At 36.8% G+C, this 60,948-nt stretch overlaps 3 protein-coding genes and 3 pseudogenes across 3 annotated transcripts; 3 read left to right on the top strand and 3 right to left on the bottom strand.

The window, feature by feature from the left end:
* The first annotated feature begins 831 nt into the window (after window positions 1-831).
* LOC123784927 (olfactory receptor 4P4-like) lies at window positions 832-1,788 on the top strand. Its single transcript, XM_045786471.2, has one exon. The coding sequence runs from the start codon at window positions 832-834 to the stop codon at window positions 1,786-1,788; it is 957 nt and encodes a 318-aa protein (XP_045642427.2).
* A 13,884-nt stretch (window positions 1,789-15,672) lies between these two features.
* On the bottom strand, window positions 15,673-16,613 carry LOC123785218 (olfactory receptor 4P4-like). The gene is given in 2 exon segments (XM_045786934.2): window positions 15,673-15,717; window positions 15,720-16,613. Coding segments are annotated over 2 exon segments (939 nt in total).
* A 5,670-nt stretch (window positions 16,614-22,283) lies between these two features.
* Window positions 22,284-23,126, top strand: LOC148107868 (olfactory receptor 4C16-like; annotated as a pseudogene).
* Window positions 23,127-27,777: 4,651 nt separating this feature from the next.
* LOC123785219 (olfactory receptor 4P4-like) lies at window positions 27,778-28,717 on the bottom strand (annotated as a pseudogene).
* A 9,363-nt stretch (window positions 28,718-38,080) lies between these two features.
* On the bottom strand, window positions 38,081-39,016 carry LOC123784929 (olfactory receptor 4P4-like; annotated as a pseudogene).
* Window positions 39,017-52,909: 13,893 nt separating this feature from the next.
* LOC123785220 (olfactory receptor 4C46-like) lies at window positions 52,910-53,882 on the top strand. The gene is made up of 2 exons (XM_045786936.2): window positions 52,910-52,924; window positions 52,959-53,882. The coding sequence occupies exons 1-2, from the start codon at window positions 52,910-52,912 to the stop codon at window positions 53,880-53,882; spliced, it is 939 nt and encodes a 312-aa protein (XP_045642892.2).
* The last annotated feature ends 7,066 nt before the right edge of the window (window positions 53,883-60,948 follow it).

The raw sequence follows: 60,948 nt of genomic DNA on the forward strand, positions 1-60,948 counted from the left end.
TTCAACCACTTGTCCACTGGTTGCCTGAAGTTCTTTATTTCCCAGTTGTGACTTCAGTTTTTCCATGGGAGGGGTCCTCGGTATCACTGTATTTTTTGATGAGAGTAAATCTCCTCAACTGACTTTTCCCTCTTCCCTTTTACCAACAGCTCTGATCATAGAGAAAGTTTCCTCCGAATACAGGCTGGAGTTTTGGGCTACTGGAGATGAAATTCCAAGGATGATGTAGAAAGCAAGCAGGAATCCTGATGAGGAATTTGCATTTTTGCAAAACTAAAGGCTAATTATTTCAAATGTCTTAGGAATCAGCTAATTACAGAATACTTTTATATTAAATATTCCGTACCTCTTCAACTACATAAACACTCAGAAAAACAGACAGGGTATCTGTTAACCCATCGTCTTGCACTTTCTTTTCCGCTCAGAGAAGGAATCAAAACAGTTTTCTCATACTGTCTTTCATGACATCCCTCTCAGATCTCTCCTGTGAAAGATAGCTCTAGATTGAGGAAGAAACAATTTTTGTCTTTTAACATTAACAGTGTGTTGCTTTTTAATCTTGAGAAATTAAATAGATTCTCTTAATATATCTCTTCTGCTTAGAATCAGAGATTTGCGTTGGTCACGTGATTTCCACATTTCATGATAGATTTATAAAAGACAGAATAAAAAGAAAAGCAGCTTAATTAAATAAATCAAGAATAATTATTCTTAACTCTTTATTTCAATATGTATTATTATTCTGTTCATACAGTTAATTTTCACCTAGAATTATGTTTTCTTACTTTCAGAAACATAAGTCCTTTGGAAGTTTATACCAACACCAAATACATGAAAAGCCAGAGAAACATCTCAGAATTCGTACTTCTAGGACTTTCGTATGACCAGAACATACAAATATTTTGCTTTGTGCTCTTCTTATTCTGTTACGTTGCCCTGTTGGCAGGAAACCTTCTGATCCTTGTCTCCACTCGGTGCAGCCCTCTTTATCACCAGCCCATGTACTACTTCCTCATCCACTTATCCTCCATGGACATCTGCTACACCTCTACGGTTACGCCCAAGTTAATTGCTGACCTGCTAGTAGAAAGAAAAACCATCTCCTATAGTAACTGCATGTTACAGGTCTTTACAATGCACTTCTTTGGAGGCACTGAGATCTTCATTCTTACCGCCATGGCCTTTGATCGCTATGGTGCCATCTGCAAACCTCTCCACTATGTGATTATCATGAACAGGACAAGGTGCCATCTCCTAGTCCTAGCTGCTTGGGCTGGTGGGGCCGTCCATGCCTTTCCTCTATTTTCTACCGCAATTGGTTTTCCCTTCTGTGGTCCTAATGAAATCGATCACTACTATTGTGATGTTTTTCCTTTGCTCAAGGTCGCCTGTACTGATACCTACATCACTGGTATCCTTGTGATTGCCTTTTCAGGTATGTTTGGCTTAGGAGTTTTTATTGTCTTATTTGTTTCTTATGGGATAATATTGTTCAGTTTAAGAAATCTGTCAGCTGAGGGAAGACGCAAAGCCCTCTCCACCTGTTGGTCTCATATCACTGTGATCATCTTATGTTTTGGGCCTGCAATTTTTATCTACCTTAGACCACCTACTACTTTTCCTCAGGACAAAATATTTGCTCTGTTTTATACCATCATTGCTCCTATGTTCAATCCCCTAATCTATACTCTGAGAAATTCAGAGATGAAAAAAGCCATAGGAAAGGTGTGGTGCCCCTTACTATTTTCAAAGAAGCACACAGTTAATTTGAAGAAGTTTATGGGATAAGGGACTCTGAGAAAGAAAAGAAAGGAGATGTGAATGAAAAAGGCAGGGACTATCTCTTGGGGTTTGTGGACCATCACTGTCCTTGAGGCTCGGAGTGTTGGAAGCAATAGGACTACAAGTTTAAGTAACATTGAGTACGTACTGATTCTTGCAAACCAAATTAATTCGAAACTAAGTTAATTCTGTGGGGTATTAGGATGGAATAGGTAGGGGAAACTTCATGAAAAACAATTGAACCAGAACATCAACAACAATAACAAAAAACCAATGTACATTATTTAGTGAATTATAAAGGAAAATATTTTAATGACACTGTTATGAAAATATTGGGCATAGAGGCCAGACCACACAATGACAGACATCCTTTGATAGTTCAGAAGTTGTAATCTAAAAAAAAGCTATAATATAAAACTAAAAGATTTAATTTAAATTTCTTAGAAACATTTATATATATCCTCTAGTTCATATAGAAATCAGTTGTGCAAATAAATATTTAATGTGGATTCTGTTTTTTTCAATATTTTAATTTTTTTAGAGATTTTATTTATTGATTTGAGAGAGAGATAGTGTGCCAGTGAGCATGAGCACAAGTCAGGGGTGGTTTTCGGGGCAGAGGGAGAGGGAGATGCAGACTCCTTGCTGAGCAGGGAGCCTGATGCAGACTCTATCCCAGGACCCTGGTATCATGATCTGAGCCAAAGACAGTCTGTTACCTGGGCCACCCTGGTGTGCCATGTAGAATCTGTTTTAAAGTGGTATCTGGGGGTCAACTCTCCTGGTGTCCCATTGAAATCAATAATAATAAATAGTGAAGGCAGAGTGAGTATCTACAATTCAGAAAGCTGAAACTCACTTCATGGCATCCCACCTATTGGCCAGAGTTTAGTATCATTTCCCATAAAGTTAAAGAACCAGATATTAAAATGTATGTGTTGCTCATCCCTACCTGCCTAAAATTGATCACCAAATGATTAGTCCTAGGATTCACAACCAAAGACTTTTTGTACTGCAAAGACGGGGGGGAGGGGGGAGAGAACGCTAGCAAAGGATAAATAAGATGTGATTTAACCACAAAATAAATGAAAAAATAATGCATTTCGGTTGCACATGGATGCTTATAGCAGATGTATTCAGATCAGCAATTCTTGGAAGCAACTACGATGTCCCCCAGTAGGGGAATAAGTAAACTATTGTACATCTGGAGAATGGACTATTATTCAGCACTAAAAAGAACTGAGCTAGTAAGGTAAGAAACTACATGTAGCAAACTTAAATGCATATTTCAGAGAGGAAAAAAAACCAATGTGAAGGGGCTCCCTTTTCTATGATTTCAACTACAGGTCTTCTTTGACTTACCAGGGAGTTATGTCCCAATCAACCCATCATAAGTTGAAAATATCTTAGGTCATAATGCATGAAATACTCCCAACCTACCAAACCTCGTAGCTTAGCCTAGCCTACCTTAACTGTGCTCAGAACACTTACATTATTTAGCCTGGAGTTGGGCATAGTCATCGAATACAAGGCCTATTTGGTAAGAAAGCACTGAATATCTCATTAATTTACTAAATACTCTACTTCACGTGAAAAACAGAATTGCTATATGGGTACAGAACGGTTCTAAGTGTATTGATCATTGACCCTTGTGATTGCTTGGCAGACTGGGAGCTGCACCTCTCTGCCCCTGCCCAGCATCACGAGAGGATTGTGCTGTGTATCAGTAGCCCGGGAAAGACCCAAATTCAAAATTCAAAGTATAGTTTCTATGGTACGAGTATCACTTTTATACCATTGTAAAGTTGGAAAAGTACAAGTCAAACCATTGTTAAGTTGGGGGCCATTTATACATAGGACATTCTAGAAAAGGCAAAACTATGAAAACAGCAAAAGATCAGTCCTTGGATGCCGAGGATTAGGGAGGGGAGGGAGGAAGAGGTGGAGCACAGAGGATTTTAGGGTCCGGAATCTGTTCTGTCTGTCCCTGGATGTTGGAGAGTGTTCTCATACATGTCAGAACCCACAGAAGGTACAACACCAAGGGTGAGCCCTGATGTAAACTGAGTTTTAGGTGACCATGATGTGTCCCTGTAGGCTCATTTGATTGTGACACAGGGAGCACTCTGGAGGGAGAGGTTGTCCCAGCGAGGGAGACAGGGGGTTTATGAGATCTCTGTAGCTTCTGCTCTATTTTGTGGAGAAAGTAAAACTGCTCTAAAAAATAAAGTTTATTTATTTATTTTTAAAGATTTCATTTATTTATTTGACAGAGAGAGAGAGACAGCAAGAGGGTGAACACAAGCGGGGGAGTGGGAGAGGGAGAAGTAAGCTTTCCTCTGAGCAGGGAGCCTGATGCGGGTCTTGATTCCAGGACCCTGGGATCATGACCTGAGCTGAAGGCAGACACTTAACAACTGAGCCACCCAGGCACCCCTAAAAAATAAAGTTTATTAATCACAAAATACATTGCAGCACAATACCTAAAGAAAGTCATCTTGTAACTAAAGGAAGAGTCTTCTGAAAAAGATTTTCTAGTGAAAACAGATAATACCTTAGAACCTTACAACTTTAATGGAGGTTCTTTTGCTCAGACTTCATAGCACGTAAAATAAGAATTCTTAAGAATCACAGCAATTATGACAGAGAAGGGCCTGGATGGTGGAATGTTATGAAAAGGAAGATAGTTCTACATGAGGTAAATGCGATGCAGGAGGTGTAATCATTCCGGAGGCACTGTGCAAAGAAGCAGGGAGTGCAGGAAAAAATGGTGAGGAAGAAAAAATTAAGTTTTTATAACCAAGAGAGATTGGACAAACCGACTTCTCAGCAGCTACTAATAAAGAAACAAAACTATTGCAAGAATTGATTTTACCTTTTGAAAGAACATCACAAAACATTTGTCAGTCTAAAGATTGAAATGGAATGTGCTTAGAATGACCAACTTCATTACTGGAAGAAAGATAATCTTCATGTGTAGAATGGGAAGATCAATAAAAGGAGCAGCATCATGTGAGTTGGCAGGGACGAAATACAAAAAAGATATGGAAAAATCAGAGGAAGGAAGCAAAGTACAGCCAAGTCTTTAATGTGTTTCCCATCCAGTTCTGTCTGCTCACTGACTAGTCACAGGTAGTTTAGACTCAGTCTCATCTGCCTGCACTGAAGCCAGGCAGTCTCTCTCTACCATACGCCAATCCATGCATGTAAAGTTTTCTCATGCAAGAGTGTCAGGAAATCAAATTTTATAATATTTAATCTCTTTCAGATCAATCACCTTAGCCATAGATTAACAAAAATGTACTGATATTGTTGGATGGATTAAGTTCATCCTATTTTTCAATTCTCATAATGCATTTTTGACACAAATATTATTAGCTTTACTATGTAGGTAAAAACACAGAAGGTTCTAGAGTTTAAATTACTAGCTCAAGCACCCAGTAAGCAATTGAAGCAAGAAAATGTGTTATTCTAGTTTAGTGCTTCCTTTGGAACCTTAAATGCTTACTAACCCCGAGGATTTGAAGGATTCTAGCCCTTCACCTTAAAGGCCGTTATAACCCAGTGATTGAGAGCTTGTCTACATGACCGTTATGCCCAGTGTTGAGCAAGCTGTGCCCAAGAGCTGGCCTGTACCAATCTGCAGCAGGAGACAGCGGGTCATGTCTCTCAACTTCTCCCTGTGCACACACTTGGACAACCCTTAGAGAAGGACACAAGTTGTATTCACATCCTCAGCTGTTTAATTCATCCCTCTTTATATACTAGATCGCTGCATAGTTGTAATTTTGGTGAAGTGTAAATCATCATTTTTATGGAGAATTTTGTTTAGATTTATTTATTTATTTTAGAGGGAGAGAGAAGGAGAGAACAATCACATGGATGAGGGCACAGAGTGAGAGAATGTCTCAAACAGAGTGCACTCAGTGCTGAGCCCTGCAAGGGCTTGACCTCAGGACCTTGAGATCACCACTGGAGCCAAAACAAAGAGTCCCATGCTGAACCAACTTCACTACCCAACGTCTCTATTTGGACATTTTCATTCCACATATTTAGAAAATTTTTCCTATAATCCAAGGTCATGAAGATCTTCTTGTATATTTTACTCCAAATGTTTTTGTTGTTGTTGTTGTTGGTTTTTTTTAGTTTGACATTTCACATATAGCTCTAAGATCCTTCTTAAATAAATCTGTACCAGTGTGATATATAGATAAAAGGTTTTTGCCTTTTTTGTTTGTTTGTTTGTGTGGTAGATAAAGATGCACAATATTTCCACTATCATTTGTCACAAAGACTATTTTTTCACCACTGAATTGTCTGCAGACTTTTGCTGAGATTAGTTGACCGTGTACATACAGGTCTAGTACTGGGCTCTCTAGGCTGCTTTATTGGTCGTCTGGGATAGCCTTATGAAAATACCACATCATTTTGAACACAGCAGTTTTGTAACATGGCTGGAAAACAGATTGTGTAAATTCTCCAACTTTGTCCTTTTTTAAAGTTGTAGGACCTAATTTAGAGGTCTCGTATTTCCATAGGAGTTCTAAATCCGTTTGGAATAGTTCTGAATATGTTCCTGTAATTTTGTTTGAGAAGGCTTGAATCTGGAGATTCCTTTGGGGAGAATTCACCTCTTAATAATACTGAGTCGTGTGCCCACGAACACAGGATTTTTTTTTTCTACTTATTAAGGTGCTTATATTCTCTTAAATATTTTACTTTCGGAGTACATGTTTTCCTTATACCTTGTTGCATTTTTCTTAATTACTTTATAGGTTTAAGACATTATAAATGGGATTTTTAAAATCCAATTTCTGTTTCTTAGTTACTAGTACAAACTAAGCAATTGAATTATATATATTGATGTTATATCTTGAAATTATGCTAAACTCACATTACAAAGTAGGAGAACTAAAATTGTCTGTACTCACAGTGAAATGGTTGCCTGTGTAAAAGTTCTGTGTGTGTGTGTGTGTGTGTGTGCTAATGTGATAGTGTTATATACACTTGCCTCCAAAGTAGTAACAAAGCAATTACAATTATTATGATCGTATCAAAAAGAGATCACTAGTTCAGTGTTGTTAAGTAGAGCAATATAGCGCATGGGTAAGAAATTGGAGGGAATCACGAACTAGTAGAATCTGAACTAGTCTTTTCTCTGCCCTTAATTAGCATCTTGGTCTTGGCAGGATCTTTAACTTCTCTATGTTTCTATTAAAAAATCATTAAAATAAGTATAAAAACAGTAGCGGGAATTATCTTACAGGTCTGTGGTGGGGATTAAATCAGCAATCATGTGCAGAAATAGAGCCACTAAACACTCAATTTTAGTAAATATTGTTGTTGTTATTATTACCATCAACCTAACTCTCTGAGACACTTTCTTCATCTCAAAATGGATGGAATAACACCAAGCACATAGGAGGGTATCAGTATTCAATGGGGTCCTATGTACAGAGCCCTTGCCACTATCCCGTGAATATAGCAATAAGTTATATAAATATATATACACACACACACATATCTATACCAATTAAAACATTATTGTATTTAGACAATAAACATTATGAATCAATTTTATAGTCTCTTGTGTATACTTTCTTTACATACCCACCATCAATGCCTTGTTACTCCTTTGTCAAGTATTATAAAGAAACTCCTAACTGGGTTTTCTTTCTCTGGCTTCCATTCCCTTACTGAACCTCACCCCACTTCATGCAAGACACATGTAGAACTGCATTAGTATTGTATCTTCTTCATATTCCTCTTCACTTTTCCATCTATATTCTCAAATTCTGCCATTGTTCCCCGTTCCTAAGGATAGAGAGAAAATTCCTTAACCTCGCATTCATAGCCTTTACATCATAAACTACCGCCCTTTTCATACTTTGCGGCCACTATGTGTACGACTCACTAGTTCGTGTTAGGCTTGGTCACCTCGGACGATCTCTGTCTGTGTGTTCACCAAGTTCCCCACAGCGATACTCAACAGAAACTTCACCCGGGAGGTAACTGAAGTAATCTTTAAGAACTTATTTTCTACCTCAAAAAACTTCATGAGAATCCACAACTCATAGAATCTAGGTATTTATTATTTACTAGATGAAGAAGCAAAATAAATTCAAGGTCACATTATACAAAATGGATTTTTTTTTCAGGTAATGCAATTAAGCATAAGATGAACTAATGGAGAATAGGAACGATGTGACAGACTTTGTTCTACTGGGGCTCACAGAGAATCCAATGATGCAGGAAATCATATGTCTTCTGTGTTTGGTGATTTATACTGTGACTGTGGTAGGAAATGTGCTCACCGTGCTCACTATCACTGCCAGCCCATTATTGGGGTTCCCCACATACTTTTTCCCGACCTATTTCCTTCATTGATACCCACACTCTAGGGCCTTTTGTTGCTGCCAACAGAGGTTTCATCTCTCCGTTAAACTTCCTCCCCTTGGTCATCTCCTCTGTGGTCATTCTGCGTTCCCTAAGGAACCATAGCTTGGAGGCGAGACGCAAAGCCCTCTCCACCTGTGTCTCCCACATCACAGTGTTTGTCCTGTACTTTTTCCCCTGTATATTTGTGTACATGAGACTTGGGAATACCTTATCTATTGATAAAGCAGTTGCAGTGTTCTACACTATGATAACGCCGTGTTAAACCCCCTAATCTATACCTTGAGAAATGACCAGATGAATTTCTGTTAGGAATTTGTGTAGTAGAAAAGTTATTTCAGATGAGAAATATGCCTGAAGGTCAACGTTGATGCAATGGAAACAAAGGTCAAAGGACATTTTAGATGATTTCAGCAAGGAATACTTAACAAATAAAATGGTTAACTGCTATGAATGACAGATCCTAGACTGAGTGGAGTAGAAATGTGAGGAGGAAAGAAAAAATCTAACCACACACTATGCTACAAGCTATATATATATCTATATATAGATATATAGATCTATCTGCTCATTTTTATACACCAGGGTTGATAATAATATGTTGGCTATAAAATTATGGTATAAAGCTATTATAGGATTATAAAAGCAAAGAACCATTTAACCTCTGAGTGGTGACAAAGATTACCCCAAGTTTCCAAATTTCCTTGTAGACTTCAGGATCATTTTGTATTGCTCATGGCACCCAGTAGGCTTCTAAACCATCAGAAAGAATGATGTCTCAAATAAATGAACATCTTATTATTTGAGAGGCATTTCTGTTTCTTAAATAAAGTCACACTTGGCTTTATTTAAGTACTTGACTACTTGTGAAAAATAGTTTCTGCAAGGCAGCTTAATGTTTGGGGCACAATAAATATTGAATGAGTGATAATGGTAAAGGAAGACGAGTAAAGTCAAAAAATAATGTAGACCAAAGAAAGTACTGGAAACACGGGACTTTTCCCCCTGCTTTTATCTGATTCAGGCTGTGGGAATTCTAGCTAGATCTCTTTGAGAAACCACAATTTGTTTTAACTCCTGCTTAAACTGTGTACTGAGAACGAAAAAGAAACTGGGATGTTCAGTGAAGTAGCAAACAACTTCCCTGGATATTCTTCCTCCTATCAGCAAGATTTCATCATTATATGAATATGAGCTGTTCAAGCCATTTTCCCCTGTTAATTAGTTTACTTCTCGGTAACATTTCATTATGTAATCTGTTTTGACAAACACGTGGCTCAATCTACACAAAAAAACAACTTCGGGATAAATATATTTCATTTATTTATATTTGATAGTACATCTCTCATTCATTAATCAATTAAAATTTCTTCACCCATAAAATGAACTAGACAATATTGATTCTCTTGACATTGATTTTTACTCCATTGTCTGATGTTGCAACTTATCTAACCTAACCTACTGAAGGACATCTTGGCTGCTTCCAATTGTTTGGACTATTATGAATACAGCTGCTGTTAAATATCCATGTGCAGGTTTTTAAGTGGACATAAGCTTTCGATTCCAAAAGCCAAGGAGTGAGATTGCTGGATTGTATAGTAAGAATATGTTTAGTTTTGTAAGAAAGTGACAAACAGTCATCCCAAATGGCTTCACCATTTGGCTTTCCCACCAGCAATAGATGAGAGCCCCTCTTTTCCACATCCTCACCAATTGATGGTGTCCCATAGTTTGGCCATTCTAATGGATATATTGTGGTAAAACCTCCTTTGAGACATTGCTTAACCAAAATGTGCAGATTAATTAAATTCAAGAAGGCTCGTGGACTTGAAGCCAATTGGTCCAAACCTCACAATTAAAATATGATAGGTTCAGAATCTATGCCATGTTTGACCTGACAAAGATGTTGAGTCTCATCCATCATTGTGAACTCTAAGATCAAAAGAGTGTGCTTTGGTCAACTCAGGTTGGATTCTACTGTTTTACCTAAAGTTAGATTTTTTTCCAAGGGCAATGGGCCATTACCCACTGTTTCTGAGGAGTGAACAATGAAATTAGAATTGTCTGTTAGAATGCTGTTTCCTGCATTCTTCAGGCCTAAGGACTCACATTTTACAAGGAGACCTTTAAGTTCAGAGAAAAATGTGACTGCCAGATTTCTGGGTGGGAAGGAGTGACATAGCAGACACGTGATCCCACATGATAAGTTAGCAAAGATGCAAAACAGAGAATCATCTCTGAAGAGACTGGACAGCTACTAAGGGAAGAAGAAGTAGAAGGAATGGGATTAAGAATGGGGGGTAAACTCAGCCGAGGTGAGCGGCAACAACTACATTTACCGTGAGAATTGTCATTTCTGGGTTTGGGATGGATCTGAGGATCCAGTTTTACACACACTGACAGCTACTGCGGGGACATAAAGGAATCCGCAGAGCTTTGGTCAGAGATCTAGGGAATCTCGAGGACACATCCGTTTTTCCCTTGATTCATTTGTGAAACCACATAACATAACCAGGAGAGAAACAGACTTTTTAAAAACAATACTTTTCAAAGACAATATTATCTTCTTCCTTTACCAGACTGTTTGAGAGGTTTATCACATTGTATTATTGGTAGTTTGTTCCTCTTTAGTAAGAATAGTATTGCACAGTACGACTCTACCACATCTTGTATGCTTATTCCCTAGCTGATGGACATTTGAATTGTGTCCATGTAAGGGCCAGAGTGAATGATGCTGCTGTGAACATTCACGGACCAGCCTTCGTGTGGACACAGATTATCATTTCTCTTGGGTGGATACCTAAGAGTGGAATTGCTGAGTTATATGTTAAGTGTATGGTAGCATTTTAAGAAACTGCCAGTGTGTTTTCAAAAGTGGTGATGCTGTGTTACATTCCCACCGGCAATGATTGAGAGTTTCCCCACAATGTCACCAAAAATTGGCATTGTCAGTCTTTTTAAATTTATCATGGAGTTCAAAGTATGCATTTATGACTCATACATTCTGTAGGGTCCTCAGAAATAGTATTCTATTCATTTTTGATCAGTCCTTATTACTTTCTCCTCTTTGGTTTGTTTGCCCTATTAATTGGTTAGTACCTTCAGTATAATATTGAATAATGTTAATATGAACTGGTGATACTTAGTGTCAATTCCTCTTCCTGATTCTGAAGGAAAACATTTTAGTATTTTTACAATTCAATATGTTGTTTGTTCTAAAATATTTACAGGTAATAATTTGAGGATTACAATTAGGGTTTTTTTCAAGTTTTTATTTAAATTCCAGTTACTTAGCACACAGTGTAATTAGCTTCAGGTGTAGAATTTATTTTTTTCTGTTTATTTATTAATTTTTGTTTGTTTGTTTCAATTTTTTTATTTAAATTCCAGTTAGTTAACATTCAGGGTAATGTTAGTTTCAGGTGTAGAATTTCATGAACCAACACTGACATTCAACACCCAGTACTTGCCTAACATCAAGTAGTCACGATTAGGTGGTAACAAATCACCTGTTGATGTAATCATGTATTTTGTGTATTTACACATGCTGGAGATTTACCTCTAAGCATTGTTATACTTTTTTGATGAACAGCATTTTATTAATTTTATTTGTAATTATTCTATTATTGCTATTACAATTTATTTGCACTACTTTTTATTTAAAAACATTTCTAAATTACCATATATTTGAGATTGAAAGTTACCCTTTTATTATTGTTTCCTACTTCAAATGAATTATCATAAATAAGTTACTCTGATTGGTTCAGATAATTTAACACTTTTTGAGAATATATTTATGCCATCAGATAGGATGAATTATTTTAAATAACTCATATTCACTCAACAGCTGTGAAGTGTAGTGTTTTTTATAATCCATAGTGTGCTGCTTATTATTTTGTAATAAATCACTGTATCTTTCTATATGCATACACATTCAGATTTGTAAATGTTTCAGTGTTGTTAATTCTATCAATATTTAATGATTTTAAGAATTGATAATCATTGTTGCATTAAAACCTATTTTATATGTAATATATATGTAATTCTATGTGTATATATGATATATATAATTATATGTATATATAATATATATGTAGTTTTATGTATATATATTTTATATATAGCTTTTTCAAATATGATATATTTATATCATATATATGATATAAATTTGTAGTATTTGTAGATATCATTTGTATATATCATATATATATATATATATATATATATATATATATATATATATATAGCTTCTTCAAATACTACTGCATTTTGACCACCCTATATTTTTTATGCTTTTAGTTTCAATTTTTTTGTGCCCTAAGGAGCTAGGTGTATCTTTTATAAAAAGAACGCAACAATAGATGATATATATTCACCAAAAGACATGTTTCAAATGTTTGAAGCAGATCTACCCATAATATCCTTAAAAAGGAAATGGCTGCAAGTCTATCAACAAGAGAATGGATGGATTGTCACCTATCCATTCAGTGAGATCCTACAGATCAATGAAAATAATCAGAAAATAGAAAAATATGAAGAATGAATCTCACAAACATAATAACAGGGAAACAGACACTGAAGAGTATAATTTCCATACTGTTTTTCTGCAAAACCAAACACTATGTAAATTTAATCAGTTTTATAGATGAAGATAGTGATTCTTTTCCAAAGGTAGTAATTTTAAGGATGTATGAAGAGAACTCCGGGAGTGCTGGTAACTTGTGACTTTTAATCTGGTTGCTGATTACATGATGCTGCTCCTTTTATTGATCTTCCCATTCTACACATGAAGATGATCTTTCTTCTAGTAACGAAGTTGGTCATTCTAAGCACATTCCATTTCAATCTTTAGACTGACAAATGTTTTGTGATGTTCTTTCAAAAGGTAAGATCAATTCTTGCAATAGTTTTGTTTCTTTATTAGTAGCTGCTGAGAAGTCAGTTTGTCCAATCTCTCTTGGTTATAAAAACTCTACTTAATTTTTTCTTCCTCACCATTTTTTCCTGCACTCCCTGCTTCTTTGCACAGTGCCTCCGGAATGATTACACCTCCTGCATCGCATTTACCTCATAACATTCCACCATCCAGGCCCTTCTCTGTCATAATTGCTGTGATTCTTAAGAATTCTTATTTTACGTGCTATGAAGTATGAGCAAAAGAACCTCCATTAAAGTTGTAAGGTTCTAAGGTATTATCTGTTTTCACTAGAAAATCTTTTTCAGAAGACTCTTCCTTTAGCTACAAGATGACTTTCTTTAGGTATTGTGCTGCAATGTATTTTGTGATTAATAACCTTATTTTTTAGAGCAATATTACTTTGAATTCGGGTCTTTCCTGGGCTACTGATACGCAGTACAATCCTCTCTTGTGATGCTGGGCAGGGGCAGAGAGGTGCAGCTCCCAGTCAGCCAAGCAATCACAAGGGTCAATGATCAATACACTTAGAACCGTTCTGTACCCATATAGCAATTTTGTTTTTCACGTGAAGTAGAGTATTTAATAAGTTAATGAGATATTCAGTGCTTTCTTACCAAATAGGCCTTGTATTCGATGACTTTGCCCAACTCCAGGCTAAATAATATGTTTTGAGCACAGTTAAGGTAGGCTAAGCTAAGCTATGAAGTTTGGTAAGTTGGGAGTATTTCATGCATTATGACTTAAGATGTTTTCAACTTTTGATGGGTTTATTGGGACATAACTCCCTGATAAGTCAAGGAAGACCTATAGATGAAATCATACAAAAGGGAGCCCCTTCGCATTGGTTTTTTCCTCTCTGAAATATGCATTTTAGAGTGCTGAATATAGTTTCTTACTTTACTAGCTCAGTTCTTTTTTTTTTTTTTTTAAGATTTTATTTATTTATTCGACAGAGATAGAGACAGCCAGCGAGAGAGGGAACACAAGCAGGAGGAGTGGGAGAGGAAGAAGCAGGCTCATAGCGGAGGAGCCTGATGTGGGGCTCGATCCCATAACGCCGGGATCATGCCCCGAGCCGAAGGCAGATGCTTAACCGCTGTGCCACCCAGGCACCTCAACTAGCTCAGTTCTTTTTAGTGCTGAATAATATTCCATTCTCCAGATGTACAATAGTTTATTTATTCCCCTACTGGGGGACATCGTAGTTGCTTCCAAGAATTGTTGATCTGAATACATCTGCCATAAGCATCCATGTGCAACCAAAGTGCATTATTTTTTTTCACTTACTTTGTGGTTCAATCACACCTTATTTCTCTTTTGCTAGTTCCCTCTCTTTCTCTTCTCTCTCTCTGTCATTGCAGTAGGAAAAGTCTTTGGTTGTGGATCCTACGACTCACCATGGGTTATCAATTTTAGGCAGGTAGAGATGAGCAACACATACATTTTGATATATAGCTCCTTATGGAAATGATACTAAACTCCGGCCAATAGATGGGATGCCATGAAGTGTGTTTCAGCTTTTGAATTGTCGATGCTCATTCTGCCTTCACTATGTATTATTATTGACTTCAGTGGACATCAGGATAGTTGACCGCCAGGAACCACTTGAAAACTGATTCTACTTGGGGCACCGGGGTGACTCATTTGGTTAAGAGACTGCCTTTGGTTCAGGTTGTGATGCCAGGGTCCTGAGATGGAGCCCACACCCAGCTCCCTGCTCAGCGAGGAGTCTGCTTCTCCCTCTCCATGTATACCCCAGCACCCCTGCCCCCTTCTCCTGCTCACTCATGTGCTCTCTCTTTCTCAAAAAAATAAATAAAATCTTTTAAAAATTAAAAATAAATTACGGATTCTATTTTAAATACTTATTTGTTTGCACAACTGATGTCTGTATAAACTAGAGGATATATATATATGAATGTTTTATCAGAAAGTTAAATTGATTCAGTTTTAGATTACATCTTTTTTTTTTAAAGATTTTATTTATTTATTTGACAGACATAGAGACAGCCAGCAAGAAACGGAACACAAGCAGGGGGAATGGGAGAGGAAGAAGCAGTCTCCCAGCAGAGGAGCCTGATGTGGGGCTCGATCCCATAACGCCGGGATCATGCCCTGAGCCGAAGGCAGACGCTTAACCGCTGTGCCACCCAGGCACCCCTAGATTACATCTTTTTAAAAAATTTTTCATTACAACTTCTGAACTACCAAAAATATTCTGTCACTGTGTGGTCTGGTCTCTATGCCCAATGTTTTAATAAAAGTGCCATTAATATATTTCTCTTAAAAGTCACTAATGAGTATAACATTGCATTACTTGCTTAGGTTCAGTTGTTTTTCATGAAGGTTCCCCTACCTATACCCTCTTTATACCCCACAATATTAACTTCGTTTGCAATTAATTTTGGTTTGCAAGAATAAGTACTTGTTCAATGTTACTTTAAACCTGTAGTCCTATTGCTTTCATTTACTCCGCTCAGACAGTGATGGTCCACAAACCCCATGAGATAGTTCCTGCCTTTTTCATTCACATCTCCCTCTTTTCTTTCTCAGAGTTGCTTAACTAATAAACTTCTTCAAATTAACTGTGTGCTTCCTTTGGAAATAGTGATGGGCACCAAACCTTTTTCATGGCTTTTTTCATCTCTGAATTTCTCAGAGTATAGATTAGGGGATTGAACATAGGAGCAATGATGGTGTAAAATAGAGCAAATATTTTGTCCTCAGGAAAAGTAGTAGGTGGTCTAAGGTAGATGAAGATTACAGGCCCAAAAAATAAGACAACCACAGTGATATGAGACCAACAGGTGGAGAGGGCTTTGCGTCTTCCCTCAGCTGACAGATTTCTCAAAGTGAATAGTATTATCCCATAAGAAACAAATAAGACAATAAAGGTTACTAAAGCAACCATACCTGAAAAGGCAATCACAAGGACACCAGTGATGTAGGTATCAGTACAGGCCACTTTTAGCAAAGGAAAAATATCACAAAAGTAGTGATCGATTTCATTAGGACCACAGAAGGGCAAACCAATTGCAGTAGAAAAAAGAGGAAAGGCATGGACGGCCCCACCAGCCCAAGCAGCTAGGACTAGGAGATGGCACCTTGTCCTGTTCATGATAATCACATAGTGGAGAGGTTTGCAGATGGCAGCATAGCGATCAAAGGCCATGGCGGTAAGAATGAAGATCTCAGTGCCTCCAAAGAAGTGCATTGTAAAGACCTGTAACATGCAGTTACTGTAGGAGATGGTTTTTCTTTCCACCAGCAGGTCAGCAATTAACTTGGGCGTAACCGTAGAGGTGTAGCAGATGTCTATTAAGGATAAGTGGATGAGGAAGTAGTACATGGGCTGGTGATAAAGAGGGCTGCACCGAATGGAGACAAGGATCAGCAGGTTTCCTGCCAACAGGGCAACGTAACAGAATAAGAAGAGCACAAAGCAAAATATTTGTATGTTCTGGTCATATGAAAGTCCTAGAAGTATGAATTCTGAGATGTTTCTCTGGCTTTTCATATATTTGGCTTTGCTGTCAATTTCCATAAGGAATTATGTTTCTGAAAGAAAGAAGACATAAGCCTAGGTGAAGATTAACTGTAGGAACACAATAACAAAATTTATTAAAATGAATATTGGCATAGAGTTAATTATTTTTGATTTATTGAATTAAGCTGCTTTTCTTTTTATTCTGTCTTTTATAAAACTATCATGAAATAATTTTATAATTATGTATTTACTCAACAATACTACTAATTATTTAAAATATTTAAATAATATCTTGAAAATATATACAATTTATATATTTAGATAAAGGACTGCTAATTAAGGAAGGATTTTTTTCCATCTTTCCTAATTCTTATGCATGAAATCAACTTTCCTTCCTTTAAAATGATTTGAGAAAATTCCCTGAATTTTCTGGGAATGAATCTGAAGAAATGCACATTTGTTTAAACATCCAGTATGAACTACGGAACTTTAATTTGTGTAGAGCGTACTATACTTTCCCAAGTGGTCAAACATTGTCAATGGGTCGGTCATGTTAAACCAACGGAATTGCTCTTACATTAAAAAGCAAAGAGCAGTTGAAAACAATACAGCAAAAGAGAGAATATTATTGAATCTTGAATAATATTCGGGAAACCCATTCATCTGTCGTAATAATATATCTCACGAGTTAAATACAATTTAAAAATATGTGCTGTCATTGATGTTTGTGATTGCAATTGATAAAGGAAAGGTAAGATTGTTGAATTACCTAAGTATATTGGAATTATGCATATGTCATGGCTTATACTGAAAATTTCATATTTTAGATACAATCTAAAAATTGAATGCCAATAAGGGTCTTTTCTGAGAGTTAACTCAGTTCTAAGTTGGCCTTCCCCATGCTGTATCTTGCCATAAGGGGCCCCTTCATACTCCACTGGATGTCTAGAATTGCTGTTTTCTGTCTTGAACTAAAAGCAGTGAAAGAGAAATAGGACATAATACTGTAAAGTAACTTGAAGACAAACTTTATGGTGAGTAAGCACTCAATGATAACTTGTGCATAAATGAGTAAATGAAATATTCAGGGATCTGCATCTTTGTATCTAATATATACTTTTTTAAAGATTGTATGTTTTTATTTGTCAGAGAGAGAGAGAGCACAAGCAAAGAAAGTGGCAGACAGAGGGAGAAGCAGGCTCACCACTGAGCAGGGAGCCTGATGCAGGACTGGATCCCAGGACCCTGGGATCATGACCTGAGCTGATGGCAGACGCTTCACTAACTGAGCCACCCAGGTGTCCCTCTGATGTATATATGGAGATGTCATTTAAACAGTGCAAGATGAGTGAAGGATAAAGAGAAAGCAATTCTAAGAGCTATTTTACCCACTAATGAGGAAATATCTGATTCTAGTGGGTTTGCAAAAACTAGCACACCCTTTACCTTCGTCAAGTGACAGACATATCTGGGCCCCCAGATGTCATTTATATAATAAAAAATGCTTTTGTTACAATATTATTCAGCAATCATCATCTGTAGAGACTCACAAATTTAATATCTATGTTATTGACAGTCTTCAACAAGATTTTACATGGCACATAGTTGACAGCTGAGGCATTTTTAGAATGGCCTGTACCATGAGACATAACTTCTATTTTAAAATACTATTCAAAATTCTAACTTAATAAAACTAAAATTTTCAATGTTTACTTTGGTTTCTGTATCGCTAACAAGGCTCCCTATCCTCCTCACATAACAAAATAATATAATGATGTCCCAGAGTGCTCAGCAGTGAACAGTTACTAAGGGGTCCTGAAAAGCCGTAGGACTGAGGATCATTGACCTCTCTCATACTTACTGCAACTGACACTAATCTTTGTTTACGAGACAGAAACAATGTTAATTTTTCAGATATACATAATTACTAAAACAAATTGATTTACAGGCAACTTTTATCTAAGTAGAATGAGAACTACAGAAATGTGGAAATCACTGCACCAATTCAAATCTCTGATTCTGAATAGAAGAGACATATCAAGAAATCTAAGTAATTTCTCAGGATTGAAAAGCAACACACTGTAAATGTTACAAGACAGAAATCCTTTTTCTTCCTCAATCTGGGGCTGTCTTTCAGGGGAGAGACCTGAGAGGGATGTCATGAAGGACAGTCTGCGAAAACTGTTTTGATTCCTCCTGTGAGCAAAAAAGAAAATGCAAGACATTGGATTAACAGATATCCCGTCTGTCTTTCTGAGTGTTTATGTAGGTGAAGGGCTATGGAATATTTACTATTAAAAAATATTCTAAAATTTGCTGATGCTAAACATTTGAAATAATTAGCTCTCAATTTTACATAAATGCAAATTCCTTATCAGGATTCCTGCTTGCTTTCTACATCATCCTTGGAATTTCATCTCCAATAGCCCAAAACCCCAGCCTGTATTCGGAGCAAACTTTCTCTATGATCAGAGCTGTTGGTAAAAGGGAAGAGGGAAAAGTCAGTTGAGGGGATTTACTCTCATCAACCAATACAGCAATACCGAGGACCCTCCCATGGAAAAACTGAAGTCACAGTTGGGAAATAAAGAACCTCAGGCAACCAGTGGACAAGTGGTTGAAACAGTAGCAACATAGAAAGGGGGAGAAACCCTGAGGCATCTCAAATCACCTGACCAGTGTGATTCTTGAGCAAATGGCTTCATCCCTTTAGGCCTCCTCTTTCTCCTTTCACAACCAAGATATCATTACAAAATTCAGACTTTTAAAGAGCTGTACATGAGGTCACATGAAAAAGCCAGTGACATGTGTGGTTCAAAACTGTCACCTTTCTATTACAGTCTTTCCTCTCTGAGTGATTCGTGTAGGACCAGAGATTGTCATGTGCACACACACACAATCAATTGGAAAATAAAGGAAATAAAAAAGAACATTCATAGCATGGATTTAATAAAATGATCACGGGAAACTCCATCATCAACATTCTGTTACTGAAACTCTATTAATCTCATAATCAATTGGTTATCTTAGTGTCTTTCTTACCACTTATCAGAGGACTAATTTTTTTTCCTCTACAAAAGGTAAACAATGAATTATTCTTTCATATTATTGAATACAAATTATGTGTACCTTTGGATTATGCTGTTCATAAAGGAATAGAAGCTCTTATGTGTAAATAGTAGTTTCTACCACAATTTCAAACTTTTAGTGTAACAAACTCTTAGTGTATCAGAAAGTAAAAACTCAGTGTAACAGAACGTAGGATGCTATACACTTACCTCAGCTGGATCAGAGTAAACTAGTCTATTTTAGGATGGCAGATGTTTTGAAATATAAGAAAGTCTTTGTTATTGTACATATTTATTCATAAACTGGTCTGTTTCTTAATAAGACTATGGAGTAAGGCCTGTGAGCATGATTTGTGGTCACAATGAAATTCACTACCTACATAAATATGCTTTGTCTAACTCTACTATTTTTCTCTCCCCAAATGGGAATTTTGCTTATAATTAATGTGCTGTTAAGTCTAAATATGCTGTAACATTTATGCAGTAATCAAATTGTCCTAGGCTACAAAAGAAATTATATCAATTCAAATGAAATCACGTAGAATAGATATAAAGAACACACACTTAGCCCAGCACATGGGTGGTGGGACCCTTCCCAAACCAAGGCGACAAGGGTAACTCACTAACCATAAGATCTGAGTGGCTGTCTGCTTAGTTTCGGGGCTGCATCAGGAAGGATTCCCTCCTCAGATACTCACTCTGCCAGTTTGTCTCTAGTAGCAAAACTTGGAATCAGATGCAGAAAATTACATTCCTGGAATTCAAACACATCCAGATGAATTCTCTGCAAATTATTGACAATTTCAACACATCTTAAACTTTCTACAGTTTACAACACAAGTGCCCTTGCAATATTCAGTAAGACTCAGTGATGCAAGAAGTGGATCTTCATCCCTCAGGAAAGCAGCCTGGACATTTTGAAAGCTCATTTAGCTTCTTAATAAAAGCTCATAAGTAAAATAAGCAAAATGGGTTTTTACATTCGTGCAGAAGCTAACACAAGTATTTAGGTCCTAGGAAACATCCATTTATTTTATGCCTATGCCTGAAGACAATTTGGTTCGGAGGAACAGAAGGTAAATTTAAGTGGCAATGCGAGAATTAATAGGTCCTTGAAATCTTTATGTAATTATATTCCCAAAGGTATTTCTAGACAGGTTTTGGCCCAAGTGTTGCAAAGCCACCATCCACAGTAATGTGCTTGGTGCTCTTGGGTATAAACTTTCCACATTAGCCTACCTGGAGAAAAAAATTGGCCCTTTTTCCCTGAAGCCCCCAAAAAGCTATAGTGCGACTGCCCTGTGCTCCTCCAGCTTTCTGAAAAATAGGGGGGAAATTGTAGCCTAAAATAGTATCAGGTTAGCTTCCAAGAAAATCTGAGATGAAGAAGGACAAAGAGAACCAAAGACAGCACTTACAGTCTTTTTTTTTTTTTTTGGAAGTTATCAAGATCTTTGGCATGCAGCGTAGGTAGAAAAATAAAATCAATAACTTGTGATATTATAATTTGTATGAAATTACCATTGATGGATGAGCTGTTGGAAAACAGGTGACAAAGAAAAGATAAAGGTAAACACGCCTTCTCCTTAAATTGGCAGGGAGGAAAAGGAAAAAAGATATGGAAAAATCAGAGGAAGGAAGCAAAGTACAGCCAAGCCTTTAACGTGTTTCCCATCTGGTTCTGTCTCTGCTCACTGACTAGTCACAGGTGATTTAGACTCAGTCTCATCTGCATGGACTGAAGCCAGGCAGTCTCTCTCTACCATATGCCAATCCATGCATGTAAAGTTTTCTCATGCAAGAACTGTCCGGAAATCAAATTTTGTAATATTTAATCTCCTTCAGATCACTCTACTTAGCCACAGAATAACAAAAATTTACTGAGAGATTGTTGGATAGAAAGGCTATCCTATTATTCAATGCTCATAATAATGCATTTTGACACAGATACATTACCTTTAGTATGTAGATAAAAACCAGAAGGTTTTAGAGTTTAAATAACGAGGTCAAATACCCAGTAAGCAATTGAAGCAAGAAAATGCATTATTCTAGTTTAGATCTTCTTTATGAACTTTAAATGCTTACTAAGTCCGACGATTTGAAGGATTCTAGCCCTTCACCTTAAAGGCCATTATAACCCAGGGATTTAGAGCTTGTCTACGTGACTGTTATGCCCGGTGTTGAGCAAGCTGTGCCCAAGAGCTGGCCTGTACCAATCTACAGCAGGAGACAGCGGGTCATGTCTCTCAGCTTCTCCCTGTGCACACACTTGGACAACCCTTAGAAAAGGATACAAGTTGCATTCACATCCTCAACTGTTTATTTCATTCCTCTTTATATACTAGTTCTGCTGCATAGTTTTAATTTTGGTGAAGTGCAAATCATCATTTTTTTATGGAGAATTATATTTAGGTTTATTTATTTATTATAGGGGGAGAGAGAGAGAGAGAGAGAGAGAGAGAGAGAGAGAGATGGAGAGCATGATTTAGGGGCAGAAAGAGAGGGAGAGAAAGTCTCAAACACGTTGAGTGCTGAGCCCTGCAAGGGAGCCCGATCTTAAGACTCTTAGATCACTCCCTAAGCCAAAACCAAGAGTCCGATGCTTAACCGAACTTGCCACCCAAAGTCCCCTATGTTGAAAATATTTCTGCTTGGGTTGATTCAGGGTCCTGTTAAGAAGAAAATAGTGTTTGTCACTTTCTTGCCCTTCTATTTGGGGATGTTGTTGAGTCACTTTCTGATTATTACCACTATCACGACCAGCTGGGCACCTCGGAGTCCAAAGTACTTCTTCCTTTTCCACCTATCCTTACCTGACACCTGCTTCTGCACTTCCATAGCCCCTAGAATGATTATGGATGCCCTTTTGAAGAAGACCACTATCTCTTTCAGTGAGTGCATGAGACAAGGCTTTTCATTCCATTTCTTTGGCTTCCTGGGCTTCTTCATCCTTATCCTCATGACCACTGACAGCTATGTGGCCATCTGTAAACCCCTGCACTACACAATCATCATGAGTCCACGGATCTGTGCTGTTCTGGTGATTGTGGCCTGGGTGGGGTCCTGTGTGCACTCTTTAGCTCAGATGTTTCTGGCCTTGAGTTTATCCTTCTGTGGTCCCAATGTGAGTGATCACTATTTTTGTGACTTGCAGCCCTTGCTGAAACTTGCCTGTGCAGACACCTCTGTGATCAACCTACTCCTGGTGTCCAAAAGTGGGGCTATTCACACACTGAGTTTGTCCTGCTGATGTGCTCCTATGTTATCATCTTCATTCTCTGAACACCACGGTGCTGAAGGGAGGAGAAAACCCCTCCCCCACATCATTGTGCTCATCCTGTTCCTTGGTCCTTGCATATTTATATACACACATCCTGCAACCACCTTCCCCATGGATAAGACGATAGCTGTGTTTTATACACTTGAAACACCTTTGCTCAACCCTCTGATGACACTCCGAGGAATGCAGAAGTGAAAGTACCATAGGAAATTATGCACCAAGATGTGCATTTCAGATGATCAAAGATGAAAGGACGTTTCAAATTTTTCTTCAGAGCTTGGATTTACCTACAAGTCCATAAGGAATATCATTTTCTCAATGTGGAGCTTATACAATCCTGTCTTTGGACATGAGCACTACTTCCTTCAGGAAAATAAGCCATAGGAACACACACATTGGTTGGTCTTAAGTCAATTTTATGTAGAGGAATAGACAGCAAAAGGTACAAACAGGCACATAAGGTCTATAGCCTTAGATGTCCTTCACCATTCTGTCTCTGCCTGTCTTGCCTGCCCAGTCACTTGTGGCTTTGATCTAGTGCTTGCCCTGTCCCTCTTCATGTGTACTCCTGGTGTCCTCTGCTGCTCCGCTGCTCTGTCCCACCCTGTATGTTTGCATCCACAGACTGGAGGCATTCCCTCTTCCCGTTTCCTTTATTAGGCACTTCCCTGTCATCATCGCTGACCATGAACCTTCAATTTAGTTGTTCTTCCTGACTTGGTAGAAGGTATCAGATTCAAATAATTATAGGAGCTTCATGTTGTAAAGGACACTATGTAATCTAATAATCTCCCTTCTAATTATTTGGGCTATATTCTGAAATCCCTTCTTATAAGATTTATTTATTTTAGAGAGGTAGAGAAAAAGAGAGAGACAGACAGACAGAAATCACATGGTGGGGGAGGGGTAGAGGGAGAATCTCATGCTGACTCCCACTGGTCATGGAGCCCAAGGTGGGGATCCCAAAACCCTGAAATCATGACCTGAGCTGAAATCAAGTGTCAGATATTCAACTGACTGAGACATCCAGGCACTCCTATGTTCTGAAATCGTATGATATGTTTACCTGCATCCTTCTAGAACAGTAATGCAACTTGGTGAGAAAATTCATGTGTCTGAGGTAGTTCTTTGATATAAGAAGGTTTTAGTAGTTGGGTTTATGTGCCTATTAGAATTCTTTGGTAAAATCTACTTTATGCTGTTATATTGATTCCTTCTAAATTCGGGGGTGTTAGGTTTCTCTTGAATCATACCAATTAGAGTGATATGTTTATAATATTTCTTATTATAATTATACCATAGATGACCCATATAAAGATGATATATTTATGTGGCAGAAGTAGAGAGTGTAAGCAGATCACACTGAATTTTAAAATATTAATTACTAAAACAATAAATAATCCAAAAGTGGATATTTATGCTTATAAACAGAAATATTTACATCACAGGTATGAATTAGGAATTCCTTTTCTGAATAAGGAAATACTGATCATAAAACAAAACTCACTGGTTGGCAGAGACTCAAGGATAAAGGAGAAGGGGTGAAGAGGTGGAACACGGGGCATTTTTAGGGAAGGGAAACTATCCCGTATTATACTGTAATGGTGGGTACATGACACAATGCCTATGTCAAAATCCATAAAACTTGACAACACCAAGAGTAAAGCCTAGGGTAAGCATGGCCCTTAGAAATACTGTACCAATATTGGTTCACCAGTGGTAACAAATGACCCCACTGCAAGATGCCAGAAAACAGAAATTGTGAGGGGCAGAGTGTGTATATGGGAAATCACTGTACTTTTTGTATAATGTTTCTGCAAACCTAAATCTTCCTTTAAAATAAAATTTATTTAAAAACATACTCATGAGAGTTTGCCATTATGCCATTGCAGTGTTTATAATATTTTATTTGAATTTTTATACAATTTTATTATATAAGTACATCTTTAAGCCACATATTGATGGCATAAATTCCTTTACGGTTTATGCTGGTATGCTATACTAATCTCATTAATGAATATAAAATATTACATTTCCTGTGTGTAACTTTTCAAACACTGAGGTATTCTAAAGCGGAAGTGTGAAGTTGAACACTGTTATGCCTCGTGGAGAATTTGCAGCAAAAAGCATTAGCTACATTTCACAGGATAGCCTTTAATACTTTTAAATTGATATGTTTTTCTCTTTTTCTATCCCGTTTATGTTTTCTTTCTGATAACATGCAACCTTTGTCAATGTTTTCACATCAATAAACACAGAAGTGGACAGAATTTTTAAAATAGTTTAAGTCTCAAGTAATATCAAAATATGCTTGGGTTTTCCTATTAAAATAACTACATGTGTCTTAGATTGTGATTGGAGTAATTCTAGAATCTACATCTTCAAATCCTCAGGCAGGATTTTGTCTAAAAAATATGAGAAAGCTTAGCGTTTAAAAAGTTCTTGTCACAAGAAAAAATTTGTATGTGTCGTGATGATGTTAGCTAGACTCATTGCAGTGACCATTTCTCAATACATTACGTTGCATACAAGAAAATAATATAATTTGGTTATACAGCATTTATATCTCAATTAAAAAAAAGACACTACTCTCAACTTACTAAACATGAAAGCCACTGTAATCAGCCTGAAGTCATTTTTGTGAAAGTCGTTGGTTTGCTAGAATGCTAAAGTCCCGTTATTTTGGAATTTGTGTCTACATTTTTAGCAGAAAACGTCATTAGCCCTAGGTCAATATTGTTTGCAAATAATAATTTTGATAATTTTGATCACTGACAATGTTCTAAAAGAGAAACTTACATTATTAAGAAAGCATGATAACGAAAACAAATAATATCCACTATATAAAAGAGGCCTTTAAAATGAATCTGTTGTTTACTTATCTGAACTTCTCTTTCATTTTTAGAGACACATTTCTTTGCTCCAGTTAAGTAATTAAACATTATAGAACATGCCCAGGAGAAAAGTTTTAACCTGGCAACACTGTTGTTTCTTTGTGAATAACCACTGAGACAATCTGTCCACTTCCTCTCTGCTGTAACAGCTCTGGTTAATTTCACCTTCCTCATTATTCTTTCTGCTCTTTATACCTGTTTGTATGGTGCCTCCAGGCTGATAGGAACTCTTGCAATTGATTTACATGTTCTAAAATGCTTTCTGTATTTTTACCATCTTCCTTTCAATAAAATCCTGTTATCTAGCATCTTCTCTATAATGATATTTGCTATTTCTTAAGTGACTTTTATTTAAATCCTATCAAGCATACAAAAAAGGTCTTTAATTATTTTTCTGCAGAAATTCTTTTTCAGTCTCTTCTTCATTCCACTTACAAGTTTTGATATATCTATCGTGCCATAGTGTATATTTTTAATTAATAAACTTTATTTTTTAAAGCAGCTTTAGTTTCACAGCAAAACTGATCAGAAAACACAACGATTCCCTGTAATATTCCTGTCCCCACACACAGACAACCTCCCCCACCAGAGTGATACATCTGTTACATCAAAGGAACCTGTGCTCACACATCATTATCTCCCAAATAGACTTTTCATTAGGCTTCAATCTTGATGTACATTTTACGGGTTTGACATGGATAAGGACATGTATCCACAGTGGTAATAACATGCAGAAGTGCTTCCTGCTCTAAAAATCCTCTGTGTTCTGCCTATTCATTCTACCCTCCACACTGACCCTTGGCAAACACCGATGTTGTCGATGTGTCCATTGTTTTGCCTTTTCCAGGATTCATAGAGTTCCAATCACGTGACAGGTAGCTTTTTCAGATTGTCTTCTTTCACTTAGTAATATACAGCTAAATTTCCTGCATGTCATCTTGTAGCTTGATAGCTCATTTCTTTTTAGTGCTGAGTAATTGTCTATAGTCCATATAAATCACAATTTATTTATCTATTTATCTATGGAGGGACATTTTGGTTGCTTTTGAGGTTTTGCAATTATGAATAAAACAGGTATAAACATCCATACGCAGCCATCATGTGCTTGGAAAATATAATTTGGTTTGTTTTTGGTATTAGACCGTGTCTTAAAATGTCTTTTCCTAGGCTTTCATGTATTTATTTATTTTTCTCTTTTTAGCAAACAAGGTCCTTGGTTCTGGATCCAATAACTTCCAACTTACCGATTTTTACTTTTTCAATTATTGTTCAGTCCCTTAGGTTTTATGGAAAATGTTTTATGTTCTGGCCAATAGGTGCAGTAACAAGTAATTGTGTTTCAGCGTCCTGAGATATTGATTCTTACTCTGTGTTAACCTGGTATTACTATTATACGAAACATCAATGCAGGAGAATTGATCACCAGAAGCCACTTTAAAACAGGTTCCACTATACGGATTTTGTGTTGAACAGGTGATTTCTAAATGCCTCTAAGGATGTATAAATGAATGTTCTATCATAAAAATATTCGTGATGCTGTAAAGTGTTATTTTATTTTTAGATGCAACATTGTCATTAGTGCAGAATGTGTATCACTATGAGGATTGACATATAAGTTCAGGATTTTTAATAGAACTATTATTAAAATTGTTTTGCCATTATAATTCATTGACTGAATAATGTTGCCTTGTTTGCTTTGGCCCAGACAGTTTCTTCTGCAGATATGCCTATCACATCTCCTTAGTATTCCATTAAATTAAATTTTCAATTAATTCTTGTATTTGGGAATTAGGATTCATTTAGCTATCCCCTTAAATTTCTCTCTAATTCCTCTTTCTTTCATGCATTCCATTCATGATAGTGATGGAATATAAAGTCTATGAAATATTTCTTAGCTCCTTTAGTCCTTACAAGCCCATTTTTTATAGAATGCTGTTTAGCTATACATTTCCTCAAATTAACTGTGTGCTTCCTTTGAAAATAATGTTTGGCACCAAACTCTTCTCATGGCATTTTTCATCTCTGTATTTCTCAGCGTATAGATTAAGGGATTGAACATAGGAGCAATGATGGTATAAAATAGAGCAAATACTTTGTCTTCAGGGAATGTGGCTGGCGGTCGAAGGTAAGCAAAGATCGAAGGCCCAAAAAATAAGACGACCACAGTGATATGAGACCCACAGGTGGAGAGGGCTTTGTGTCTTCCCTCAGCTGAGTGATGTCTTAGACTAAACAATATAACGACATAAGAAACAAGCAAGACAACAAAGGTAACTAAGGTGATGATACCTGAATCTGCAACAACAAGGACCCCAGTGATGTAGGTATCAGTGCAGGCAATGTTCAGCAAAGGGAAGATATCACAAAAGTAGTGATCAAGTTCATTAGGACCACAAAATGGCAATTGGATTGTCATCAATAATTGAGGAAAGAATGGAGAGTGCCACCAGCCCAAGCAGCTAAGATTAGGAGATGGCACCTTGTCCTGTTCATGATAAGCATGTAGTGGAGAGGTTTGCAGATGGCAGCATAGCGATCAAAGGCCATGACTGTGAGAATAAAGACCTCAATGCTCCCAAAGAAGTGCATGGCAAAGACTTGTAACATGCAATTATCATAGGAGATGGTTTTTGTCCCTCCAAGTAGGTCAGCAATTAACTTGGGCGTAACCGTAGAGGTGTAGCAGATGTCCATGGAGGATAAGTGGATGAGGAAGTAGTACATGGGTTGGTGAAAAAGAGGGCTGCATCGAGTGGAGACAAGGATCAGAAGGTTTCCTGCCAACAGGGCAACATAACTGAATAAGAAGAGCACAAAACAAAATATTTGAACGTTCTGGTCATATGAAAGTCCTAGAAGTACGAATTCTGAGATATTTCTCTGCCTCTCCATATACTTGAGTTTCCTGTATGTTACACACAAATGAGTATGTATCTGAAGGAAATAAACAGAAATTTGGTGAAAACTTACCAGTATGAAAACAACGATATGAGCTTTATTCATTGACATGAATATCATGGTAATTATTTTTGATTTCTTAAATTATGCTGTTTATCCTTTTTATTGTCTTTTATTCTGTAGAAGTATTGTGGCATAATGGGAATAGTGGGAATGATTATGTATGTTACTCAAATTTACTGATAATGATTTTTAAATATTTAACTGATGTTTTGAAAATAAAAACTACTCATTATTATTAATTATATTATTTAGATAAGAAAGAAGATTTTGAAAAAAATTCTCCCATGTCAAAAAATGCACTGTTGTGCATATCTTAAATGTGTGTGACTAATACATTTGGTCTAGTTTCCTATTTTCAATATTTTCTGATCAAATTCCATGAATTATCTGGGATTGAATCCTCAGGAAATGCAAATGTGCCAGCCTGAACTGCTAATGGTTAAGTTGTGTAAAGCACACTCTTTTTTGCTATGTGACCCCACATTGCCAATGGGTCATACTCAACCAATGGAATCGCTGTTATTTAAAAAAGCCAAGAATGGTGAAAATGTATACAGCAAAATAAAGAATATCAATTCATGACTGAAACTGTGGAAATAAATTAGCAATGTCATTCATTTCTCCTACTGCCATTTCATGTGTTAAAGAGAATTTTTAAAATGTAAATACTGTCATTGAAAATTATGATGAGGATCCTTAAAGGAGAGATAAAATCCTTAAATTCCTCAAGTATGTTTGAATCGTGCATATGTCATGGCTCTTGCCAAAACTTTAATGTGTTTTATGTACAATCTAAGGAACTAAAGTCAATAAAAGGGGATGATACAGAGCGTAACATTAGTCAGCCTTAGTGGTCAGGTAGCACTCAGTGATATTTGTTGAAACAAAATAAATGAAACATTCATGTATGTGCATCTTTTGTATCTGAAGTGTAATTTTAAGACACTATTTAATCAGTACAAATGAGTTAAGAATAGAGAGAATTCACTTCATGGAATTATTTTCCGCATTGACGAGGAATTATCTGTCCCCAGTGGGTTTGAACAGGTAGTGTATTTCTATATTTCTCTGGATCTGATGGGACAATCAAATCTAGGCCCCCAGATGTTTATTGTTAATAAAAAACAGAATGCTTTTATACCAAGTTATATAGAAACAACCAACTCTACTCAAAATTAATATCTATGTGTTTAAAGTCCTAGAGACTATTATATATAAATACATACAGATATACATATACATGTAGTATATATTTTTCTTTATTATAGATATAGATATAGATGATATAGATATAGATATATATGCCTGTGTGTGTGTGTGTATATATAATCTCTCTCTCTCTCTCTCTCTCTATATATATATATATACATATATACACAGAGAGAGTTAACTGAGAGGCATTTAGAAAATGGTCCATACTGTAGGACAACAATTCTGCTTTAAATTATTATTCAGAATTCTAACTTCACAAAGGAGTAATTTTTAGTGTGTTCCTACTTTTTCTGAAAATGATGAGTTACAGAGTATTCAGGAATTCACCTTAACTAAAGGGTATTGAAAAGTTTTAGGGACGTAGAGTTCATTGACCTATTTTCTACTCACAGCAAGTGATGCTGATTCTTTGTTAATGAGTTGGAAATAATGTTAATTACTCAGACACAGTTATATACCTAAAACAATTTGGTTTAAAAAGAATTATTATACAAGAAGCCTGCAAACAATTTAAAAGCAGAATTCACTTGACTAATCCAAATCTCCAATTTTAAAAAGAAGAAACTCAGATCAAGAGAACCTAATCATTTCTGTGGATGGAGAAGTAATACACTGTGAATGCCTGGAGACAGAAATCCTGATTCTCCCTCAATTTGGGACGAACTTCATGGAAGAGAGCTGAATGGGATGATGATGGGTGTCAAGAGGAAACCATGAAAAGACTATCCTGAGTCCATAACTGAATGCACAAGAATATGCAGAATGATGGGTGAAAAGACACCCAGTCTGTCATTCTGAGTATTTCTGGAAATAAACGTATATGGACTATTTAACATAAATGGAATTCTCTCATTCTAGAACATTTTTAATAAATTTCCTTCAGTTTTCCGAACACGTAATTTGCTTAAATCAGGATTCTTCCTTGTTTCTAGACCGTCATCGGCATTGAACCCACAATAGTGCTTCCCATCTATCTCACCCTGTAACCTGAGGCACCATTATACATGATCGCTGCAGAGAGTAGCTATAAAGGGAAAAAGAGAGGCAAATTATTGACATAAAAACAACATTTTGATGGCAGAGGTATTATGGACCCCTCTTAGGTAAAAACTGAAGTTACAGTTGATGCATAAAGAACATCAGGCAACCAGTGAACAAATGGTTACAGTAGCAACCAGTAGCAACACAGGACGAAGTAGAAACATGGGGACGTCTTAAAGAAACCAAGCACAGCAATCCTTGAGCAAATTGCTTCATCTCTTTAAATTTCATCTTACTCCTTTTACATTAAGATGTCATTACAAAATTCAGAATTTTAATGAGGAATACATGAGATAATGGAATAGCCTATGACACGTGTGGTTCAAAAAGGATTAGTTTAGAACCACAGAAAGTGTCATGACCCCACAGACAACCAAGACCAGTGGAGAAATAAAGAAAAAAAACAATATTCATAACATGGATTTCATAACTGATCAGGTAAACGTCAATTTCAACAATCTTTTGGGATAATAATTAGGTTAGTTCGATGGCATATTGGACCTCTTACGGAATGCTTAACCGTAATTCTTAGACTGATTTTTTTGCACTATAAAAATAAAATGATTACTTTACTTCTTTGGTAATACTAAATAAAAATTCTGAGTGCACTTTTGGTTAAACTATTAGTATAAGAATAGAGGCTCTCATGCTTAAATTAAAGCTTCCATCATGGCTGCCCAGCTGGCTCAGTAAGTTTCGTGGCTGTCCTCTTCTCAGATCATGATCTCAGGGTCCTGGGATCAAGCCCTGTATCTGCTATCTGCTCAGCAGGGAGTTTGTTTCTCCCTCTCTTTGTGCCTCTCCCCCCATTAGTGTTTTCTTTCTCTCTCTCTGTCAAAAAAAAAAAAAAAAAAAAAAATATATATATATATATATATATATATATGGATAGGAGACATATATATATGTGGGATAGGAGACAAAGAAAAGGAATGATAAAAAATATATATAATATATATTTAATATATTTATAATATATATTATAAATATATATATATAATATATATATATTATATATATATATATAAAGCTTCCATCACATGTTCAATTTTCCATTAGTGTAACAGAATAGCATGCTATAAACTTAATGTAGTTGACTCAGATGACATTAGTGTATTCTAGCATGGCAAGGTATATAGGAAATATATTTGAAATAGAGGAAATTCTGCACTTTGTAAACAGTCAAGCATAAACAGGGCTATTTCTTAACAGAAATATGGAGCATTGTACATAAGTACAATAATTGGACACAATCAAATTCACTGCCAACTAGAAAATGCTTTCATGTCATTGTTATTAAGTGGAATTTTGCTTACAAATAATACACAATTAAAACTAACATATTGTAAAGCATTTTTATAGTAATCAAATTACCAAATATTGCAAAAGATGTTATAGTCTTTAGAATGAAATTATAGGGACTAAGACATGTTATTAGTCAAGCTCGAAGTTGGTGGGACCCTTCCCAAACCAAGGTGAGAACGACAACTCACTAACCATAAGATCTGAGTGGCTGCCAGGTTAGTTTTAGGCTACATCAGGTAGAATTCCATCCCCCAGATACTCACTGTGCCAAATCATCCCCAGCATCAAAATCTGGAATAAAATGAAGAAAATTATAAATCAGTAATTTAAATACATTCAGGTTAGTTCTCCACAAGTATTTTGGAAATCTCAGTGTGACTTAAACCTTCTACAGGTTTACAAGGGAAGTGGACTTCAAATATTTACTAAACCTGTCAGTGATGAAGAAAAGTGTGGCTACGCCCCAGGAAAGTCCACTAGGAATTTCAAATGCTGATTTAAGATCTGAATGCCAGCTCCTTAAAAAAGTAAAAGTATATTTTAATTCCTGCAAAACCTACCAAGAGTATTTAGGTCCTGGAAATCATCGACTTTCTGCTTATTCCTGAAGAAAATTTGGTTGGGATCAACAGAATATAAGGTCAAGTGACAACACAGAAATTAATAATTATTTGAAAGCTGTAAGTAATTACATTCCCAAAGGCATTTCTAGAGAGATCCTGGCCAAATGTTGCTAAACCACTGTCCAGAGTGATGTCCCTGGTGGCCCTGGGTGTTGCCTTCCACCTTTGCATTAGCTTGCCTTAGGAACAAGGCCATAGTCAGAGCAGTTCGGGAAATTTTGACTATTCTTATTCATCCAGCTTTCTGACAAATGAGAGGGAAACCACTGTAGCCTGAAGTAGTATTTGGTTACCTACCAGGAAAGTTTGGGATGAGACAGAGCAAGGATAACCACATACAAACATGTATAGTCCAAGTGTGACCCGTTACCAAGATCTTCAGTGTGTAGGCCAGATAGATCAAGACAGTCAATGACCCACGTATGAGAACAGGTGCAAAACTCTCCATGGTTCAAGACTAACATTGCAGGAATCAGTAGTTGTGGGATAGGAGACAAAGAAAAGGAATGATAAAACGATAAACATTTCTTTCCCCATGGTCTGCTTTGCACAGTCTGCTTCTCTCCCTTTCCCTCTGCTCCTCCTCCACCCATCCATTCTCTCTCTCTCCCTCCCTCTACCTCTCCCTCTCAAATAAATAAATAAATAATAAATAAAATATTTTATAAGTTATTGTTTAGCAATTCTACCTCTAGATATTTATTTGCAATACCATAAAACTGCGTGAATAACACCACGTCATCATGAATTAGATGGAGACAGAGCATCATTAGCTATGGATTCATACCTGGTCTTGGGAAACAATACATTCCATGAGCACATGGCTCACATGTAAAGCACACGACCTTGCTTGTAATAAATTCCAAAGAGCCAATGACCAAAGTAAGTTCAAGGAGGGAAAAATAATCATAGGTGCACTTAAAGTGAGATTATAGAGCTATTTTAGAGTCAAAAACCAAGAACTCTGAGGCCAAACTTCTCATAACATGGACACATGGGGGAGGCATCTCAGCAAATTGGACAGATCAAGCACTCTGGGACTCTCAAGTGACAGAAGCTTGTTTTTCGTGGGCCTGTTGGTTATGGTGTGAAACCTCTCTGGTTGGATTCCGAGCTGAATTCAATTATACTTTGCTTATTTGGATGAATTGAAGGAAGAGCCTGAGGAAAGCATATTTGCATGAGGAATAAGAAGCGAAGAAGGGGATCTGAAGAAAGTCTCCAAACAGTAAGGAACCTTTTTCAGTTGGAAGAAAAGAAACATGTTTCATTAAAATATGTGATGTGTAAAAGTTACAATGAAAGCATTATACCTATGTTATCTCACAAATTCATCATAGAATTTGTAAGATGGGGGGACAGAACTAAATAATGTAACTGAAAGCAAAACATTGAAGATAAAGAATTTGAGAACATAATATGCTAACAGTGCTTGAGAATCCAGTTAGAAAACCTTGCAGAGGCAGAAGGAGACCAATGGCTGACCTTGAGGATGTTTACTAAATGCAGGCAGGCCATTCAAAGCTTCCAAGGTTTTTCCTCCCTTCTAAGGAAAAATGAAGTCAGGGCACACCCTTGCTCCTCAGGAAACAAGTTCTAGTCAAGCTAGTACTTACCTTCACAGAGAAAATCACCAGCATCGCCACCTCCCTTCTCATCAATGGGTAGCCCCACCTGGAAGGAGAACCAGGAAGCATCAGTGCTTCTTTTACTAACTTAATGAGTAAGAATAAAGCTTTTGCGGCTGTTAATAGACAGGTCAGGGACACATTTTTCAACAACTGGAGACTTCAAACTCAGAAAGCCTGGATACAAGTTCTTTCTAGCCATACTATTGAGCACCTCTAAACAAAGTCTTTAAATTCTAAAACCCTAAAACAAAAGCAACCATTCCAATCACTTATAGGATATTCACCATACACCATGAATTCAACTAGGTATGTCATGTCAACTCTGTTCAAAATCACACCGCAACCTGGTCCTAACCAGGTCTTCCTAACTGAGACCTTAATTTCCTGGCCACCATAATGCACCTGGTACACCATACCCCTCAGAATCACCTACATGTGAGAACTTATTCTAACTATCAAGGCTCCGATATAGGAACTAGACAGAAATGTGGAGGCCCAAAGTTGAAGACAGGCCTTCCGTCCTCCTCTGACATAGTCCATTGTGAGGGCTGATTTTGCCTCTTCCAGTATTCTCGTCAACACCACTGACCCCCATGAATATGGTGTCTCATAAAATAGATATTTCAAAGAAATCAATTCCAAATACTTCATCCTTCACTCTGAACCTAAATCATCAACTTTTCAAGAGCATTTTGATTTTTCTTAGTGAATGATTTAGTTACAGTTAACTAAATCAACGCTCACAATGGAAGCCCTAAGCCAAATATAGGGTTGAGCAAAGGGTGAAGGGTCAGGTGAGGGTGCAGAGGCAGGAATTCACATAAAACTCTTTCATCCACAGCTAGTTGGGGCCTCCTATCTTCCCCTTAGGCCCCTGGCAAGATATCTGAGCTTCTTCCAGCCTGGTGTTTTCTGATAACACTGGGGTGCAAAGAAAGAAACTGTGTGACAGATTTCTTAGCCGATTAGAGGTATTCCTCTAATTAAAAATGAGTTTTTAAGTTAGCAGTAAATTCCTATATAGATTGGGATGCCTGGATAGCCTAGTTGGTTAAGCACCTGCCTTCAGCTCAGGTCCTGATCCCAGGGTTCTGGGATTGAGTCCAGCATAAGGCTCCTTGCTCCGCGGGTAGCCGGCTTCTGCCTGCTGCTCCCCCCTGCTTGTGCTCTCCCTTTCCTTCTCAATCTCTCTCTCTGACAAATAAAATCTTTAAAAATAATAAATCCCGATATAGATGGATAGAATATACCTGACAAATAACTAAGTAAATGTAGTTTGCTATATTTAATTTCTCAGCTTTTTAAATAATGGCATCTAATTTTGCCAATAAAATCTTGTGGACCTTTGGGAAAAGAGAAGAAAATATGAGAGTAAAAGTTGTTTTCTTTTTGTTTATTTTTTTGTTTGTTTGTTTTGTTTTGTTTTGTTTTGTTTTTTTGGTTTTTGTTTTTTTTTAAAGATTTTATTTATTTATTTGACAGAGAGAGACAGCCAGCGAGAGAGGGAACACAAGCAGGGGGAGTGGGAGAGGAAGAAGCAGGCTCATAGCGGAGGAGCCTGATGTGGGGCTCGATCCCATAACGCCGGGATCACGCCCCGAGCCGAAGGCAGACGCTTAACCGCTGTGCCACCCAGGCGCCCCTGTTTGTTTTGTTTTTTAAATCTTGTTGCAGGCATTCATTTCAATGGGTTGAGAATTTCCCTGACCTGTCCTGAAGAATTCCAGGAGTCCCCAGAGTCCCAGGCAATTCATGCACAGACACAAAGTACACACACAAGGGTACATGGCATTTACGTACTTTAAAAAAAGTCCAAAACACTTTGGAAAGAGTCTACATTAAGCCATCAAACAGAACTATGAATAACTTGTCAGAACTACTTCCTGTGGAGCAGACAAAATGTTTTCCCATCATATTCTGGAGACTTGCAAGGCTCTCGAAGGAAGAAGAAAATATTGATTTTATATGTGAAAGTTTGTGAGAATTGAAACATCAAGCAAGTGGTGTCAGGCACTAGGACAATCACTACTACCTGCATGACTTACCTTTCATTTTGCCTTGGCTCTGGGGCCGAAGCAACTGAATCAAGCAAAGTTTGTGTGGAAGCAATGTGATCATTCTGCTGAGAAAAGACAAGTTCCTGGGCAGAGAGAAATGTCCAGATAAATATAATTGTAAACACAGAGCTGAGAGTCAATGGACAAAAAGAGAACCAATGATTGAGAGAGCAGTGCCTCCTTAATGCAGAAAATAAAAATGTAAACATACTCTATGTATATATTATGTTCTCTATGGAGAACATATGTTAAATCCTTAGACTTTCTGACAGTACTTATTTTATTATTAATGCATGATTGTTCATGACACAAGGACAAGTTCTAGATATGTAAGAACGATGCATACAGTCAAAAAAAAATAAGAAGGTATTATCCTAGAATTTAATTCAGTCACTATTTCTCTACATCTTAATTAATGCCAAGTTTATTGTTAGAAAAAAAAGAAAGAGATATACTCTTCCTGCTAATTCAAACAAGAAAAAAACACAGTTCACAAGAAGAAACACTTAGAGAGGACATAGGATTATTTGAAAGGGAGAAGACACACTGCTGAATAGCAACAAAAGAACAGGGCAGGAATCAGAAGGACTTCTGGTCTGTTGTATCTGCCAAGACTTCCTGAATAGGTCTACATGAGCTGTGTGAATTATAGATACAACATGGGCCCTGGAGCATGGGGTGCGGGATCCTAAGCAGAGGAGATAGCTGAAATAGAGCCATAAAGCTGATAGATTCTAGAGTGCGTTTGGAGAATGTAGATGGACCTTGTAGCTGGTTGAAAGCATCCAGGCAATGGGACAAACAGAAGAAAATACAGGGAATGAGGGAAGTACATAACTTGACATTTCAATATGTATTTTCTGTGTTAAAACTTCACATGTGTTAGTCCAAGTGATATTATATCTTCATGAAGTGTAATATTACCCCATTTCATAGACACTCAAATAATTAAATTGCCAAGACCCAGAGATAAAAACTTTCAGAGTCATTATGTCCCCCAATCTCCCCTACCTCAAAGCCTGTCATTGTAACACCATACTTTCTTCCGATGTGATGACCTCTAATATTAGCAAGTTAGATCTGACCAATTTGGGGAGATTTATGATGAACAAGTGAGAAGGTTGGATTTTGTTCCAAGGAAAATAGGGTTCCATATACATTTTTTTGGCGAGAGCAATGATTTGATCAGAGGTCTGCTGTGGAAGGGTATTTTTGAGTTCCTCAAGTCCAAGTGCTCACACCGGGAACTAATTGGATCCTTCAAAGTGCAGATTGCAATCTGAGTTACCATGACTGCCTTCTTTGGCTCATAATAACTTCAGAGGTTATTCAGTCCAGCTCCCCAAAGAGAGTTTATATGTTTTCTATAATATCATCACAAATGATCAGTGCTCTGGGGACACAGAATTGAAAGCACAGTGAAAATCAGCCTATTGACTTGAATTCAGGATGTGCTGTTTTACACCACACCTTCCCCATGGCGATTTTCATCTCCATGTTTCTCAGGGTATAGATGAGAGGATACAGCATGGGGGCAATCACAGTGTAAAACACTGAGATTTCCTTTTCCTTGTTCTCATTCCCTGCAGGTAGAACATAAGTATAGATACAGGGCACAAAGAATAAGACGACGAACATCATGTGAGAGCTGCAGTTGGAGTGAGCTTTGCGTCGCCCTGCAGAGGATCGTGACCTAAGATTATAAAATATGAGAATGTAAGAAGAAAACAGGACAAGAAAACGACAACTACCACCATTCCTGAATTTGCAATCACTAAGATATTAACAACATGAATGTCTTTGCACACCAGTTTCAAAAGAGGCTTCACATCACATACGTAGTGATCTATCTGATTAGGACCACAGAAAGGTAAACTGAGTACCACCAGCAGTAGAGAAACAGAGTGCCAAAAACCCACACCCTAGGCCACGAAGATCAACATGTTACACCTCCGTCGGTTCATGATGACCGTGTAGTGCAGGGGCTTGACAATGGCAACATAGCTGTCTAAAGCCATGGACACCAAGATGAATATCTCCACGCCCGCCAGCAAGTGTTCAGTGAAGAGCTGCGTCATACAGTTGTTATAGGAAATGTTTTTTCTTGCTGCACCTAAGTCCCTGATTAGCCTGGGGACCACAGTGGACATGTAGCAGAGGTCCATGAGGGAAAGGTGACAGAGAAAGTAGTACATTGGTTGTTCGATTAGATGGCTGCAGGTGATCGTGAGTAAGATGATGAAGTTTCCATTCATCAGCCAGGTAGCAGAGCAGAAACAGGACAAGGAACAGTAGCTCTAGCTGCCTATTTCCCCACAGTCCCATGAAAACAAATTCCGTGACATTGTTTTGATTTTGCATGAGGTTGAGGGGAGTCCAGAGACACAATAGAAACTGTATTCATCTGTATGATACAGACAATACAACATTTTTAATAGTATTTTTTAAAAATTTTGGAGTACTTTTATACGAAAAAATATGTAGTTTACAGAGGAATTTTTGCACTTAATGTCTCAAATCTTTCTGGTTTAAGACCAATATCATTATTCAAATGATGTTTAATGAGAGCATACTAAATGGTGGGGATTTTTATGAACACTTTTCATGCATTTAACTCATAATAACCCAATAGTGACTCTTCTGATACTCATTCATATATGGAGGATCAAAAATTTGTGGGTTCAGGTAATCATACCAGTTCATTCAGATATTAAGCAGTAAGCTAAGATGTGAGCCTGTATCTGATGCCAGATTCTATCCTCTTGAGAGCTATGCACATTATCCACTGACCGCATGGACTTCTGTTTTCCACCTCCTTCAAAGATATGTTTTTTTCTATCTCTTCCATTAACACCAAAATAAGTGCAAGCAATTCTCTCCCTTTCCATTTCCTACTACTAATAATTAATAGAGTCCCAATCTAGCACTGCATTCTATGCCTTCAGGAGAACTAAATATTTATTCTTGACATAAAAACAAAATCAAGATTCTTAATCATAGCAGATAAATAACCTGAATTAGTTGATAACCAATCCAGTCACTCTCCTTCTTGGCAGTTTGGCCAAGATTCAGTTTGGTCAATGTTCAGGAGAGGCAGGAAATGAGAACCGGAAGCACATCTGGGCAACTGGATAGAGGAACATGGTGTTATTATTATATAAAACTTTCCCTTTTCCCAAATCATTCTAAAGACACATTTTAGAGGTTGCTGTTTAAAATGTTAGAAAGACTGTGGAGAGTTAGTTGTTTTCTGTTGACATATTGAGGAACCCAAGGTGATTAAAGAACGTCCTGCATGTTGAACCACGCAGTTAAGCAGCACAGTCACTTAGAGACAGTAGATCTAGAAGATAATGAATATGCTGAAGCACCATCTTTTACCCATAACAAGTGTCTGCCCCAGCACAATCATGATTTGCCTAGAAGACTGTTAATGTCAATGAATTATTTTAATGGTACCAGCAGGGGAACAGTACGTGGAGGTGGACAGATCTCTCATCCAATGATCATGAAGGTGAGCATCCAGGCTCCTATGTCTTGTTACCTTTTTCTTGTTAGCCCTGAGCAATTCATTTTCTCTCATCTTCCTTCTCCAGCTGTAAGTGCAACTAAAAATACTGGATCTATTTGCCTTGTTCCAAGAGCAAGATGGAGTTCATCTGAGAATATGCAATGAAAGGTCTTAGGGCTCTAACTTGTCAAGTCCATAGAACAGAACTCCCAAAAATGTGTGGAGAGAAACAAACAGTTGTATAAGAAAATAGATGACAGAATGTTCTTCATCAATTAATTGGTTTTACCTGTGGATTTTGTATTCTGCTACAATGGGGTGGGTTGAAGATTTTATATTAGACATACTTTCAGGATAAAGAAAAAACATTGGCACTGGTGTAAGTTTGTTGTGGTTTCAACAGAACTTGACAAAGTCCTTCTTTATGTATCACTTGAGAATATCCAAGCCTAAACTTTCTTTATATGGATGAATAGGATCAATTAAAGGACATATATAAATCCCAAGGTAGATTTTCATTAAAATCGTAGAACAAAAACTAGAGAATCAAAACTGTAGGAAATGCAACCCTCGGTTTAGAGAGTGTCCTGAACATTGTGCATGACTGAACATCTCTTAACACAAAGTCCAGTGCTGCTCAACCTACCACATTTGAAATGAAAATATAGATCAATATAGAAAAAGATCCTGTAGAGCAGCTCCCATAAACTTTCTGCTGGTAATCCCCTGGGGGGGGGGGAATCATCCATAGAACCCCCTCGTGCCTCTTTCCTTTCTTTCCCCTCCTTTATTCTTTCTCTCTCCCCTTCTCTTTCAAAGTGTCATACTGTACTCATCCTTATTGTACTCACCCATCTTTTTGTGACGATTTGAGATGATAAGATGCCTGTAGGATGAGATGAAGTGAAGTGAATGAGGTGGGCATTGTGAAGCAGTGTTAGGCTACTATCGACCTCAGAGCACATCAAATGAGGAACATCTGCTTCTGCACCATGGTTCATGCCAGGTAACTGAATCCAGGGAACTTGAACCATGGATAAAGGGGACTACTGTATTATTGTCCTTGTTTTGCAAATATGGAAACTTGATTCCAAGGTTGCACAAGTACTAAGAGTGACGTCTACATCTAAATCATTGGTTTAAACCATATGATTTCAAAGCTCATACTTTTTAAAATTATGCTTAGAAGTCTTTTCCCAAATACAAATAATCTTCCATTCAAAGAACATTTCAGGAAAACATTGTCGGGAATACCATGAATTAACTTATGAGTGGGCCCTGAGGGGAAAACTCCCACAAAGATTTATATCAGCCAATGTGTGTGTGATTACAATTTGAAAATAAAGCCCGTATTATTATACTGGTCAAATAGATGGTCTTGAAGCTTTCTTGATTTATATCTTTTTTAAAAATAAGCTTTATTTATTTATTATTTTTTACTTATTTGAGAGAGAGAGTGAACAGAGAGAAGTTCAGCAGGAGAGGGTGAATCCTGAAGCAAACTGCATGCTGAGCCCTGGGCCCAACTCCAGCTGGATCCCAGGACCCAGATATCAGGACCTAAGCTGAAATCCAAAATTGGATGCTTAAATGACTAAGCTACCCAGGCATCCCTTAATCTATCTCTTCATGGTTATTACTCAAATGACTCAATACTTTTGTGTGTAATGTGAATATCTATTTTTGTCTCTCTCCTCTCCTAGAATAATTTCTTCAAAGATTGGAGATATATATTATACGTACATATATATTTTTAATTGTTCACATCATCTAATGAGTTAAATATGCAAAGAAAGTATAGAAGAGTATTAATAATTTACTCATCTACATACAGTCAATGCCATTAGCATGAAGATGTTGAAATAATTCTCAATGGGTAATTACATCCAATGGAAACTTAGAGGTCATATACATTGTTTTCTGTTACTAGGTTTCATCTAATATTAGGGTCTCAGTTAGAATTTGGAAAATGCCACAATGCATAATTAGTTATTTTCCTTACTTTAGTGTGTTTTTGTCTTACATTGAGTAAATCAGGTTGACTAAATTGTAGCCCTTGATTCATAGCAGCAATTCTCATGGGTCACTCTAGGTCCATCTAAGTCTAATTTTACTTTATATTTTTTTCTGCATTGCACATTTCCACTTCTGGTTGCCGCTACTGTGCACCCACTGTAAACGGTTGTCTTCAACTCCACTAGCCCCAGGATATTACACATTCCTTGTGATTTTCCTACAATTGTCCATATCTTGACTATAACCTCTTACAATACTATCCATAAAGTACGGCATTGGACTCTGTCTTCTTGTTGCATGACCCTGCCTCATGCATACACTTAGTAATCAAGCCTCCAAATGCATAAGACAGGTTTAGATAAATCCACATGTAGAAAAATATGAGTCCACTTTCACAGTGGAGGATTTCAATGTTCCGTTCTCAATTATTATTGAGTAAAGTAGGCAGTAAGTCCAGAGGGCAGAAAAGATCAGACCAACAGAACTTAAATGCATATGGAGGTGTATAAAAATTATACATCTAACAAGGGGTATATGTTTTAGTATGCATAGAAGGAATATACATAAAATTGATATTTAGGTCATTTTAAAAAGCCACACCATATTTTAAGGAAGTAACATTATACAAAACTCTGAGCACAATAAAAAGTCTAATTAGTAGATGTAGATCTAGATATATGTAGATATGAATACAAATAAACACACAAATACAATATTGGAAATTAAAATTATACTCTGCAAAATAACTAATTTGTTAAGAAATAAATCACACCGGAAATTTAAAAATCTACTTATACTTGAAATATAAGGAACATATTACCTGTCAAAGTTTATAGGATACAGGAAGAATGGTACTTTTAAAGAAAATCATAACCTTAATATTTTCATTAGAAAAAAAGAAAATCTGAAAAAATTCTATCTTTAGAAGACAGGAGCACAACAAAAAATAATATGAAAAACATAAGGCAAATCAAAGTCAAAATTAAAAAGAAACAAAAAAATACCAAAAAAAAAGAGGAACAAATTTTCATACTGTATCTTTGAGAAAACCTTTCAAAATAGGTAACGTTTTAGCAATATGGATCATTATAAAAGAAAAAAGATAAACATATAATATTAATGATGGATAATATACCTACTGATACAAAGGGAAAGAAAAAATATATAATATTATCAACAGCTACATGCCAATAATTTCGAAAGCATAAACAGAAAAAGATGTATCTACAAAATATTATATCAAAACTGACTCCAGAAGAATTACAAAAGACAGCTAGTGTATAACTAGCAAAATTAAAATTAATTTAAAATATTCCTGTAAAAGAAACACTAGTCTCAAATGGGTTTATAAATTTTTTTAAGGATTTTATTCATTTATTAGAGAGGGAGACTGAACAAAAAAGCACAAGCTGGGGGAGGGGTGGGAGGAGAGGAGGAAGCAGATTCCCTGCTGAGCAAGGAGCCAGATGTGGGGTTTGATCCCAGGACCCTGAGATCATGACCTAAGCTGAAGGCAGACACTTAACCAACTGAGCCACCCAGGCACCTGAGGATTTATAACATTTTACCATAGTTTTCAAAAATAGACTTTCCCACTCTTTTACAGTTTTTCATAGATGGCTAAAAATCAAACTAGCATTAATTCATTTTGCAAGACTATTGTTAGAAGGAAATATAGTTAATCACTGATCCTTTTCCCTCTGAAATTGACTGTAGAAAGTCTTAACAAAATATTAAATTATTTTAACTTTGTATAAAAATTAACATTTCATTACCAAGTTTTATCCAAGATATTCTTTAATAGTTTATTAGAAACTTGATAAATATATCCACCAAACTGGAAACTAAAAGCAGAGAAAACAGATCATTATTTCAATAAATGCAGAAAAAGTATGTGATAAACTAATATGTTCATTACATAAATGTTTACCAATACCCAAACTCAAAAGGATATTAAAATAAAAAGAAACTGGCTTACTACTAAAAATATATTTCTTAAAACCCCTACTAAAAACATTTTCCTAATGGGAATAAGTTAAATACATTCTCTTTAACATCAAGAACGAGACAAATAGCTCATTTCTATCACCATTTCTACACAACCCTGTAATGCAGCATGAGACAAAAATCTGATCTGTAAGATTTCGACAGGGGGAAATAAAACTGGTATTATTTGCAGATGACATGATCATTCACATACAAAATCCAAAGATTCATAAATATTTGAAATAGCAGAGATGCATTGTGCCTGACCATGAGAATAATATACAATATTCAATTAATGATGTAATTAAAATAGACACAATTTACACTAGTATTAGATAATGAAATACAAGTAACCAAGATTTTCTTTAATTTGCTGTGTAGTGTTCTGTTGTTTGGCTCTGCCACAATTTGCTCGCTCACTTACCTACCAGCAAACTGAGATTATTTACATTTCTGGCTATTACAAATAAAGCTGTTAGTAGCATTCTTGTAAAAACTTTGTATGTACATATGCTTTTATTACTGTTGCACAAATGCCAGTGGAGTGTTTGGGTCATATGTTCGGTGTCTGTTTAGCTATTTAAATTACTGCTGAGCCATTTCCCAAAGTTTAGGAACTATTAAGTCTAAGAGGAATGTGACACAACCAGTGGAATGATTAATGAAGAAAGAAGCTGATACATTTTGGGGAGAGAATATTGTGGAATTTTAACCTACCCACCATTTCCTACTTCCCAGGTCAATGGCAGCCATGAGGATGGTGGCCGACATTCCTCATGGGGCTGCTGGTGTCAGAGGGAACAATACAGACCCTGAGCTCAAAGGATCCTGATGGTATGTTTTGCATTTGGTGGCTTCACAAAGAATTGGCTCACTGACTTGATTTTGCTTCATCTGCCTGAGAGACTTCCCAGGGCTGGAGAGGCCAGCACGGTAGATTTTATCCACATCATTTGAGGCAAATATTCTCATCACGACTGCCTGATGCAAGGTATAAGATCAGGACAGCGACAAATAGACTGAAAACTCTGCAGAGAATGAGGCCTGGGACTGAGATACATGTGAGAACAAGGGCCAGGAGAACCACCTGGGTATATTCCAGGGAATCTAGAGGACCATCCGTACATGCCCAGGGCTGGATGCATATTTAGAAAAGATCAAGACACTAAAGTGGTCACCACTCAATGACCTTGCCGCTCTATGAAAGCAGGAAGTGAAGGCTAAGGCAGAGTTTAAATAGCCCGGCAAAGGACAGGCATACCTCGGGTATTGCCAATTCAGTTTCAGACGTCTGCAATAAAGCACATAGCACAATAAAGTGAGGCAACAAATATTTGGTTTCCCAGTGCATATCAAAGTTATATTTACACTATACTGCAGTCTTTAAAGTGTGCAATAGCATGATGACTAAAAAAAATAATGTTTCTTTTAATATAAACATTACATTTCTAAATACTGCTAACCATCATTTGAGCTTTCAGCAAGTTGGAATATCGTTGCTGGTGGGGGTTCTTTCCTTGATGTTAATGGCTGCTGGGTGATGAGGGGGGTGGTTGCTGAAGGTTGGGGTAGCTGTTCATTTTCTTAAAATAACAATGAGTTTTGTTGCATTGATTGAGTCTTCCTTTCACCAATGGGTTCTCTGTAGCATGAGATTCTGTTTGGTAGCACTTTACCCACAGCCAGACCTTCTTTCAAAACTGGGGCCGATCTTCTCAAATCCTGCTGGTACTTTATCTACCAATTTTTTGCACTATTCTAAATCCTTTGTTGTCATTTCAATAATCTCCACAGCATCTTCACCAGGAGTAGATTTCATCTCAAGAAACCACTTTCTTTGCTTGTCCATAAAAAGCAACTCCTCATATATTAAAATTTAATCATGAAATGATGGCAATTTAGTCACATCCTCAGGCTCCGGTTCTGATTTTCGTTCTCTTGCTATTTTTACCACATCTGCAGTGATTTCCAGCACTGAACTCTTGGACCCTTCAAAGTCATTCATGAGAGTTAGAATCAACTTCTTTCCAAAGTCCTATTAATGTTGATATTTTAATCTGTTCCCATGAATTACAAATGTTCTTAATGGCATCTGGGGTGATGAATTCTTTTCAGAAGGTTTTCAGTTTATTTTGCCCAGATCCATTAAAGGAATCCCTATCTATAGCAGCTATAGCATTATAAAATGTTTTCCTTAAATAATAAGACTTGAAAGCCAAAACTACTCCTTGATCCATGGGCCTGAACAATGGATGCTATGTCAGCAGGCATGAGAATGTGAATATCGTTGGATATGTGCATCAGAGCTCTTGGGTGCCCAGGTGCGTTGTGAATGAGCAGTCATATTTGGAAAGGCATCTTCTTTTTTTTTTTTTTTTTTTTCCTGAACATCATTTCCCAAGAGTGGGTTTAAATATTCAGTAAACCATGTTGTAAACAGATGTGCTGCCATTCAGCCTTTGTTGTTCTACTAATGGAACATAAGCCAAGTAGATTTAGCCTAATTCCTAAGGACTCCAGGATTTTCAGAATGGTAAATGAACATTTTCTTTATCTGTTCTTCATCGATGGACAGTAAGGTTGGTTCCATTTCTTAATTTTGTAACTAATTCTGCAATGGAAGATTGAAAGATTGTTACATGAAAAAGTACAAAATACTTTTGAAACTAATTAAAGAAGACCTAATGAAATAGAAATATAGCTCATATTCATGGATTAGAGAACTATAACATAATTAAGATGGCAAAATTCCTCAAGTCATCTACAGATTCCATGCAAACCCTGTGAAGATATCAATAGCTTTTTTTTTTTGTCAAATGGGAAAGTTGGTCCCAAAATTTATATGGCACTGCTTGGATCCGTGAAGAAAAATAATACAAATTCTACACAAAGTCTTTCAGAAAATAGAGAGACTACTACACAATTAATTATACGAAGCCAGCATTCACTAAATGCCAAGTCATATTATAGGAAAAATATGACAAATATCCCTTTTGAATCCACAACCAAAGATATTACACAAAATACAAGTAAAACAAACCCATCAATGTTTCTTAAAACATTATTGACCATGATGATGTGGAACTTATTCAAGGCATAAAAGGTTAATTTAACATTTAAAAATCAGTGTAATTCACTAAGTTAACAGAATGAAAGAGAATCACAAGGTCATTTCAATTGATGTAAAAGTTATTTGGTAAATTTCAATTGATATGATTAAAAAAGACTTTAACAAATGAAGAATAAAAAGGAACTTGTTCAGCTTGATAAGAAGCATATCTATAAAACCTACAAGCACCATAGTATATCATAGTAAATTCTTTCTAGGATTGGAACAAGTCAAGCATGTCCACTCATCATTTCTTTTCTTCATTGACCCTTACATTCTATCTATTGCAATAAGATGAGAAGAAGAAATAAAGACATACAGATTGGATAGGAAGAGACAAATTGCAAAAATATATTTATGTGCAGATGACATGATTGTACAGGTAGAAAACACTAAGTGCCCTACAAAAATTCTAATGGACCTATTTGGTTAATTTAACAAGGTCACAAGATACAATGTAACTACAAATCTCCATACATATTTCTATAATTGCAACATTCAAAAATTAAAATTAGAAACAATACTATGGGGTGCCTGGATAGCTCAGTCAGTTAGCAGCTGTCTTCGGTTCAGGTCATGATTCCAGGGTCCAAAGATGGAGTCCCACATGGGGCTCCTTGCTCAGTGGGGAGCCTGCTTCTCCCTCTGCCTGCTGCTCCCCTGCTTGTACTCTCTCTCTCTATCTGTCAAATAAATAAATAAAATCTTAAAAAAGGGGCGCCTGGGTGGCACAGGGTTTAAGCGTCTGCCTTTGGCTCAGGGAGTGATCCCGGCATTATGGGATCGAGCTCCACGTCAGGCTCCTCCGCTATGAGCCTGCTTCTTCCTCTCCCACTCCCCCTGCTTGTGTTCCCTCTCTCGCTGGCTGTCTCTATCTCTGTCAAATAAATAAATAAAATCTTTAAAAAAAAAATCTTAAAAAAAAAACACTACATGTAGAATACCATTTTAAAACAAAATTTGAAGGGCGCCAAGTGGCTCTGTTCTTTGTCAATACACTTCCAATTACAACCTCAACAATATTTTTAAAGAAATTAACAATTCTATTTTGAAATTTATATAGAAATACACAAATTTAAAGGAATCTGGATGATTAAATCATTTTCAAAGAAAAAAAAAACAACCACAACTATTTTGAATGTTTAATCTATTTAAATTCAAAAATTGGTATAAAGTTCCCATAATGCATGCTGTGTGGTATTGCATAGGGATATTATTGAGACCTTGAAACCAATAAAATGCCCAGACATAGGCCTAATTATATGAATTTTTACAAAGATGTCAAGTAATTCAATGGGAAAAGTATAGATTTTTCCACAAATTACACTGGATCAGTTGGATATCCATAATGAGAAATAAAAAAAAAAAATCTAAAACACAACCTCACCTCATACCATACACAAAAATTAACTCAAAATGAGTCAGAAGCTTACATGTTAAAGCTAAATCCATAAAAATTCTTGAAGAAATCTTTTTGACCTTGGGGTAGATCAATATTTATTAGATACAAAACAAAATCATGAACCTTAAATAAATTAGAAATTGGAATTTGTCAAAGTTTTAAAACTCAGTGCATATCAGGTAACACCATTTTTTAAAAACGAAGAGGCAATCTATGGACTAGGTGGAAGTTTTGTGTATATGTATACACAAAATTGTGTGTATTTATATTTATTATTGTGTGTGTATGTAAGTGTGTATATATATATATATATATCTGTATTATATCACCTGTATTATATGTAAAGAACATTTGTAACTTAGTCATAAGGAAACAAGAATCCTTATTTTAAGTTATGCAAAGGACTTGAACAAAACTACACAAAAGAAGGTTTACAAATGGGCAATAATAGGATGAAAAAAATCAAAACACCATCAGTTATCAAGAAAAGCAAACTAAAACCACAACAGTACATCACCACACATCTAGAAGGACTCGAAGGAAATGACTAAGAGTGCCAAGTGATGAAGATGTGGAACAAGTGAGACTCTTCTTGTGTTTTCATGTCTGTCCACAATTTTAATGTTGCTTAGTATTCCATACTGGCCAAACCATGAATACTAAAGATGACTCACTGGAGCCTTTGAGTGCTTCTATTTACTTCCTGCTTCATGATGAATGTGAAAAAAAAAGAACAAAAATAAAAACAAAAAACAAAAAACAGAAACAGTTTTGGAGTCAGGAATTTTAAAACAGCTGCCATTGATTTCATGCCCTCCCTGCTCTAGCTTTCAAGCAAGTAGCAGGTTCCAGAATAGTTTTATTATTGCTAAGGAGGCAGAAGTTCTCTCTGTGACGTGAGTCAACAAGTTCACGACATCACAGGGCCCCACACTGGAATTATGGAATTTTAATATTTACTTGATATTCAGCTTTCTTAGGGTTCACTTAGAGAAAGGGGATTCTTACATCTGGGTTCCAAGTACAGGGAATGCATTTCCCTATTCAAAACTGGATGTTTGTCAATCCTGTCTCTTCAGCATGGTTTCTAAGACAAAGCCTTTCTGTCAGAGGAGATAATTAATACCTGGGAGAGAAAGTAGCACACCAAGACAAGATCCTTGAGCCTTTAAGGAAACCATAAATATCCATGCAGTGCAAGGTGAAAATGGTTTTTGTTGATCACATTTGCAGAGCAAGATTCGGAAGGTTAGAATGAGCCTTATGAATGTGTTTACTCCATACTTCTTGCCCCTTGGCTATGGGACCAGACCCATCGGTAGGTGATTTCTCAACAGTGTTTCAAAAGAATGCATTCTAAAGTCAAATCCCAAGTCTTGTGTAAAAAATTGTTGAGGCTTTCAGTGAGAAGGGAAGATTTTTTTTTTTAAGATTTTATGTATTTATTTGACAGAGATAGAGACAGCCAGTGAGAGAGGGAACACAAGCAGGGGGAGTGGGAGAGGAAGAAGCAGGTTCATAGCAGAGGAGCCTGATGTGGGACTCGATCCCATAATGCCGGGATCACTCCCTGAGCCGAAGGCAGACGCTTAACCGCTGTGCCACCCAGGCGCCCCAGAAGGGAAGCTTTGATTGATAAAAACTTTCTTAAACACTTGATTTGATATCAAATTATTTGAACAGTCTCTTCCTGAGTGTGTCTTATCTTTCATATTGAAAGTTACTTATCTAAGAAGAGATCAGTTTCAAGATGGGCTTATTTCTGAACACCCTCAAACATCATTAAGATCTTCTAAGTCTGTAAGGTAAGTTTTTATTATTGCTGATGTATCTTAAACATTGTTCCTTCCCATATACATTAATCATTGTTTCAGTCCCTTCAAATATAGTATTAGAGTATTCCATCTCACCTCAGCTCTTCAAAGGACAGTTGGTAAATATCATTCATCTAAGCTGACAGATAAACAATTTAAAAAATCAAGAAATTGAAGCCAGTTGTAGGACCCTGCTCTTTGTCACCAAACGGCATGTTTTTGCAATGAGACATCTAGTTTAATCATCTAGACTACTCATGAGAGTGAAAACAAAATGTAAATGCACTTCTCACATAGAAGAGACTTCATTATGAATAATAAATGATGTATGTCATCAGCTGTGTAGTCCAAGCAGGAATGGAGAATTCTTTCTGGTAACAAAGGCCACAGATAATTGAGTCTGTATGCCTTCTTATAAAGTAAAATTGAAGAGGATTCTTCCTGAACTTCTTGCACAGTTAAATTATTGCCTATCACTCAAAATGTCAAAAATTCCTGTATCCTAGGTGCCTACACAGTTACAGAATAGATGAAAGTCCTCTGTGTGCACACCACGGTGGTGATACGTTCAAATAGGTTTCCTTACACAGCTCTCATAAAAACCTTTGATACGGATATTATTAATCTTGCTTTCGAGATGAGGAAATAAGGATGTAATGTGCTAGAAAGGTACTCCAGATAAAAGAAGATGCAACTGGAAACATCAGAATTCTAACCTGGTCTTTATGATTTTCAAACCAAAACACTTAACCGCAGTGGAAATCCTTTTCGACATCTAACAGATGGTTAGCTTTGGAGATGGACTGTAGGAAGGAGAACTAGGTCTGAGGGAGAAGTCAAGGTGAAAAGATCTTTCAATGAATACAGTACCACATTTTATTTGAAAACTGGGTGTTCAGGCAGGCCAGTGTGTGTGTGTGTGTATGTGTGTGTGTGTGTGTGTGTGTGTGTGTGTGTGTGTGTGTGTCTCCTAATGAAATTGTGTTATATATACTTGCCTCCAAAGTAGTAATAAAACAATTATAATTATTTTTTTGAAATATTTTATGTATTTATTGAGAGAGAGAGAGAGGGCAAATTGAGAGAGAGAGAGAGAGAGAGAGAGAGAAGAGAGCAGGAGGAGGGTGAGGGGCAAAGGAAGGGGGAGAAGCAGGCTCCCCACTGAGCAGGGAGCCTGATGCTGGGCTAGATCCCTGGACCCTGAGATCATGACCTGAGTCAGAGGCAGATGCTTCACTACTGAGCCACTCAGGTACCCCAAGCAATTATAATTATCGTGGTCATATAAAGAGGAGATTACTAGCTCAATGTTGTTAATTATGACAATACAGGGCATGGGTAAGAATTTGGAGGAAAAACACGAACTAAGTAGAATCTGAACTAATCTTGGTTCTGCCCTTAATTAGCATCTGGATCTTGGCAGGATCTTTAACTTCTCCATGTTTCTATCACATAATGTATAAAAGAGGTATAAAAGCAATAGCAAGAAATATCTTACAGGTTTGTGGTGGGGATTAAATCTGCAAACGTCTGCAAAAACACTCAGAGCCACTAAATAATCAATTTCAGTTAATATTATTAGTGTTATTAGTACCATCATCCTAAGTCTCTGAGACTGTTTCCTCATCTCCAAATGGATGAAATAATACCAAGCACACAGGTTATCAGTATTCAGGGACCTTGTGTTCAGATCACACGCTACTCTGCCATGAACAAAGCAATCAATTAATAAAGTGTGTATATGTGTCTCTATCTATATCTGTATATATATCGTTAGTAATCATGATGTTATTGTACTTAGACAATAAGCATTATCTTTATAGCAGCTTTTGCATACTTTACATACACACCAGCAATGCCTTGTTACTCCTATGTAAACTATTATAAATAATATCTTGACTGGGGTTTGAATTTTTGGTCTCCAATCTCTTACTGAACCTCACCCCACTTCATCCAAGGTACATGAAGATCTTCATTAAAATTATATCCCTTATTCCCCCATCCTCAAATTCCTCTTCACTTTCCCACCTTATATTCTCAGCATCTGCCCATCGTTCCCCATTTCCTAAGGATAGAGGGAATATTTCTTAACCTTGTCTTCATAGCCTGTGCATCATAAACGATTGCCTTTTCTTTCTTAGCTGCAACTATGTATAGGATCTGCCACTTCATGTTGGGCTTAGTCCCCTCGGATGATGAAGAGTGCACAGATGATCTCCTGCCTGTGAGTTAACAAATTCCTAATGTCCAAACTCAACAGAAACTGCAACCATGAGATAAGTCAAATAGTCTTAATGATATACAACTTATTTTCTCTCTCAAAAATCCTCATGAAAATCCACAACTCAATAGAATCTAGGTATTTATTATTTACTAGATGAATAATCTTAATAAATTCAAGGTCACATTATTCAAAATGGATTTTTTTCAGGTAATGCAATTAAGCATAAAATGAAATAATGGAGAATAGGAACAATGTGACAGAGTTTGTTCTACTGGGGCTTACAGAGAATCCAAAGATGCAAAAAATCATATTTGTTGTGTTTTTGGTGATTTACATCGTCTCTGTGGTAGGAAATGTGCTCACCGTGGTCATTATCACTGCCAGCCCATTATTGGGGACCCCCATGTACTATTTCCTGGCCTATCTCTCCCTCATTGATGCCTGCTATTCTTCTGTTAATAATCCTAAACTGATCGTAGATTCACTCCGTGAAAAGAAGACCACCACATTCAATGCATGTATGACCCAAATTTTTGGGGAACATTTCTTTGGAGGTGCTGATATCATCCTGCTTACCGTGATGGCCTATGACCGCTATGTGGCCATCTGCAAGCCATTGCACTACATGACCATCATGAATCGGCAGGTGTGTGGCCTGCTAATAGGAGTGGTGTGGATGGGAGGCTTTCTTCATGCAACCATACAGATCCTCTTTATCATCCCTTTACCCTTCTGTGGCCCTAATGTCATAGATCACTTTATGTGTGATCTGAACCCTTTGCTCAATCTTGCCTGCACTGACACCCACACTCTAGGGCTCTTCGTTGCTGCCAACAGTGGTTTCCTCTGTGTCTTAGGCTTCTTCCTCTTGATCGTCTCCTATGGGGTCATTCTGCTTTCCCTAAAGAACCACAGCCCGGAGGCGAGACGCAAAGCCCTCTCCACCTGTGTCTCCCACATCACAGTGGTCGTCCTATTCTTCGTGCCCTGCATATTTATGTACATGAGACCTGCAGCTAATTTATCTATTGATAAAGCAGTTGCTGTGTTCTATACTATGATAACGCCCATGTTAAACCCCTTAATCTATGCGTTGAGAAATGACCAGATGAAAAATGCCATTAGGAAATTGTTTAGTAGGAAAGTTATTTTAGGTGAGAAATAAGTATTACAGAAGCTCAAAATAAATGCAATGGTAACAAAAATCAAAAGGACATTTTAGATGATCTCAGCAAGGAATATGTAGCAAATAAAGAAAGTAATAAACTGCTATGACTGATAGAGTGGAGGAGAAATGAGTGGAAGAAAGAGAAAACCTTACCACACACTAAGCTACAAACTATATATATATATATATATATATATATATATATATATATATATATATTCACTATCAATAAATTCTAACATGTTTTATTGACAATTCTCGTTTTTATACAACAGGGCAGATGATGACATGTTGCCTATAAAATTATGGTATAAAATGATCTAGGGTTATAAAAGCAAATAGCCATTTAACCTCTGAGGTGTAACAAAGATTGTCCCAAGTTTGCAAATTTCCTTGTAGACTTTAGAGTCTTTTTGAATTGGTTATGTCCCCCACCTTAGGCTGGTAACCAATTACAAAGAATGATGGATCAAAGTACGTGAACATCTTATTTTTTGAGAGGAATAGTCACAACCACAGAATACTTGACTACTAGTTAAAAAATAGTTACTATAAGGTAGCATAATGTCTGGGGCACAATAAATACTGAATGAGTAAATAATGTATAAAGGAATATGAAAATAAACAAATGTAAAGCAAAGAAATATTTGCTTTTCTCTCTTTTCTCTGATTCAGGCTCTGAAAATTCTAGCTAGATCTCTTTGAGAAACCACAATTTGTTTTTTGGTTTTTTTTCTTTTTTTTCTTCATAATAATATTTTTATTATATTATGTTATTCACCATACAGTACATCCCTGGTTTTTGATGTAAAGTTTGATGACTCATTAGTTGCATAAACACCCAGTGCACCATGTAATACATGCCCTCCTTACTACCCATCACCAGCCTATTCCATTCCCCCACCTTCCTCCCCTCTGAAGCCCTCAGTTTGGTTTTCAGAGTCCATAGCCTCTCATGCTTCATTCCACCCCTGATTACCTCCCCTTTCTTTATCCCTCTCTTCTCCTACCGATCTTCCTAGTTCTTATGTTCCATAGATGAGAGACACCATATGATAATTGTCTTTCTCTGCTTGACTTATTTCACTTAGCATTATCTCCTCCAGTGCTGTCCATGTTGCAGTAAATGTTGAGAAATTCTTTTTGATAGCTGAGTAATATTCCATTGTATATATGGACCACATTTTCTTAATCCAGTCATCTGTTGAAGGGCATCTCGGCTCCTTCCATGATTTAGCTATTGTGGACAATGCTGCTATAAACACAATTTGTTTTAACGTCTTCTTACACTGTATCATGAGAAAGAAATTGAAACTGGGAATCTTAGTGAAGGGGCAGACAGCTTGCCTTGACACTCTCCCTGCTCTCAGCAAGATTTTGTCATCTTATGAATGTGAGCTGTTCAAGCCATTTTTCTGTATTAATTAGTTTACTTCTTGGTAACACTCCATTATGAAAAGCTGTTTTAAAAAATATATATGGCCCCATCTACAAACAAAACAACTTCAGGATAAATATATTCCATTTGTTTATATTTGATAATATATCCCTCATTCATTAATCAATTGAAATTTCTTGACCTAAGAAATGTATCAGACACTTGATGGTTGTTGGGCTTTGAGTGATGAATAGAGCAGAAGCAGAGTTATCTTCAGAGAGCTTCAGACCCACTGAGAGACACCCAGAGGACAGCAGAAAATGACAAGACCATGCTGTAAATGGGAAGGTAGTGGCAGCCCAGGGTGCTGAGAAAGCATATTTGAGGGACACACAACAAAGACCAGGAGGGTCATGGATGAAAACACATCAATAACGGGACACAAAGAAGAAAGGGAATCATCAGAGTGAATAGGCATGTGTTGGGCTGAGAGGATTCTTAGGAGAGGATGCATAACAAAGGCCAGTGGGGAAAAAGACTATGCAGAAAACCTAATCATTTCAATCGCATTGTGCTATTGGCTCATCTATTCATTCAATAATTAATTATTGAGCCCCTACTGTGTGTTGGGTTATAAGCTGGACACTGAGCTTCTAAACACTAATTAGTAAGATATTGATGGGGTTTTGGAATATAGGTGAGGTTCAGTGGGGTGGAGTCCAGAGATGGTGACCAAGAAATAATTCATGAGATGTCTTTGGTGAAAAATGGTCCTTTATTAAAGCATAGGGACACGACCCATGGGAAGAAAGAGCTGCTATCCCTGGGTTGTGAGGGATGGCTGATTATATAGTATGGGGTTGGATGTAAGGGGAAAAAGGGAGGTTTCCAAAAAACTTTCAAAGGTTAAAGAAGACTCAAGGGAAACCTGAGGGCTTGCCATTGTGAAGTTAAGGTTGTTTACCCCTCTAATAAGGCATTAACACTAAGATAGTTGGGAGCTCCCTGGAACACATCACACTTTGCCTGTTTCAAGTATCTGTCAATGGGCTGCAGATTATAAAGACATTTAATTGTATTTACATTCTCTTCCAGAAGCTAGACCATTGATAGAAATGCTTTGTTCTTAAAATTTTTTTTTATAATTTTTATTTTGTTATATTAGTCACCATACAGTACATCCCCAGTTTTTGATGCAATGTTCCATGATTCATTATTTGCGTAAAACACCCAGTTCACGATGCAATATGTGCCCTCCTTAATAACCATCACCAGCCTATCCCAATCCCCCACCCTACTCGCATCTGAAGCCCTCAGTTTGTTTCCCAGAGTCCACAGTCTCTCATGGTTCATTCCCCCTTCTCTTTACCCCCCTTCATTCTTTCCTTCCTTTTCCTACCGATCTATTTCTTATGTTCCATAAATGACTGAAACCATATGATAATTGTCTTTCTCTGCTTGACTTATTTCACTTAGCATAATCTCCTCCAGTCCTGTCCAAGTTGCTGCAAATGTTGTGTAGTTGTTCTTTCTGATGGCTGAGTAATATTCCATTGTATATATGGACCACATCTTCTTAATTCATTCGTCTGTGGAAGGGCATCTTGGCTCCTTCCACAATTGAGCTATTGTGGATAATGCTGCTATGAACATTGGGGTGCGTATGGCCCTTCGCTTCACTACATCTGTATCTTTGGGGTAAATCCCCAGTAGTGCGATTGCTGAATCATAGGGTAGCTCAATTTTTAACTTTTTAAGGGACCTCCACACTGTTTTCCAAAGTGACTGTACAAACTTGCATTCCCACCAACACTGTAACAGGGATCCCCTTTCTCCACATCCTCTCCAACATTTGTTGTTTCCTGCCTTGTCAATTTTTGCTATTCTAACTGGTGTAAGGTGGTATCTCAAAGTGGTTTTGATTTGAATTTCCCTGATGGCTAATGATTTTGAACATTTTTTCATGTGTGTTAGCCATTTGTATGTCTTCATTGGAAAAGTGTCTGTGCATATATTCTGCCCATTTTTTTATTTGATTATTTGTTTCATGTGTATTGAGTTTGAGAAGTACTTTGTAGATCTTGGATAATAGTCTTTTATCTGTTGTCATTTGCAAATATCTTCTCCCATTCCGTGTTCTTGTAAATTGCTAAGACATTTGAAACCTGAGGAAAACTCAAGTGTTGCAGGATTGTGAGCTCTGTAAGTTAACTATTTGTTTTTCCTTTAGGGCAGCCAGGAGTGCATGAGGAATGTCACATATATCCCAAGGGAGGGGGGTGTGGGGTGTCAGCTTCTGCTTTGTCCTCAGCTTGCCTTCTGTTTCCTTATCAATATGAAACTGGAAAGTTAGTGACAGGGAAGATCAAGAAGAGTCTCCTAATTGTGTTAGAGCTGAATGCCAAGTACCATGGGGAACAAATTGAACGGGTCTTCCATAACTTTTCATGGCCTGTAACTCATTTCTCTTGGCTCTGATTTATATTCTATTGTCTGATGTTGCAGCTTATCTATCCTAACCTACTGAAGGATGTCTTGGCTGCTTCCAATTGTTTGGATAATTATGAATAAAGCTGCTTTTAAACAACCGTGTGCATGTTTGTATGTGGACATAAGCTTTTGATTCCTTTGGGTAAAGGCCAAGGAGTGGGATTGCTGCATTGTACAGTAAGAATATGGTTAGGTTGGTAAGAAACTGACAAACTTTCTTCCCAAATGGCTGCACAATTTGCTTTCTCACCAACAATAAATGAGAGTTCCCATTCTCCACATCCTCAGCAGCATTAATTCTTGATGGTGTCCTATATTTTGGCCATCCTAATAGATGCGTTGTAATAATACCACCTTTGAGTCATTGGCTTATCCAAAATGTGTAGATTAATTAATTCAAGAAGGCTCATGGTCCAAACCTCATAATTAAAATATGACAGGTTCAGAATATATGTATGTTTGACCTGACATAAACATATTGACTCACATCCATCAGTGCAACCTCTAAGATCAAAAAAGTGTGCTTCAGTCAACTCATGTTAAATTTTACATACAACACTGTTTTAACTAAAGTAAGATTTTATTGCAAAGGCAATGGGCCATTACCCACTGTTTCTGAGGGTGAACAATGGGATCAGAATTATCTGTTAGAATGCTGTCTCCTTCATTCTTCAGGTCTAAGGACTCACATTTTACAAGTAGACCCTTTACAGTTCGAGAAAAATGTGACTGCCAGATTTCTGGGTGGGAAGGAGTGACGTAGCAGACACGTGCTCCCACATGATAAGGTAGCAAAGATGCAAAACAGAGAATCGTCTCTGAAGAGACTGGACTAAGGGAAGAAGAAGTAGAAGCAATGGGATTAAAAATGGCGGGTAAACTCAGCCGAGGTCAGCAGCAACAACTACATTTACCATGAGAATTGTCATTTCTGGGTACAGGATGGAACTGAGGATCCAAGTTTTACACACACTGACAGCTACTGCTGGGACATAAAGGAATCCGCAGAGCTTTGGTCAGAGATCTAGGGAATCTCAAGGACACATCCATTTTTCCCTTGATTCATTTGTGAAACCACATAGCATAACCAGGAGAGAAACAGACTTTTTAAAACAATACTTTTAAAAGACAATATCATCTTCTTCCTTTACCAGACTGTTTGAGAGGTTTATCACATTGTATTATCGGTAGTTTGTTCCTCTTTAGTAAGAATAGTATTGCACAGTACGGCTCTACCACATCTTGTATACTTCTTCACTAGCTGATGGACATTTGAATTGTGTCCATGTAAGGGCCAGAGTGAATGATGCTGCTGTGAACATTCATGGACCAGCCTTTGTGTGGACACAGATGATCATTTCTCTTGGGTGATTACCTAAGAGTGGAATTGCTGAGTTATATGTTAAGTGTATGGTAGCATTTTAAGAAACTGCCAAAGTGTTTTCAAAAGTGGTGGTGCTATGTTACATTCCCACCAGCAATGAGTGAGAGTTCCCATTTCCCCACAAACTCACCAACACTTGGCATTGTCAGTCTTTTTAATTTAGGATAGAATGTTCAAAATATTCTCTTATGACTCATATTTTATGTAGGGTGCATAGAAAAAGTATTCTATTCATTGTTAATAAAACCCTTATTACTTTCTTTTTGTTTGTTTGTTTTTCTTATTGAGTTGGCTAGAACCTTCAGTATAATAATGAATAACGTTAATTTATTTTTTATTTTTTTTCAAGATTTTATTTATTTATTTGAGAGAGTGAGAGGGTGAGAGAGAGAGAAAGAGATGAGCAGGGGCAGAGGGAGAGGGAGAGGAAGCCTCCTGGCCTGAGGCCTGAAATGGGGCTAGATCCCAGGACACTAGGATTATGACCTGAGCAGAAGACAGATGCTTAACTGATAGAGCCACCCAGGCACCCCAAATATGTTAATTTAAATTGATGATACTAAGTGTCACTTCTTCTGCCTGATTCCAAAGGAATAACTTTATTTTACAATTCAAGATGTTGTTTGTTCGAAAATACATAATTATAGGTAAAATTTTGGATATTGTTACAATTGTGGTTTTTTTTTTAATTCCAGTTAGCATAGAGTGTAATATTAGTTTCAAGTGTAGAATTTATGTTTTTCTGTTTATTTATTTGTTTATTTGTGTGTGTTTCAAATTTTTATTTAAATTCCAGTTAGTTAACATGCAGTGTAATGTTAGTTTCAGGTGTATAATTTAGTGACCCAACACTGACATTCAACACCCAGTGCTTTGTCTAACATCAATGTAGTTACGATTAGGTGGTAACAAATCACCCTTTGATGTAATCATGTATTTCGTGTTTTTACACATGCTAGGGATTACCGCTAAGCATTGATATACTTTTTTGATGAGTACCATTTTATTAATTTTATTTGTAATTATTCTCCAGTTGCTATTACAATTTATTTTCACTTACTTTTTATTGAAATCGTTTCTAAATTGCCATAAATTTGAGATTGAAAATTACCCTTTTATTATTTTTTCCTACTTTAAATGAATTGTCATTAAATTAGTTGCTCTGATTTGTTCAGATAATTTGACACTTTTTGAGAATAAATCTGTGGCATAAGAGGGGATGAATTCTTTTAAATAATTCATATTCACACAAAAGCTGATGAGTGTAGTTTTTTATATACCCATAGTTTGCTACTTATTTTTTTGTATAGAATCCTCTCTACATTGTATATGCACATGCATTCAGATTTGTGAATGTTTCCGTGTTACAAATTATATAGATATTGAATGATTTTAAGAATTGATAATGGCTCTTGCCTTAAATTCTGTTTTTTAATACACGTATAATGATCACAGAAAATATTAAATATATATAAATATAAATATGTATCACTGCTTCAAATATTACTGCATTTGGGGCTCCTGGTTAGCTCAACTGATTCAGCATTTGTCTTCAGCTCAGGTCATAATCCCAGAGTCCAGGGATCCAAGCCCAGTCCTGCTCCCTGCTCTCTGGGGAGCCTGCTTCTCCCTTTCCCTCTGCCTACTGCTCCCCCTGCTTGTGCTCTCTCTGTCTCTCTGGCAAATAAGTAAGTAAGTAAGTAAGTAAGTAAATAAATAAATAAATAAATAAATAAATAAATAAATCTATCTTTAAAAAATAAAAAGGAAATACTACTGCATTTTGAATGCTCCATGCTTTTTATGCTTTA

Source organism: Ursus americanus, chromosome 24 (genome assembly GCF_024610735.1).
Source record: "Ursus americanus isolate L20-20 chromosome 24, mUrsAme1.1.p, whole genome shotgun sequence".
Classification (NCBI taxonomy): Eukaryota; Metazoa; Chordata; class Mammalia; order Carnivora; family Ursidae; genus Ursus; species Ursus americanus.

Excerpts from the sequence above, each read along its gene's own strand:
- LOC123784927 (XM_045786471.2), top strand. The coding sequence starts at position 832 with ATGAAAAGCCAGAGAAACATCTCAGAATTCGTACTTCTAGGACTTTCG.